This window comes from Ceratosolen solmsi, unplaced genomic scaffold, assembly GCF_000503995.2.
Source record: "Ceratosolen solmsi marchali unplaced genomic scaffold, CerSol_1.0 scaffold10, whole genome shotgun sequence".
Lineage (NCBI taxonomy): Eukaryota > Metazoa > Arthropoda > Insecta > Hymenoptera > Agaonidae > Ceratosolen > Ceratosolen solmsi.
Genome location: NW_011948412.1, coordinates 1,438,284 through 1,510,372, shown reverse-complemented (window position 1 = coordinate 1,510,372; position 72,089 = coordinate 1,438,284). Strand labels below are relative to the sequence as shown.

The 72,089-nt window shown below is 23.5% G+C and overlaps 10 protein-coding genes and 1 long non-coding RNA gene across 11 annotated transcripts in view; 5 read left to right on the top strand and 6 right to left on the bottom strand.

Annotated features, from left to right (window-relative positions):
- The window catches only part of LOC105363369 (uncharacterized), a 13,135-nt gene extending 10,660 nt beyond the window's left edge, over positions 1-2,475 (bottom strand). Inside the window, exon 1 of the mRNA XM_011501073.1 lies at positions 2,041-2,475. Coding sequence (XP_011499375.1) covers positions 2,041-2,121 — 81 coding nt within the window. The 5' untranslated portion in view covers positions 2,122-2,475. The remainder of the gene's footprint in view (positions 1-2,040) is intronic.
- A 2,852-nt stretch (positions 2,476-5,327) lies between these two features.
- On the top strand, positions 5,328-10,805 carry LOC105363270 (trimeric intracellular cation channel type B). The gene is made up of 7 exons (XM_011500965.1): positions 5,328-5,691; positions 8,907-9,063; positions 9,150-9,245; positions 9,352-9,440; positions 9,708-9,795; positions 9,874-9,994; positions 10,294-10,805. Exons 1-7 carry the CDS (start codon positions 5,571-5,573, stop codon positions 10,447-10,449), a joined length of 828 nt encoding a protein of 275 aa, XP_011499267.1. The 5' UTR covers positions 5,328-5,570; the 3' UTR covers positions 10,450-10,805.
- Positions 10,806-13,942: 3,137 nt separating this feature from the next.
- Positions 13,943-16,462, bottom strand: LOC105364085 (uncharacterized). The gene is made up of 3 exons (XM_011501951.1): positions 16,105-16,462; positions 14,552-15,121; positions 13,943-14,181 (listed from the first exon to the last, which is right to left on the bottom strand). Exons 1-3 carry the CDS (start codon positions 16,460-16,462, stop codon positions 13,943-13,945), a joined length of 1,167 nt encoding a protein of 388 aa, XP_011500253.1.
- A 10,558-nt stretch (positions 16,463-27,020) lies between these two features.
- On the bottom strand, positions 27,021-35,158 carry Parp1 (Poly-(ADP-ribose) polymerase). The gene is given in 9 exon segments (XM_011500844.1): positions 27,021-27,438; positions 27,891-28,318; positions 28,572-29,040; positions 29,154-29,405; positions 29,723-30,168; positions 30,589-30,791; positions 31,419-31,986; positions 34,281-34,426; positions 34,861-35,158. Coding segments are annotated over 9 exon segments (2,988 nt in total). The 5' UTR covers positions 34,975-35,158; the 3' UTR covers positions 27,021-27,076.
- A 457-nt stretch (positions 35,159-35,615) lies between these two features.
- Positions 35,616-38,249, bottom strand: Gcat (Glycine C-acetyltransferase). The gene is made up of 6 exons (XM_011500724.1): positions 38,057-38,249; positions 37,236-37,522; positions 36,702-36,908; positions 36,411-36,603; positions 35,997-36,174; positions 35,616-35,931 (listed from the first exon to the last, which is right to left on the bottom strand). Exons 1-6 carry the CDS (start codon positions 38,228-38,230, stop codon positions 35,774-35,776), a joined length of 1,197 nt encoding a protein of 398 aa, XP_011499026.1. The 5' UTR covers positions 38,231-38,249; the 3' UTR covers positions 35,616-35,773.
- A 3,132-nt stretch (positions 38,250-41,381) lies between these two features.
- LOC105362998 (nicalin-1) lies at positions 41,382-45,466 on the bottom strand. The gene is made up of 7 exons (XM_011500604.1): positions 45,071-45,466; positions 44,534-44,721; positions 44,118-44,447; positions 43,830-44,039; positions 43,096-43,500; positions 42,600-42,820; positions 41,382-41,550 (listed from the first exon to the last, which is right to left on the bottom strand). The coding sequence occupies exons 1-7, from the start codon at positions 45,243-45,245 to the stop codon at positions 41,412-41,414; spliced, it is 1,668 nt and encodes a 555-aa protein (XP_011498906.1). The 5' UTR covers positions 45,246-45,466; the 3' UTR covers positions 41,382-41,411.
- Positions 45,467-46,543: 1,077 nt separating this feature from the next.
- On the top strand, positions 46,544-46,986 carry ND-B12 (NADH dehydrogenase [ubiquinone] 1 beta subcomplex subunit 3). The gene has a single exon (XM_011500487.1). It carries the CDS (start codon positions 46,554-46,556, stop codon positions 46,869-46,871), a length of 318 nt encoding a protein of 105 aa, XP_011498789.1. The 5' UTR covers positions 46,544-46,553; the 3' UTR covers positions 46,872-46,986.
- A 1,476-nt stretch (positions 46,987-48,462) lies between these two features.
- On the bottom strand, positions 48,463-54,238 carry LOC105364067 (meckelin). The gene is given in 13 exon segments (XM_011501927.1): positions 48,463-48,616; positions 48,619-48,673; positions 48,744-48,924; positions 49,426-49,700; positions 49,983-50,321; positions 50,899-51,183; positions 51,257-51,422; positions 51,480-51,613; positions 51,823-52,071; positions 52,142-52,342; positions 52,633-52,931; positions 53,487-53,657; positions 54,181-54,238. Coding segments are annotated over 13 exon segments (2,472 nt in total). The 3' UTR covers positions 48,463-48,557.
- Positions 54,239-54,578: 340 nt separating this feature from the next.
- On the top strand, positions 54,579-62,784 carry vret (vreteno). Its single transcript, XM_011501914.1, has 10 exons — positions 54,579-54,785; positions 57,623-57,759; positions 57,904-58,036; positions 58,122-58,291; positions 58,631-58,818; positions 59,981-60,123; positions 60,675-60,955; positions 61,607-61,817; positions 62,028-62,210; positions 62,587-62,784. The coding sequence occupies exons 3-10, from the start codon at positions 57,908-57,910 to the stop codon at positions 62,782-62,784; spliced, it is 1,503 nt and encodes a 500-aa protein (XP_011500216.1). The 5' UTR covers positions 54,579-54,785; positions 57,623-57,759; positions 57,904-57,907.
- A 418-nt stretch (positions 62,785-63,202) lies between these two features.
- LOC105362853 (uncharacterized) lies at positions 63,203-64,123 on the top strand. Its single transcript, XR_912910.1, has 2 exons — positions 63,203-63,232; positions 63,960-64,123. It is a non-coding gene; the product is annotated as an uncharacterized LOC105362853 (long non-coding RNA).
- A 2,176-nt stretch (positions 64,124-66,299) lies between these two features.
- On the top strand, positions 66,300-69,595 carry LOC105362763 (oxysterol-binding protein-related protein 11). Its single transcript, XM_011500286.1, has 2 exons — positions 66,300-66,587; positions 69,068-69,595. Exons 1-2 carry the CDS (start codon positions 66,320-66,322, stop codon positions 69,418-69,420), a joined length of 621 nt encoding a protein of 206 aa, XP_011498588.1. The 5' UTR covers positions 66,300-66,319; the 3' UTR covers positions 69,421-69,595.
- The last annotated feature ends 2,494 nt before the right edge of the window (positions 69,596-72,089 follow it).

Here is a 72,089-nt window from a genome sequence, read left to right as displayed (position 1 = left end):
AACTATTACAACACAATAACTATTTGAAGGATAATCTTTTAATTAATACATTTTTCTTTGGCTTACATTAACTACTATTCTTTTTACATATTTCTATTATTACAATATACTTTCATATCGCTATTAATAGTATAATCTACTCACTTACAGAATTATTATATAAGAATTATTATATGAAAAGAAAATTTTATTATACTGATAGTGAATGTAAACGTTAATTTTCTTTTATAATCTGTCGTGTTTTTATAATCAAGTCACGTAACAACGATATTTTTAAACTTTTAATGTAGGGATTTGTAAATTTATAAAACAAGCTGAAGCAACTCTCCATACAAATATAAAAATCATTTAAAATTTCAGCAAACGTGTATGGTTTGATTCTTACAAATCGTGAAAGTATTTTCGTTCAACTTTTTATCTTATTTTTAAATATATAAACATTTGTCTGCACAAATCTGCTTAGAAAAGTTACTACCAACGCCGTTTCTTATTTTATAATCAAATTCACGTTTCAATTAATCACAAATAACTTTAAAAACAGACATTTACTATTGTATCTCTATATTAATATTTTATAAATATGGTATAAATACTTATTATATTCTAATAAAATATATTTTATTCTTATAAATACTCGATTTATTATTTGAACTACCAAGTCACGTCTAATTATTTGGTTCTACAAAACAACTTTAATCGTAATATTAACTAAAATGTAATATTCACAAAAATTTTAAATAGTGCTAATTATATTTTTCATAATATTAAAAAGTATATAAATTAATTCTCATTAAAAATTTTAATATCTTAGTACTTTTACAAAGTTCTATTATTTATATCTAATATATATATATATATATATATATATATATATATATATATATAAATAATTAAATTATGTCATTCATTTTCATTTATTTGAGTCTAATTTATGAAATGATTTTGATATTTTATAATAAAAAATTTATGTATTATTTATAATATATATTATTTTCAAGAAACTTGAAAAATATTAATTATAAAAATTTTATTATAAAATTATTATAATTAATTATAATTATGAATCAGAAAATTTTTTCTTTAGTAAATTATTTTCACTACCTTTTCATTTATAACATTAGCCGATAAATTGATTACAGAATATGTATTATCAACTTGACTTAACATTTATAATACTTGAGATTATTTTAGATTTCTTTCAATGCTTATACCGTATTACAGCGATTAAAAAAAAGAGTCAAAAAATCGTTAAAGCCATTAATTTAGTTACATAAAGGGAAGGCATACTTAATTATTTTTATAAATTTTATATTTTTATAGAAATTTTTTTTTTTTATAAACTATCGAACAAACAAGTTATGCTATAATATATTTTCTTATAAGTCTACAGTAAAAGATGAAAACGAAGCAATTATATTTGTATACTGAAACTATAAAAGTAATTGAATTTGACATTATATAGATATATTTATACAGTACATTTATTTTATAAAATTAATATTAAAAATTATTATGAACTTTTCCGATTTTTTTGAAAATAATTTTTATTTTTTACACTTTGAAATTAAGAGCATAATTGTCACAGTTATGGAACAATTGTTATCGAAATTTAAAGTAATACATAAATTACAAATGTTCATCTGTATTGATTTACAAGATATAATAAATAATTTATTTACAACAATTTAAACTAACGTAGTCGGTTCTTTTACAAATGTAATTATGAAACATCATCTTTAAGAAGCAAAAAGTCAGCTGTTAATCTTCGAAAACCATTCACTTCATTTAGTCAGCTGTTGTAAACAGTGATAGTAGTAGCATCATAAAAAAAAAAAAAATAAATAAAAAAAAAAAACCAAATATAAAGAAACAAAAAATCGCGTACAATAAGCGTATGGATAAAGACTTAATGAACGTCAGGTAATATTTCTTTGTTTGGTAGCTCTGCTAGAAGAATTCGTGCGTTCCATACGCTCGCTATATACAAAGATGACGGACGAGATTGAGTGGAAGAAGAAATGATCCAGAGAGTTTACTCACCTTTCGAAGTAGGGCGACGACGTCGGTCGTGCCCCAGGCCGATATGTCTTCTAGGGCATCGGTGCGGGACAACCTCGACATTGTACCCGGCGTGCATAACCTCACCGACGATGATATTGGGCGAGGCGGCAATTCGGTGCCAGACTTCCGATCCGATCGTTGCGCGTTTCTGTCCTGCTGTCAGTGGCCGCGCGAGGCTTAGGGAGAGGGAAACACCGTCGCGAGTCCACTTCTCTTTTAAATTATCTCGGCCGTCATTACCGCTGCCGAGATCACACACACTCCCCCTCCCTGCCCCTCCAGCAATCCCATCCACTCTCTCACTTATTCTCGCGCTTATCCCATGCTACGGCTGACGCACATACATAAGTTAATTTTCATTTAATTTTATCCTCCACGTCCCCTACCGCTTTCCTACAATTGGATATTTACTTCAAGATTGCCAATACGTTTTTTTTTTTTTTAATTTATTTTCACTTTAGCACTTTTCCTACTCACTCGTTCTTTGTCAAATGCCTTGCGACTAATATTTGTTACGAGCTGCGACGCTATTGATAGGATGGACATTGATATGATCGATACTGACACCTTCGTCACACGTTATAACACAAAACCTATGAATTTACTATTCAATAAACTTGTATTTTGTGTACAATTGCAGTTCTACTCTTACCTTAACCGAAACTAATAACATTATCTTATAACGACGCGAATCTAACATAATTTTGCATATTACCAATTATTCTTATTTAAAAAATTCTTTTACATATAAAAAAATTCTCTACAATTGAAACTAGTAAATACAATGCAGTCACAAATGTATAATTGTAAAATATTATAATACTATTGATAAAAAGAATACATTTGTCATACTAAAAATAGTCCTTTCTGTATTGCTTTAATTAATGTGCAATAATATCATCAGTTTAGAATCAAATAATTTGTTTGAATGTGTTGTATATTATACAAGATGAAACATTATTAATAATAGTTTGATAAGCTGTATCAATTTGAACTTAATATTTTAATATTTGAATAGAAAATCTGTATATAATTGGTACCAAATTTTATTCCAAATATCGAATGTACCAAAAAACTTAATTTCTTTCGGATTATTATTATCATTACTATTAATATTCATTTCAATTTTTGGTAATTAATGTTTTAAAATAATTGTTTTTTATATATATACCTTTTTATAAATTGTTCACGGGTACACGATATGTAACTAAAAGAGTTGAATTCAAAGGGAAATCTAATAGGCACAGATAATCAAACTTATTGTTAATTTTATTGTTTTATTTTTTTTTTCCTGTGCATATTACTGTAAATGAATATAAAGTTTTCTAACTACCTGAAACCGCTATTTAACTTCTTAATTGACACATGAACTCGCAATGTATCGACTGTAAATTATTTATGAACTGAAGATTCCTCTTGATCCATATTTTGAATTCCTTGCTATAGTCATCCTTCTCTCTCTCTCTCTCTCTCTCTCTCTCTCTCTCTCTCTCTCCCTCTTATTCTTTTGCAATGTGATAATTGGACAACTGTATTGGTGAACCTACAAATAGCGCAATGTATGCTTGTTTTCGCTTTTTAGAAATACTGACAGCATTCAAATTTTATCTATCAGTATTTTAATTACTTTACGTAAATAAATAATACAAAATGCATAAACGCATCGATTATGATATTACCATTTAGATTATTTTAATAATAAAGGATAAATTGTCTATTGTATTATTCTACAAAAGGATTAAAGCAAAGATGTTATACGTAATACCATTATGTTTACCAAAAAATTTTCATTGATTAATGAATGACTATTATTCGGATATTGCTAAATTCTATCTGTGCTCATATCTTTTCATGGTATACGTAGTTATTATAAATAATTAAAATTTTCAGCATATTAAGAGTATTCTATGAAACTCTTTCAAAGAAGAATTAACTCTAATAGGTATCTATTAACTTGTTTATTACATACTGCAATAGATGTTTAATATAAAGCAATTTATTTCAACTTCATTTGCAATGTAATTCGATGAAAACTAAATAATTATTTTTATTTATAAATTTTATGCATTTCAGTACTAAACTATAACTTGCTAAATGTACTATCCCATGTTAAGCTTGGTATTTACCAAATGATACTATTAAATAATTAAAAATTAATTTTTAAAGTAAAAAATAGCAATATAAATCTAGGCGAAATCATAAATCGAAAGATATTTTAAATAATAAACAGTGAAAGTAATTAAAATAATTATATATATATATATATATATATATATATATAAAGTATTAATAAATAGGCAAAATTAGATCAATAAGTGAGAAGCTCTAGAATAATATAAGCATAATTTAAGAATTATTAAATCATTTAGAAAAAGTAAAGTATAAAAAATGAATAATATATGAATAATTAATATGATACTTGATTTAAAGGAATGATAAATATTTTCTGTCTCCTTCAGTATTAATTATCGAAAATTTATAACTCTTATGAAAATCAATACTTTATTAATAATTATACAGATATATTTTAATAAGTAATTATTTTTTAAATCTATTACGCATGTATAGCTCTATATTATTATATTATTATATTATTATATAATTATATATAATTATATATATTATATAATTATAATATTATTATAATTATATTATTATAGCTATATTATTATACTATATTATTATATTATTATATTATTATATTATTGTTAGATTATTATTACTGTCAGATTGCGACATTTTAACATTATTTAGTTGTATAAGATTTACGCTCGTCACAAGTCAAACATTGTTTTTAGTTACAAGAAATCACATTTCAAAACCGATTTTCATTTCGAAGAAGAATTTCTAATTCGTTAATTCGTTATGAAATGCTTGCGCAAATATCAATAGTACGTAACTATGTCGATTCGATTACTTATATATTCTTATTGTTTCCTGTAATAACAATACACCCATTAAAACTAATTTCGGGCTGACTCTGCAGCGAAAACGACATTAGTGTTATTACAAATGTAAGATGGGCCGAGTCCTAGTGACCAGGTCATTTGATTTCGTGTGCCTACTCTTCTCGGCTCTGCCGATAATGCTACCGGTATAGACAATCTTTTATGAGCCAGGCGGTGCAATAAGTCGGACTCGAGATCGAGAAGAAGGATCGGCTCGCGACGGCTCGTAAGGGAGCGTCATTATTTTATTCAGTAACGTATACTCCGCCGATATACGCGGTCCCTGCCTCTACCGACCTAGCAGACGACGAGCGCGCATTTGCGGCGGCTAGCAGACGACGTCACAGACTCGCGGAACTCGAAGCTCCCACTCGTTCTTCTGCCGCGGTATTGTTCGTGTCGCGCGTCCAGACGCTACGCAACCGATCAACCCCTGGTTACCTAGTCGTCACATACGGTTCGCGGAACCGACGGCGCTCCTTGCCAGGGTAGGCGCCCTATTCGAGTTTCTGACGTACGCGCACTTCCACTGCCGCAGTTGCTACCGCTACCATCGCCAGGATGGACGCTGAGGCGTTCCTCGATATGGCCAACCAGATGGTCAAGTTAAAGATGTTCCCGTACTTCGATGTAGCGCACTGCGTGCTGTGCGCGCTCCACGTTAGGGAGGACCTGGGGCCGGGTAAGTAGCTACTAGCCACCGTGGGATTCTATTATTAAAATTGTGCCGCTCTCGCCCCGCTACTTGTCTCAACCGAGGGATGGCGCGCGAGTGCTTTTGCCTTTCCCAATTTGGATTTTTCCCCGTCCTCACACACACCTACTCTTGCGCGCACACGCACGCACGCACGCACACATCCTTCCTCTTGTCGCCGCCAGGGACTCGGGTTACAGAAAAGATTTTCTAAGAGCGGAGGCCGAGGTCTCGTTTTCGACACCGACTCTCGATAGCTACATCTCACCTACCTGGCATTCGGCTACTAAACTAAACTACAACAATATCCCTGACTGGCTGTTACCCGGCTTATTCACAACCTATTAGCAGTCAATTATTTCTGAACAACAAAAACGACGACGACGACGACGACGACGAGGCTGATGATGGCTCGGGTGGTAGTATGGTGATATGATGATAATGATAGTAATAATATATAATATATAATTTATATTCTACTATCCAAAATTTCTTCAGTTCCCATTGATTTAATAGGGCGAAGCGGCTTACAACATATGATAATCAGTTGAGTCGCCGAGAAATCATTATGTTATTATTATTTTTTGTTATTGTTTTTATGTTATTATGGCGATCCTTAACTCCCGGATTTTACTTGTGCGTTTCACATAAAAAAAAAGTTCTTTCACTTCGTTAAAACTACATATATTTTTGTTTACGCGTTAAATTTAAATTATCAATCGGCTACCGTAAATTCATAAGTGTTGAAATTGTTAATTCCGAATGATGATTAAAAATCGATTTATTTAGGGTAATCGTCCCTATTACCTTACTTTGTTCACTCGTTACACGTAATGAATGTAGTGATTCGATTCTAAACGGACAAATATAATAAACAAAAATGGCAAAAAATTTTAATCTTGTATTATAGTTATTATTGAATAGTTTAATTTAATTGAATTTGACTTTTATTCCAACTTATTGCGATGGACTACCTACTTTGGAAATCTCATGATATAAAAAAACAATTATTATTTAAAAGTATATGTATAATATTTGTTAAAATATAATTGATTTTTTTTTAATCACTTAATTGCAATGATCAGTATTTCAATAATTGTTGAAATATAAAATCTAATAAATTAAATAGAAATTGTTATTGGCCGATTTTTATATAGAATTTTAATATTTACTTAAAAAAAAAAATTATTATTGATTTTAAAACAAATATTCAAACACTACTAATCGAATGCCTATTGAGAAAATATTACATATGGCTTAAAAAAATGCCATTTTAAAAAATTTAAATTGAAAATTTGGTATTTGGAAATTTAAAAACTGAATTTTAACGAATAATTTTACTCCTCGAAATTAGACTCGTTTGTCCTTGAAGAAAACGAAAAATTAATTTTTAAGAAAACCAAAAAATACAATGAATTTAATAATATATTATTCTCAAAGATTAAATACATTTTGCTGTTTATAATCGTTTAGGAAAGTTTAAAGCATAGTAACCATTTGGTTCTTTAGTAAATTTAAAGTTATAACTTTTTATATTTATTCTAATTTCTTTGTATTTAATTTACATACATTTAATGACAAGTTTTAATTACCCCAGATGATAAAAATATATATAAATCTAAGTCGAACAGATTTATCATTATTAATATTGTCGAAGAAAATGAACTTTTAAATAACAAATGTGTATTGTAATTTAAACTTAAAAAAATTATATTAAAGCTCTTAATATACGCAATCCCATTTACTATATGTTTCAATTCATTCAATTATTCTTTATAATAAAATGTTTGCATTAGTTAACTTATAAATCATAATTTTTGGTAATTGAATAAAATTTAAAATCAAGCATTCTTATTCACACAGTGATATAAAGAGTATTTAAGATAAATTTGATAATTAACCTTTAATGCAATGCCTGTAGATGATGCTGACTAAACGTACAGTGACATTAATAGATATTTATTGAAAATTCTCATCATATAATTAAAATCTTTTAATCAATAGGATAAAATGTAATAACAAATATGAATTTTCAATTTATACAAATACCTGGCACAATCAATACATATTTCTTAGCATTAGCTTTGCCCAAGTTTCTACTAGTCAATCTATTTTTGTATGTGCCTTTAGCCACCAACTGATGAAAATGAACATATTCAGATCTTCCTGCATTACAAAAATATGCATTTTTCCTTATTAGGGATCGACTAAAATACAAATATTTAAAAGTAAATAATATAGTTAACAAACATTAGCTTCGATTATAAGTACATCGTTAGGCAATGAACAGAAATACTTACTAAACCAATAAAAGAAAATCAAGGATTTCATCAATACTTCCGCGTTATGTTAGCCAGGTTCATACATTTGGCGTAATTCTTTAATTATTTGTAATATAAAAGAACATTTTTTATTACTATTTATTTTAATATGATTTGTTACGTATTTAAAACACGAAAAACCAATATAATTTTAACAATAATATAAAAGATGTAAGAATAAATGACCGTTTCATTTTTCAAATTAATTTAGAACATATTATATTTCTCTTTTTGGCAAACTAATTATACAATAATTGTATTCACAATTAAATATATTTTTAAAAATGAAACAAATTATCCGCTTTATACTTTTTTTTATTTAAAATTTAATAAACATTCATGCATGAATTTATTAAATATTTACACGATTGAACGCTACATGAGGCTGCATATACCTTTGAATATGGAAGTGTATAGCACTTAAATGGGTTCCAGCTAACCTTTATGAAATATTTCACTTTTATAGATGTAATAAAATATATAATAAAATTTTGTTTCAACTTTTGTGCAACTGCATAGTAAAATACATTATAATTTATTATGAATAAAAAAACTTGACTAAAAAAATGTAACCTTCTACAAGGTTAATCGTATATAATGAAATATTTAATTTGATAGTCGCTAAAAATTGAAGTCAGTAAAGAATAATATTTAAATATATTCGATTTATTTTGTTATATATATACAGATAATTTTTCCATAAAATGTTGCATCCGAGATTCATCTACCTATGCAATTAAATATATAAACAAGCCATTGTAAAAAAAAATCTCTAATAGTTTATTTCATAGTTGAAAAAAGTATCAATATTCGAAACTATGAAATGCAATACAATTTAGTAAATTCTCGATGAATTTGTACAACTAATATGAACAATTGCAGGGGCGCAGGCATTTTCAAGAAAACACCCTTTGTCATGTTGGCTATCGACGATGCTGGTGGTTTTTGCTGGTGGCATGTTATGCAATGGCTTACTAGGGGAACCCGTTTTAGCACCTTTAAAAAATACATCACAAGTGGTCGTTGCTACCGTCGTTTGGTTGGTTTATTCCCTTGCACGAAATTAATATAAATTCCACTTAATCAGAATAATAATGAGATTTTAATCTAATTATCTTTTTGCAGGTATTTCATTTTTTATACGCCATTTGATATTGGATATAAAGTTGCCAAATTCTTGCCCATAAAAATTATATGCGCTGCAATGAAAGAAATATACAGGTACCCTTAAATATATAAACAATTTATTTAAACATAAATATGTAATGGCTCTTCGTCATGCTTTATTATTTTCTAGTTATTAAAGTAGAAATTTTCCAAATTGTAGGTGTAAAAAAGTTTATGATGGAGTTACTCACGCAGGCAAATTATATCCAAATGCCTATCTCATTATGATACTCATTGGAACACTCAAAGGTACTAATAATAATGTTGACATTTTCAATCTAGATAGTCGAAACAAATTAAAAAATATTATAACATGATTATAATAAATATTCGATTTTTCCACTTTATTTCATTAAAAGTAAGTAATAGAATATATTTAACGTTTTGACGGCATTAGCCTTGTTAATCTGGATAAATTATTAAATTCCTATAAGATCATTCATATTAATGAATTTAGTATTATATTCTCTCGTTTTTAATTAAAATATTGTTAAGCATATATTAACTTTTTTTTAGGGAATGGAGCTGGTTTTACGAAATTATTTGAGCGCCTAATCCGCGGTGCTTGGACACCAACAGCTATGGAATTTATGCAGCCAAGTTTGTAAGTACGATTAAAAGAACAATAATCTTATATAAACATTATACTGAATAATGTGATAAAATATTCTTTACTCTTCAGTCCCACAAAAGCATCAATGGTTGCCTCAATTATTTTCGTCTTAGATAAAAAAACTGACCTTATATCAGCACCGCATGCCTTGGTGTACTTCGGAATCGTAATATTCTTCGTATACTTTAAGGTTTGTATTCAACTTCTTCATTATTATTATACGTACTTAAAAGATTGAAAATACTTTTTATACATTACGAGTCTTATACTAATTCTATCATCTTTCTTTTCTATACTTTACTTTACAAATAAAATTCTTAATATGTATATACAAACATTTAAAAAAGCGTTTATTTAAACACTAAAAAAATTCCAAATAAAAATAATATATTGCTTACATTAAATACTGTTTAAAATTAAGTTCAAAACCGAGAAATTTTATAATACCAAAAGCAACAATTAATTAATTATACAATTGTTTTATTTCAGTTGTCTTCCATACTGTTGGGTATCCATGATCCTTTTGTACCATTTGAAAACTTATTCTGTGCATTATTCCTTGGAGGAATTTGGGACTCACTTGCTAAAATATTAGGCTGTGGACAAACCAAAGATGAAAAAACAGATCCAAAAAAGACAAATTAGATAATGAAATGTTAAGTAATGATGTTTTTGAACGATTTTGTATGCGTTCTAAATATCTTCTATTTCATTGAAAGCTTTATTTTCTTTTGAGCATTGTATTCTGAAAAATAGCTAAGTTTGCACATAATTTATATGTGATTTAACACATACAAATTAGTACAACTGCATGTAATTGATTTATGATTATACTCATTTACGTATAATTTATACATATACTTCATTTTAAGAAGGAACGAAAAAATAATGTAAATTCGTTCGAAACTTAACTGCGAAGTAAGGCAGTTTTGTAACAAACTAGTCAATGATTAGATTCCTGGAAGAGAATAATTGACCAATTATTGACAAGAAATACAATTATTTTTTTTATGAATACTGATTAAAAAAATAATATATATATATATATATATATATTATTCATTGTATATGAAATTATAAATCATTATATATAATCTATTTTTCAAATTAAATAATATATAATGCCTTAATTTTTACTTGTAGTAAGAATATTATAAAAAGTATAAAATGTTTTCGATATAAAATCTTTATAAATAATTATACATCACAACAATCAATTATTGGTCAGTTTTTATAACATTTTTAATATTTAATATATAATCAAATTTTATTGAATTACATATTTTATTTTAAAAAATAAATTGAAACATTTTAAAATCGCATAAACATATGTATGTCTCTACAGTTAATGGAAGCATAATAAAATTTTTTTTAGAGTAAAAACAAGCATAACTGTAACCTAGTTAATGTTATGTAGTCAAGATTATTTTTTTATATTCAGTATTAAATATAATTTAAGTAATCTTAGAAATTAATGAGTTTTCTCAATTAAAGTTCAAATAAAATACCATTTTATTAATTAGTATATCTATTTATATGTACAAAATTTGTTTCACTAAGTTCAAAAAAAATTAAAAATAGTAAATTATTCAGCAATGACTTACATTATACACACTTTTATATATATTATATAAGAGAATTTTAGAAATATTTAATTAAAGGATTTCAAATTAAAAATTTTTGTTTGTCAAGTAAGTACTTAATGTATATAAAGTATATTTAATTAAAAAATGTTCTGTCTTTAATAAATAGATAAATGAATTTATATATATATATATATATACTACTGGTGATAAAATGTAAATATAAAATTTAAAAATTATAAGCACCTATACAAAAATATATTTTTAACATAATAAATTCTATTTTAATATAAACGCATATATAGAATGTTTCATTGCACTTTATCAAAGCTTAATTACATACATACAACATAATTATAATGAATTATTGAATGAAATATATTATTAAAGTTTACTTACTCTTTTTTTTATTATACAATTACATAACAAAGTACTATATATTATATTAAAGTTACATACAAATGAGATAATTTATGTTAAAATATATTGGAAATAAATTATAATTTTAATTTATTGTATTTTGTATAAATATTTTATGTATAATTATTAAAAAATAACTTTTCTTTGCATATTATGTCAATTTAATTTTCTAAAAATATTTTATTTTATAACATTTTATTACATTATGAATATATAGATATTGTTAATTTTTAATTACTAAATAATTTTAGATTTATCATAAATATAATTTGTAAATAATATCATAATTTACATTAAATGATATTTTTTTTGTATTTTTTGAAATTATATTCATTATAATTAAAAATATACAAATCTATATATGTTACTCTTACTTTTATATTGTTCTTCATTATTAATATACTGGACTATATGTTAATATCGACTTAGAGATTAATTGTTTATACCATATTTATAATTACAAGACAATACATTAAAATATAGTATTTTAAATTTTTAAATATGTTTAAATTTTAATTGTATTTAATGAGAACTCATACCAGTATTTTCATAATATTTAAATATTCATTACTTTTGGTTAATCGGTTATATACACAATTACACAAATTTTTAGAACTATATTTGTAATTCCTGTTTATATACAATGTTGGATTGTTTACATGTAATTTTTATTCAATCAATTACATTAAAAATCTCAGTTATGCTTAAATTAAAAATAATTAAAATTTTTTATAAGCCCATTATTAAAATAAAAGAAAACAAAATTCCATATTCATCGTAATCGGTTGAATCGTATATATTTTTGACAAGTAATTTTACATTAAATTATTAATATATTATCAAATATTTATGAATATTAAATACAATTACATTTTAAAACAAGCTTTGGTCTGAATCATCAGTAAGTTAATACGCTATTATTATTAATTTAATATTATTTTTGTTATAATCATTTTAATAGGATGCGGCATATTTTAGAAGAAAAATTAATTTTTTTAAATTACAGGTTACAAACTAAACAAATATTAATATTAATATTAAAACTGTCTAATTTGATTTTTTATGATTGTATAAAATGAACTATTTTCACAATTCTTAATTTGTAATTCTAGAAATCTGAATATGAGAAAAATATTCTTCAATTGCATTGATACGTATAATTTGATATCTTAGCGAAAAGAAAATAATACATATTTTCAACAATTTATTATTAATTATAAAAATTAATTATAAAAATGAATTATTAAAGGTATTATTAAATATCAAAAATCATGAAGTTGGATAGATAAGTATATGGTTATTTTATATATTGATATTTACAAAATTGTGATAGTCTGTTTTTCATTCTGACACCAAACTATAATCACCTTTAGTGATTACTAAAGGAATGTTAGTTACAAGCCGTATGCATTTCATCAGGATTAATCTAATTACGATTTTTAATTTCTAATTCAGCTTTTTACCTCTCGTATTTTCTATAATTTCTATGTTACAATGATTGATTTCAATAAGAACATCAATAAGTACTTGATGCAGTTTTACAAATAAAAAATATAAGTTGTGGAAGTACGACATAAATGTATTACTAAAAAAACTGACGCAGTATATTGAAATAAAATTTAAAATATAATTTTTAGTTTATCACATACTTTTATCAACTAAATTATTAAATATAGCATTCAATCGATGTCATAGATTGTACTATTTAGCTAATTCAATTTTTTAACTAACTTTTTTGATAAAATATTCAAGTAAAGCATTATATAAAAAAATTATTTGAATTTGAATATTATTTATTTTCAGTAATATATTTATTATTTAATTAGATGATGTAAATAAAAAACTAATCGAGCATTCATTATATAATAGGCATAGTGAATGAAAGCATCAAATTATGCCAGCATGTCCTTCTTTATATTATGCAGAGTATTTTTTTGAAAATTTTTTACGTATAAAAATAATTTCAAATTTTGTACAAATTTATTTAAATTATACAAAAAAATTAGTAAATAATTTCAGGATAAATCTAGTTAATTATAGAAACGCTTGCATACCATTTAATAAACAATTTACGTAAATTGTATGCTAAATATTTTTCATTATCGCATAACAGTATTGTAATCATAAGGGAAAGTTCACATTCCAAGCTGCAGGGGATAGATTTCAGTTTGACTATTAGTAGAGTATGCGGCAAAGTGTTTCCGGGGCTCAATTTTATCTATATAACCGTCCTTATTATTGCGTATAAACTTGTTAACGAGGCTGATAGGTTTACCGTAAAATCGCAATGAATCTTTAAAAAAGTCTTTCTCGTCGTTCAGAGACATGTTATCGCCATTAATGTCTTTATCAATGAGTGAACATATTGAAAAGTCTAGAAATTAAACTATTATCATTATTTTGCATTACAATCCAATTCGAAAAATCAGCTCAAACATTGAACTGTAAATACATTTACTAATCTCAGTATATTATATTATTTAATGATTTTAATTATTTAAAAATATAGCATTGTTAAAACGAAATTTCGTGTTTTTTTTTATTATAAAAATAATTATCTTAAAAATATATTCAATCATAATAACCATTTGTATGAGATATATAAAAATAAAAAATAACTCAACTGTATAATGTATAAATAATCATAAAGTTAAAGTAATAATTGTATACCACATATTCAGTTAGAAAGTTTTTAAATAAGCAATAAATAACTGTAAAGTTAAAGTAATAATTTTATACTATACCTTCAGTTTGAAAATCTTTAGCTGAATCTGACGAAGCTATAGTAGATTCTTTATTGAAACTGCACGTGCAATTGGAGTCTTTATTGAATTCTATTTGACTTTGCGGTGCAGATAAGGCATCATCTGAATCTTCATTTGTTTCATTACTTTTGTAGTTACGATCATCTTTAACTTCTACACAAATAACCTGATAAATTTCTTTAAAATCTTGCTTGAAATCCACCTCGCCTGTTTTTCTATTATCATTGGTCATTATGTGACACATAATTTGATTGCAAGCCTCTTTGAAATTTAAGCACTTCTTATTTTTGTCTTCCTTTAAAATTTTAACAATTATAGTAGGATCTTCAATCACATTTTCAATCACATCTTTAGCTACATTGTTCAACTCACACGAGCCGCTAATATTCACATTATTACAGCATTCTTCGCAATTTTTAAAATTATCCTTTGACATATCTACATTTTCACCTTCAAATAAATGATAGCTGGAAAGAGATTCTAAATTCTGTTTTTTGCTACAATAATTGCAATTGAGTAAGCTTAAACCGATTGATTTTGAATTTTGTCCTGGTGGGAAATTATATATAATAGATTAATTTAACATCATATTGTAAATTAAAATAAATAAATATGTATATATATATATATATATATATATATATATATATATATATATTGACTTAATTGGTTACGAATTGATCTACATATTAAAGTAATTTAAACTTCATGGAATTTTGCTTACACACATTGTAATAGTTCATTAAAAAGAATTGTATTTATTTAAATATATACAATAATAAAACTAAATACAATATTCAGATTTGTATATTTCAAAGGTAAAGGTTTCGATAATTAATAAATTCCATTTTGAAGTACTTTTTTCAGGATTATATTTAAAAAAGAAAATCAATATTTTTATTTAGTTATTATAATTAAAACAGAATTAAGTTTATTACTTTTATAATATTGAATATCTTGTAAACTTTCATTTATTTCAAATAATATATGTCCATATTTTTTAACAAAAATATACCGAAGCAATTATACTTAATTTAATAATATAGTTTTATAATCAAGTTTTTATTATTAAATAAAAATATTTACACTAAATATTTTAATTGCAATTTTTTTTATACTAATGATTTACACGTTTTTTATTTTTCAATTGTCAATTTTAATACGACACAAAATTAATAATGTGAACAATATTGTTTTTTGATTTATTTTATATGTTAATGAAAAATAATATTAAATGTAATATTAAAAATTCAAATATACATGTGTATATACTTAATTAAAGCAAATTAAAAAATTTCTATTAATAATAATCTTTATTCTCTTGTTGTTTACCATTAATATGGTCGATTTGTTTTAATAGCAATAATACGAATATTTTATGTAATTTAATTTGCCTACAAATAATTTTTTAACTAGTATTAATACGAATTAGCACAATTTGCATTACTATAATTAACAATGTAATATCAATAAATTTAATTTTTATTAGAATATATTAATTTTTAACAAGCAATAAATAACTCAAAGCTTACTCAAACTGTTCTTGATTATCCCATGCAGAACATTAAACCAAACTGGCTGTTTATTATTCGCATTCTTGAAAATTTCTTTCTCTCGAATATACCGCTTCTTTAACTCTTCGATAAGCTGCATACAGCTTTGTTCATCAACATTCTTTAAATTTAAAGTTTCAGCAATATTTTTATAAGTTAATAACCTTATTTTCTCATTCTTATACTGAGGGTCATAAATATTCCAAAGAACTGAAAAAGATTTGTAAATGAGAAGGAAGCGCAAGATATTTATATCTGTCCATGAAATAGCTTTTGGAATGGATTTTAACCACCATTTAGAATTTTGATTGAATTTTGATTTAAACTGAATGCTCATATTGAAAATTTTATTGATTATTTTTACGAAGAAAGATTTTAATACGAAATTATGACGCAACAGATATTCTTTTGTTTTTATTACTAAATTTAAGTCGAGAATTACAAAGAGTAGAAATAATTGGACTTAGAACTTGACACAAAACGATTGTATTGTGAAATAATTGAGCATAAAATTTGTATTTTACTTTATTTTTTCCCCTAAATTTTAATTTTATAAATTTTATTATAATTTTATCTTTAATTGAATTAAATAATAAACGATTTTTAATTATTCATTCAAAATAGTGTAGTGCAATAAAGCTATTGCTTATTAAACCCTTTTTAATATTTAATATTCAAAGATATCAATATTTTAACACTATAGCTTTTAAAAAAATGTATTTCAATACGTTTATTTAATTTACTTATATTTATTTAATATTGCCAAAATTACTTATAATGTAATTTATAAATTTCTAAAAAAAAAAAAAAAAAAAAAAAAAAAAAAATATTTACAGAATGAAAAATACGAAATTATTCTTTTGCTCAACAAGGGCAATACAATGTTCTTACTCAAAGAATAACTTATTGTCCTACGCATTATTTTATAATCAAAAGTTTTGCTTATGATACGTCAGATGTGTATCAAACTAAATTCACGTTCTTACGGCATCTGAGCAAACAAACTCTTGTCGTGAGGTAGGATTTTAGCTACTAGATACAGTTATCCTCTAAGTATTTCGACGATTTTTTGATAATAAAATATCGACAAAACTGGTTAACTCTAATGTATATTAACAGCCGGCAACTTACAGGATTGTCAAGAGTCCAAGTTCAATTGACTCCAGTTCAATCTCAGGTAATTAATTTCCCAAGTCTCATCGGATTCACACATTCAGAAATGGAATTACATGTCGATGTTGTACTTAATTCGTCTGGAGGAAACTCAAGGAATTAACCTGTTTTGTGTGTGCGTGTGTGTGCGTGGGTGCGTGCGTGCGTGCGTGCGTGCGTGCGTGCGTGCGTGCGTGCGTGTGTGTGTGTGTGTGAGAGAGAGAGATAGAGATAGCTTATTAGACTGTTATAAATTGTTTTTTTTACTCAGGAAATGGATCATAAAAGGATTCAATGTTGATTGATTTAGAATATTCGATAATTTATTTAAAAATAATATTGTTTGTTATAAAAATGAAGTAAAAGTAATAATCTACATTTTTACAGATTTGTACTCATGTTGATTATTTACTAACCTCGACCTTTTTTCGCATTTTGTTGTGCTTTATTAAAACAGCGCGAACATTTCTCCCGCGTGATTTCGTTTCGTGCTTCCAAAGTGAAAGAAGGTCCATCCGTAGCGAGTTTATTACAGGTTGCTCTCGTTTTCATATTATCTTCGAAGCAAGTACAATTTTCAAAATCAGTTGTTTTATTTGGCTTACATTTCAGACATCTTATGTACATCCAATTTACATCTTTAGATATGGATGGTGAAGTGCCCGGTCTGTATTTTAATAACTTTGAACAGGGGATTACGGTACGGCAATTATCTCTAGTAGCACAGGACCCCTGACACTTAACTTTGTTGTAATCAGTAAAATTACAGCTAAATACGGATGTTTAATATTATGCAAATGTACATAGTAATAACAATCGTAAAGAAAATTCAAATCATAAATGTGATGTTGAAATAAATTTCAAATTAAAATTTTCAAATATGCAATATTAACGTACCCAATGAAACAATACATAAATCGAAAAATGGAAAATTGAATTTAATTTTATATATAAAACTTTTGTTGTGTATGCCATAAAAGTTTCTGTTTAAAAATTTGTAAATTATCTTTATTGTTGTATTTGATATTATGAACTTCAACGACAGATTTTTTGAAACTATATATTATTATATTATATTTATATATTATATATAATCTTGTATTATATTTATCATGCATTTGATATTATATTTATAATACAATTTTAAATTTGTAAACTGAATTTTATGTTCAAAATCTTGGAAAAAAATGTATCTAAATAATATCGTACCTTCTAAAGAAATCTTGACAAGAAATAGATTTATCCTCATTTAATCTGCTGGTCTGCGTTTCGGCATTTATTACTGATGTGTCGTAGATCTCAATTATTTCGCACTGAGTTGACTGATTATTATCACCGCATTTCATGTTGCAGCAATTTTTCATGCTCGAGTGGTTGGCTTTGCCATCACAATCTGTAGAGACAAAGTTAATCTTAAAACAAATACTATTGGAGGAACTCATATGAAAATGAACAACGTAATGATAGATTCAAAATCACAAGTATTTTCAACCATTTCTATTAATTTTTATACTTAATTAGGATGCAAATTTAACTAGTTTTTGCAAAGTTATTATTTATCATATTATTATATTTGTAATTCATTATGTAACATATTTAGTAGTGTTAAAAAATCAATTTTTCAAATTAATGTTTTTATAATTATTAAGCATAATTGTAATTTGTCGTTAAATCTAATTCTATTTATTGTATTAGATGTTCCACGAAATTCGTATATATATATATCTGTATTATAATCTATGAATTGTTAAATTAGAGAAATACAACATTGTCGATGAATTATAATAAAAGACACACTTTCATAAACATTTTTTCATATAGTATTGAAAGACCAATTTATGTTAGCAATGCACCAGTACTAAACACTTTTATTTATTTCAGAATATCGAATACAGTGCGTAGTTTGTATAATTTTTATCAAAACACTACGTGGTACCGATGTATTTAAATTTCAAATTTCAATTAACTAACCATGTTTCATTCTTTCATTTTCGAACTCATCCTTCTTGTTGTCAAGTTCCAAGGCACATTTTAAGATTTCCAAAAAATTTTGCGTGAGCTTACTACGCTGATTTGTATCGGAATTGCAATGAAAATACGACAGCTTTTCATTAAAGCATTGCGTACAGCTGTTACATGATTTTTCTGGGATTTCAGAACGTTGATAGCACTTACATTCCAATGTTTTATACAAATCCTTTTTTGAATTCATACAGTGGTCTGTTTAAACACATCTTTTATTATTAATTATATTAGATATAAATAAAAAAAAAACATATTTAAACATTTTTTTAATATAAAATATTGAATAATTTCATATTTTTAACAGTTGGCCTTGAAAGTGAAGTTTTTACTGAGTTTTAACATTTTTCGTATTTTTACGGCATAGTAATAATGTCTTTTAAGATGTCATACAGCAGGATGAGATTTATCGATATTGACATCCGCAGTGTAGTCCTGATTATTTAAAATTAAAAGTTATATTTAAATATATATTTTTTAATTATTATTATTTCTATTATTATAATTTAATTAGTTCTTTTTATTTCATTAATTTTGATGGAGCTCTCGTCTGACGCGAAATCATTAAGCTTTCGAACTTACTTGCCGAGACCCCACAATCCTCTGTTGAATGCTGGGTCTCCACCAGTTCCGTAGCCTCGTTCAGGCAGTTGGACGTTCGTTCGTTGCCGTTCGGGAACACGATCTTGAATTCCGAGTAGGCCTCGAGCACACCGTCCTCAAAACGCGCGGCTACCCGAGGAGGCCTTCGGACACCGCGCGTCGACTCGAATCTTACGATTTTCGGATTATCCGCGGTACCAATTGACTTGTCATTAGTTGAATCCTGAAATCCTCGTTTGTCCATACATGACGAGGTTCTACCTGCAAGGTGAGGACGCGGAGTCTCTTTTACAGAGCACTAAAGTAGACTTTCATGAAAGTTTGATTCCACTTAGCTGCTTATCTATTTAATATATTTGGCTTTTATATTATATTTAGTTTTGATGTATTTATTAACAGGTGGATAAAGAACGGTAGAAATAATATTGCACTTAATGTGTATTCTTTGTGAAAATAGAATCAATTATCTGTTATTAATTGCCTTTTAAATTACGCATTAAATTATATTTCCTAAATAAAACATAAAATTATGAATTCAATATCTTATAAAAAAACTTTATTGAACTTTCAAATGACCGTTAAAATTATAATGAATTAATAATTTAGAAATAAATTACCATATGATTCTCTGGATTATTGCACGCTTTTAATTAAATAAGAAAACAAAATTTACTTGAAGTTTATGAATTATTTGATTTAAAACTTTGATTCTATTTTTTGTGATAAATAATTTAAAATATTTTAGAAAAATCTGATTATACACTGTATAAATCATATAATGCACATACACGCCTACACGCTCATTATTAACATCTCCACTGATACTTTCTTATTCTCAAAATGGCTAATTTTTAATTAATTACAAAATAATGAAAGAATTATTAAAAATATTAATGGATTATGAATATGAAAATGTCTTGTAATATTTAGCTTACAATAATAAATTTATAATTTAATTATTATTTTTTTTAATTCTAGTTGATTCTTTTTTCTTCACAATATTAAAAATACAAGATTATTTTACAATATAAAAATTAGATATACAAGATGGCTGTATACGATAAATAACGCAACGTAGCTGCTTATGTAGAGTATTTCCATATGAAAGAATACTTTCGGCCTGGTAATATATATTTGAACAAAATGAGTTCTACCTTACCCGGATAAATTTCCTTTGTGCAAATATCAGATTTTTTTAATACGCATGAACCTTTACTGGGATTTTGTGGATTATTTCTGTAAGAGCATAATGACGTCACGTTCTGAGTAGAGCATTTGTCATTTGCAGTAACAATAGTTGTCTCGCACATATTGGTGGTTTGCGTATTTTTCGAACATAAATAGCATGGTTTTACTCTCTCCTTAGAATAATTGTCATTAATGGTAGTATTAGAAGTTTTGCATATTCTAGAGCTCTGTGAATTTTCGTTACAATAACAAGATGGCAATTCCTTTTGCTTTGAACATTTTTCACTCGCATTATTGTTAAGCATCTCACATTTCTTCGAGCTTTTGAAATTTTTGGTATATGAGCAGCGTGGTACCTTTTCTTTACAAAATTCATCACTGGTAGCGATAGCAGATGTTTCAAACATTTTACAACCCTGGGAGTTTTTGGTGCATGGGCAAAATAACGATTTTTCGTTGGAACTTTTATTACCGATAATGGTAGATATATCACATACTTTAGAACTTTGTGATTGCTCGTTACATGGTACCGTAATTTTTTCGTCAGGACATTTCACAGTAGTTTTGGTTCCACCCGCTCTGGAAACTTGTACATTCTTGTTACATGGACATGATGGCAAAATCTTTTCCTTGGAGCACTTATCATTGGTACCTATTGTCGATGCTATGCACAACTTGACACTCTGTGTATTCTTGGAACATGGACAGCACGGCATTGCTTTTTCCTTTGGATTTTTGTTGACGACGCTGGATGTGATGAATTCCAACGAAGTTGTAGCATCTTTCCTATTCTGGTCACTCTTTGATTGGGGACCTTCTCCATATTGTTATACAATATGGCAATTTAATATCATAATACATAAAGTTCATGTTTTGTTAATTAAAAATCTATAGTAATCTTTATTAATTTAAGGAGTATGTAATAAAAAAAAAAGTAATGATATACTAAGAAGCTATCACAAGTTTCACAATTATATTAAATTAATTTAAATTTTATAAAATGACTAAAAAATTGTATCAACATAGATATAAATGAATGGATATTAATTTATATGTAAAAATAAAATGTATATAATAGAAATTAAAAAAATTCATTTTTCAATATTTTTGATATTTGATAATAGGAATTTTCAATAAAAAGTAATGAGGTATGTGTGAATCGAATTAAATCAATACGCTTTGACTAACTGGAAGGACTGCAAGGATTCTTGCAAATATTCTCCACTCGACTCAATCGCTTAAGATGCGACACATATCCTGGACCCTGAGTTACTGATTGATCACAGATGTTTTGTGTAGACATGTCATAGATAATTTTTTCGCTTTATCCAAACAGTTTGAATTTTGGTACAATCTAAATATTTATATTACAATAGATTATATTATAATTGATTATAGAATCTTTTTATACAATTATTTAATTGCACATAAAAATTACACTTTTTTAATTTATTAGTGGATAAGTTTATTTAAATCATTGATTAAAAATGCAAATATCTGCAGACCTGAGTTAATGAAAATATTTCTTTTTTCTTTCTCTACATGTCCACAACATCTGATTCTATTCTCGAGATTGCCTCTATAATTTGTATCGACTTCCTTTGTTTTCACTCAAATAAAAACGTTTTTCCTAATTTAACAATATTTATTTTTATTTATAATTTATTTATAAATTAATTAAAAATAATATAAAAAGATAAGGAAATTTTGTTCCGGTATTAAACGAGGTTAAGAAGTTACTCGTTATATAAGTTTATACTTTGCATACTTTGCTCTCTTTTATAACTCGAACTGGTACGAAGATTTTTCGTATTAGTTTGACAATAATTTAGGAACGGCCTCATACATAAATGGTTTCATCTTAAAAATCTCATAATCAAACTTTTTTTTATGCGATTTGTCAGATTTATTATGGAATGGCGAGAATTTAATTTAAAAAATAATTAATATCTCATCATTGCTATTTGATGTGCTTGTAAGTTATCATTAGACATACAACTAATTTTACAATTTGATTTTTTATTGAATGCCTAATCATCAATTACGAATGTAAAATTATTATTAAAACTTAGAGAACGATAACTATCAATAATCATAAAAAAATTAAGATAGGTTTCATTTAAATATTTATCAAATTCCTGGTGCAGCGTTCGGTCTTCTTCAGTAAAAATGTAAATATTTATAATAAATAATCAAGCATCAATATTTCATAAGCCAGATATTTTATATTTCTCATATGCAGAGTTCTTTAAACATAATGTATTAAAAAAAGAAATGTTATCAACGTTATTTATAAAACATCAAGTGAAATATAAAAAAATTAATAGCTACATTTTAAAGTATATGAACTTTAAACGTGAAGTAAGGGTCACTAATGTTTTATTTGACTTTTAATGAAAATATTTGTTTCGTTTCGCTTGCTCGAACAAATTGTATTACGATATGTGACGGTTAATACGGGTTATAATTCTTTTGCCAAGAAATTGTCAATTCTTGTTTCTCATTGAAAACTATGTTTTCGGTATTATTTTGAAGATAAATTATTAGTTCGAAAAATATTTCATGTAATGATCACTCCAACAACTTGTGACATTAACTTTGTTTTATTACTTTCTTACGTATTATATTATATAGATATAAAACAATAAAAATTAATAAGTACGAATTCTAAATTATATATATTTAAACAATTGATAATAAATATTTGAAAATAAAGGTATGGTTTAAAAAAAATGTATTTGTAATCTGGGTTTAAGATTTAACTAGATTTTCATTCATAATAATTATATCATATATAAATCAAGTATACATTTTTCAAATGCATTAGAGTATTATTTATAAGAGTTTATAAATCTAAAGAAAGTTAATTGAACAACGATTAGTATGTATAATAATTATAAACGAGATTATCTGTTACAGTATAATTTTTAAGTTAAAGTAAAATTTAATGTACATTTACGTTTTAAAAATTGTTTTAAAAGCATAAATTTGTATAATTATTATTATAAAGTTGAAATCTTAAAATTTTCTTTCATCATAAGCACCAATTTAATCAATACAATTCTATTACATCATGTAGCTTAAAAAATACAATATCAAAAAGTTATTTTGGAATATTGTCTTGTCAATCATGGAAAGGCTATAAAAATTTTTGTTTTAATAATACTGAGAAGCGTATGTTTGTCTAAATTATACAATCATTTATTTATCAACTTTTTGTTAAATAATTTAATTTATAGCTTTTTTCTTAAGCAACAAATAAAGTTACTAGTATTTCCACAGCATAACCTGATCATCATGACAGTATTTAATTCTTTAACAAAATTGATTACTTTATTTTTATATTTGAATTGTAAAATTATGTGCGTATTTTATTTGTAATTACAAACTTAAATGACATTTGACTTTTGACGACTACATACTAATTTTGTTTCTAGAAATTCTATTTAAATATTTGTTGGATAGGCACTTAATCTGTTTGATGATTATTGATAATATTCACTTGTAAACTTATATAGAATAACAATATATATGAAATTGTAGATACAAGCTTCTTTGACAAGATTTTTGTATAATCTTTGCCACGTATTTGTTCTCATTTGTCTTTTTTATCTTTGATACGCATAATATTATAAACTATCACTCACTATTTCATTAGATGTTCTAATTCAGTTTTATGCAAATAATATTTATAATATTTAAACATTAAACACTATTTCATTCATCAAATTATTTTAAACAAAGAATTTTAAATTAAATAAAATTTTTGCTTTTACATATCCTTAGTTATAAGAAAAATCGTGTTTAATTTAATTCTTTAATGCCCAAAGCAGTCTATGTATTAAAAATCATAATTTTTAATAATAGATAAGAATTGTACAAAAATTTAAAAATATTAATTGCATTAATGCAATATAATTGAATATAGATATTTATAATTTTTTAATTAAAAATAGTTAGACATACATATAGATTGTTGCAGCTTCATTATTATATAAGAAAAATATTTATTTTTATTTTTTTTATTCCATGCACAAATAATTATAACCACAACAAATATAACTACATGCATACACATTATAAATATCTAAATCTTTTTATTGTTAAGATTTCTTCTATTTTTATAACTAAAAATAAGATTTAATTATTGAATTTATATCTTTGGTTAATTATAAACATAATATGTATAATGTATGTCATATATTTTTAGTTCATAATAAATATACTCATTTATTATTTTAATAAAAAAAATATCAAAAATAATCAGCAACAACGTACAATACAAGTTTGATACTAATTAGTGGTATAAAGTACATTATTTATATTCTTTCTTACTTGAAATTGTAAATTTTTATAAATTTTTCTATAAGTATATGTAAGTTTGTAAGTTCAAACACAATTAAAAAAAAAACGTGTATGAGTTAATTAATGCACAAACAACTATGAATACAAAAGTTATTATTTGCTTTAAATAAAAAAAAATAGTTGAGGATATATTTGAAACTTAACTTTTCTTTGATTTTCTTGAGGAACCATAAACAATTTTTTACATTAACATTATGCTTTGAAATATTATGTATCTATGTCAGTGTCAAAGTTCTACTGCAACAATCTTTAAAATATAGATATGGATTTCAAAGAGGCAATTGTGTTTTTCATACTCCACAAGGAAGATTTGAACAATTACTTTCCATTTAAAGTGAATTTTTCGTAAATATAAGATAAAACAACATTTTTAGTCCTTATTTAAACATTTTTATTAATTTCCAAACTTTTATATAAAGTTTTTTAATCGTAATTTGTTTAAAGATAGATGGTTACTTATCAATTTTCATACTGTCCCTTTTCACGTCTTATAATATTCAAAAACTTGTACAATGTAGGTTTTTAAAATTGATGACTTCAAGTAATAAATAATAAAAACATTTGATTCGTAGTCAAATTCAGATTATGAATTTAATAAATTTGTTGGTGCATCCATTATCTTTATTGAAAAATACCGAAAAACATTAAAAAAAATACATTTTTCATTCAAAAACCAACTTTAATTGTAATACAACAATCAATGGCTTTTTACACTACAAATCTTAAAAATATTCATTTTTATACAGATTTAAATTTGTCATTAACACTTCAAATATTCAAATAATACTAATAATAATATTAATATTCGAAAAATTAAATAATATTTAATTGCTTAAATTAATTACTTAAGTAATATCAGCTTAATGATAATCTTATACTATTTCTAAACACGATTTCATGTATTTGAATCATATTTAATTTTGTTACATTTTTACTACTATTATTTATACATATTGTTACATTTGTTAAAATAGACTTCATACGAATTTATTTATAATCATTTAAATATATTATAAATATTAGTTATAAATGTTGCAAAAGTATTATAAATTCTCAGAGTAAATTATTTATATGTAATTTGTGCTTAGAAAATATTTAAAAACTAGTTTTTGGGAAACATCATTTTTATCATCAATTATGATTTATTGCATAATTAATTTTATTAGGAATTTTCATTTGGAGTTGAAAATTTTTTTCTTTTATTTTTCATACTTATAAAATGTTTATATTTTGTATAAAAATGTTATTGTACTTATATTTAAAAATTCCACGCATATAATTTAATGTACTACATAATTTATTTGTAATAATAAGTAACTGATTTTATTTATCCGTGTATCTTATATAAATTAAATAATCTAAGTATAATGAACCTTTACATGTATTGATACTTAAAAAGTTCATAATTAAAACAGAATATTATGGAATCGAAATCTTTGGTGCTAAATTTAATTAATTAGCATCATATATATAGTCAGACGAACTGTTGAATATTTTTGTATTTAAATTCATCTTCGAGAGAACATAAAATGAACGCTACATAAAAATCTTAACTATATTTTTAAAAAGTACAGAGAAATAAGTAAATGCGATAAAGAGATAATAAAAAAATAAGGCTCTTTTAGAACTTGTACTTGAAGTCTAATTTGACAATGTACTCGACTTTAACTTGTGCTACATCATATACAATAAATTCGTTATAAAGTAGAGAGGAATCTTTTTTAAGTTCGGCAGAAATGGCAGGTCCGCAGGGCACTTCAACACCACTTTTGAGTTTAATAGACTTTTCAGGGTCAGGTTGAGTTTTTCCTCGACCCCAAGTTGAGTGTTTACCATGTGGCAGTTTCTCAATGTAGTCGGCATGGTAAAGTTCATGCATGTTACCAAGCGCTACATCACAAAGTAGTAACAAACCTTTTGAATCCTTTGCATTAGTGCAACAGTAGTTGGCGGATTTGGATACCATATCCGCAAAGTAAATTCCTTTAGAAAAAGAAGAAAAACAGTTTATAATAAATGTATTGCGAGTAATTTATTTTGTTTAAACTGCTATTGTTTTATTTTTTTGATAAAATTATGTATTATGAAAGTTACATCATTTATTAACTTCTTGATAAACATTTGAAATCTTTCAATTGGGTTTTTTAAAAAAAAAAAAAAAAAAAAAAAAAAAAAAAAAATATATATATATATATATATATATATATATATACTTTTACACTATTATAAATACAAAATATTAATAAGTTTGATGAAAAATTTATAATTTACACAACCAATGATAATTAATGAAATAAATAATGTATTGAAAAAAAAATTAATTGAATCAGTTAACTATTATTTTTTTGTTAAAAAAAAAATCAATTTAGTTATATCAAATAATTACATTATTGATAAAATGCATAAAAAACATTAATTGAAAAAAAAATACCAACCTTTTCCGAACATGTAACCAGTAACAGGAGCTTCAGGTGGTGCAATTCTAAGACCCTGTGATAATATGCCAGCAAAGTTGGTAACCCTGGAACCATGCCACAAAAGTTTTCTGTTGGATAACTTCTTAAAAGGCTTATATCTGCGTTCCTCTCCATTCCTTTTAGTTACAAAAATATCTTCGATAACGAGTTCAAATTGTTTATGCGTCTCTGCATGTGTATTCTTCACATACTTTTCAATGAGTTTAAACTCATCGCTCTCTTTATTCAGCATATCAATATCTGATTTAAGTTGCTCATAATGGGCATCCAGTGGATTTTTCTGTGTATCGGCTTTTGAGTGAAGAAGATCGTAGGCTATTTCCATTTCTAACAGAGACTCAAGCATTTCACTCTTGGCTTGAATTTCTACCTCAGTTTCGATAATACTGGATTAAACAATAATTTTTATTAAACAATAAATTAAAAAAACAAAACAAAAAGCTTATTACTATACAAATAATTAAACAATTATACATTTCATCTCAAATATTAAAATAACTTAATTTTATTCATTCATTGCACTACTCATTTGATAATAAATTTAAATTATTTTAAAATCCTATTCAAATTAATTTAATTTTCTTGTTGATATTAAGGAAAAAAGTTTGAAATCGAAAACTTTCAATGAAATTTATTTACCTAGGCTCTTTTATTCCAAAATTGTGTGGTATAAGGGTATAAAACTTATTGGAAGCTGCTATGTACTTGCTCCTATCCACGTTACCTTCCTTCACAAGAGCTAAAAGCTCTGTGAGAACCAAATAAGCATGCTGAATTTGTTTTTTTGAGATCTTCCCTAGAGGCATTTTATCTAGATCAATTTCATACTCCAGCATAGTTTTCTTCATAGTGTTTACGTCGAAAATCATGCGAATGAGATCTTGAATTGGTTTCTTGAGTTTGCTCTCAATATTAGATTCAAACAGTTTAGAGTTATCTACCTCGTCACCGTGATCTATGTCGATAGGATACATTTTTTGAGATACTTTGACAAAATTTTCCCGATTTTTCCATAAATTACCAGATTTTTCCTCATACAATTTTTCAAACATAGCAATGCAATCGTCCAGTTCCATAGAATCGCATGTATTACCACCCACTGTTGTACCTATTGCATAAAAAATCAATAAATTTTTAATAAAATTCAATTTTTAATTGAATATGAATTATATCGAAGCATTTAAATAATAACATCCTGTATTATGATGCAATAATAATTACCGATTCGACCCCAGCTGCGAAATAAGTAATATTTATTTTTCTTGTCGTGTTTGAGTATTTGCAATTTATAAAAAGTGTTTTTTTTTGTCTGGATATCAGTGAGACAGAGAGTAGTTGTAAATTTCGTTTTACCACTCTGATATACATGAGCGATATCGTCGAGTCCACTGTCAGGATCAACAGCACCTCCACCTTTTATGCGAAGCTTTACTTTACCCGAGGAAGATTTCTCGTAACTACTCTTACTTTTTGCTGCAGATTTCTAAAATTTCATAAGAATATAGATAAATAAAATTATTATATAAATATTCTTATAATATCTATAGAAAAATTCATTTACTAAATAAGAATAATATTTTAATTATTTTTAAAAATAGTTCTAAAAATAAATCAATAAAAAATACCATAAAATATTTTGTATTATGCTCTTCCTGTTATATATCCTGAATGGACAACAACATTTATATTTTAGTTTTCAATAAAACTATGGGTAAACATTTTAGTAATTTATAAATATTATATTCGTTGATGCACGAGATTTGAATAAAAATAAAACCAGATCATTGCACTTACCGTTGCTACAGATTTAGAAATTCTCAAAGATGGATCACCGCCCCAAGGTGCGATGGATTTTTTCTTAAAAAGTATAATTGGAGTATCGGTAAATTCTTTAGCTTCCTCAACAAAATCTTCAGATACAATGTGAATATCGTACTGCTTTGCTTCCTTTATTCTCCTGTTAATCTTTTCAACTTCTGCTGCGGTGGCTATTACCGCAGCTGTATTTTCAGATACTTCGGGTTTCACACTGCCTCCCATAAGCAGAATTTCTCTTTTCAGCTCATCTTTGTTCTTATTTGTCTTACCTACGATTACGAAATCCAAATGTTTAAGTGGCCGCGGCTTACTCTGGATCTTAGGACCGTCTGGCTGATCTTCTTTCTTCACTGCACTCAGTGTTGTTGGAGACCTTATTTTCAATATCCTGCGTCGTACTTTAGATTTGTACGATGATCTAAAATTGAATTATTATTGAAAAGAACAGATAAACAAAATTATTTCTAAAATTATGAATGTTCACGTCCATTGATAATTTATAAGCCTCTAAATATTAACAATAACATTTATATACAGTATTTTAAAAATAGTTTTAAACTTTTTTCCAATTTTACGAATTTTATTTTTTTGTTATTTTTTTGTTACTAAATTATTAAACTAATGAAATAAAATCATTCAATTTGACATTTATTATATTTTCAGACATAAATTATTAATGATAAAATTTTAATTAGCAAGTATTTCACAAAATAATTGTATGAAAATAAAAATGTAAAAATTATAATAAATTTATCCCATTCGATTTATATATATTTAAACTATATATTAATATTCTAAACAACATATATTTTTTTGTAATGAAAGACAAAATACTCACAGAAAAGTAAGTTCTTTCAATTCCTTTGGAATATGGAATTTTCTTCTTTTAGGATCTTGCGTGATATTTTCACATAAAGCCCATTCCGAGATACTTCCAGTACATTTATATCCAATGCCAGATTTATATTTAAGTTGGCCATTACATTTTGTACACGATTCCAAAGCACCGAATTGCATAGCATCTGCAAGAACATCTAACATCTGTAAATGAAAATAATAAATCTTATGTATTAATATATATTTTACGTAATATTGTAATACTATAATTATTTTTATTATGTTCAACTATGTAGAATTTTCCAAATAACATCTTATATGAATTGTAAATTATAATTATTTATATATTAATTATTAAATTTCTTATAATATGCAAGTGTTCCTAATCGAAACATAAGTTGTACAAAATTAACAAATTTTATTTACAAGAATCAAAGTAAGATGCAACGAATATTAAGTTAATAAAGATATTTTGATTTTTTTTTAAATATATAGTTGAATAAAATTGATAATCTAATAGACTCATTTAATGCGATGGTATATAAAAAATATGTAAGTATGGGCACGTGCATATTCACTCATCTTTATCTGTTAGTATCATGTAACTAATTTTGTGTATAATAAATAATTCGTATTTGAAAAATAAATAAAGGTTGAATCGAACATTTTTGTTTATTAACTCAATAAAAGAGAATGAATGAAAAAATAACTCTTAAAATTTGAAAAACTGATGATTTAAAAAAAAAATATTTTACGTAGACTTTTTTTTTATTAATATTTGGAAAAAATAGCTAAAATTACGTCGTTTATTAAGTACCAAATAAAGTCTACCTCATTGGTCCCACTTGGTACATTTTGTTTATTGGCTTCGAGTAGTCTGACAAGGTTTTTCTTATTGAGTTCAGATAGTTGATCTCTAATGGCGAATATCTTCTTGTTTTGGACTTTGAGCTGCTTATCCTCTTCCTCATCCACAGACTGAACCTTAATTTTTTTCACGGCCGGCGCCGTATCTTCCTGCTTGATTTTGGGCAAGAGTTTGAGGAGAATCTCCATGTCAAGCTTGTTAAGAGAATCATAACCCGGTAGGTTTGTTGCCGCCTCTAAAAAGCCGAGCTCCGCCCTAAGTTTGGCGAAACATTCGGCATGATGCCAACGATCGAGACCTCCGAATTTCCTTGCCTCATCGCTTTCATAGTCCTTCTTCGACAGTCGCATTTCGGCTTTTACGATCGTTTCTTCGCAACCTCGGCATTTAGAGCGATTTGATTTAGCGTACTCTACCCGGAAATCGTTTCCAGATTCGGTCACAGCCTTGGTTCGCTTACGGTTACCTTTGCCACTCTTCGCCAATACTACCGGTTCTCCTCCAGCAATAAGTTCCTCTGAGAACAATTAAGAGATGATTTATTAATGCACATATATTTTAATGTATCAAATAACCACGTTGAATAATGTTGCTCTATTATTAGAGGGGGGGGAGACGAAAATAAATAATACATATATATATATATATATATATCAACATCTTCTATGGCAATAATTCTCAAGCAGCTGAAACCTACTACCAAGTCTTCGCAATGCAGTTTGTGTACTGTTATTTATAAATTGTAGATATTACAAATTACATATAATTTACAATCATAATATAATATAATATACATACATAACATACAACAATTACATACAATTTACATACTCTTTTACTTTTCGAATACATCGCGCAAGTTCATGAGTGTCACTTATAAACCTTATATATGCATAAAAACTTCATATAACTTAATATAATTCTGTCCAAAGAATGATCCACATGTAACAAGCTGTTTCTCACTTATTTACATTGGTATTAATCGATTAGTGCCCGTTGTTCGCCGAATAGTCGCATACCAGTTATTCATATTCTTAGTATAAATATTTAAATACACTTATATTATTTATTTATGCTTATGCATATTTATATTTTATTCAACATTTGATTGATTATTGTATAATAACTTTACTGATGTTTTTAACTAATAAATAATAGAAATGGAAAAATGTTTTTGGAAATAAAATTAATTTCAAAGTAATTTTAAGATTATTTAAAATTTTAAGAAAATTTAAAATTCTCTGAATATTTCTGTTCATAATTAATAAAATTATTAAATTATTCTTAGAAAGATGTGCGAGATCGGTTTTGATCTGAACGGTCTTGAATTTTATATAGCAAGTAATGCTATTCTTGAACAAATACTTCAATCTCTTTAAATAATAACAGGAATTGGAATTATTTCAGGATATTTATCAAAATTTCAAAATAAAATTAAAATATTCATGGCATTAAGAAGTTTGTAACCTTTTTTTTATAGGTCGACTGTGTTAAACATGAGGTATGTGGATTATCGGTACAGTTAAGTTTTATCAGTTACTCTTTACTCATTTACTTAGATCATAAATATTGTATTTTCATATTATAGTTAGTAGCTAACAAAAACGAAAAGAATATATTGTTGAAAAAAAAATCGTGATAAAATTGTTTTTGGTAATATACGGTGTAATTCTAATTTTAACTTCATATACTTAACAATGAAATATGAAATTGAAAACTGTATAAATCTTTAAATTTGTAAAATTTAAATAGATTCTTATATCAATAAAAAAAAATGAAAGAAACATATTATACTTGAATAAAATAATTGAGGCCAAAAAATTTATAAGAGATTTCATACAACAATGATTAAATTATAAATGGATCCATATAAACCATGTCTTTAAAACATAATTAGGATAATAATAGACAATTTAATTATATCTTTGAAAAATTTACAAATAATTAAATTCAAGTTTCCAAGTAAAAATTGGTTTAATGAATCCTTTTATATTTCAAGTATGAACTGTTTAAATATATATATTTTTTCAATTACTACAGTGTTTTACGTAATTTATTTTTACACAAATAATTAGAAAGAGTAGCAAAGTAATATTATAAATTAAATAAAATACAATAAACCTAATATATATTCTAATTCATAAAATAATTGGAAAAACTAATTTATAATCAATAAAAACTTGTTCTTGATAAAACAGTTTTGTCTATTTTATAATTTACATAATACAAATAAAATATTATAATGCTTATGTCTTAATATAGAAAACTTTAAAAAATATCTATTTATATAAATAAAATACTTTGAAACTTGTACATTCTGACATATTTAAAAAATGCTTCTTTCAACAAATTTTTATTTAAAACAAATTATCCAATAAAAATAAGAAAATTTATAATAATAAATTTGATAAACTTGTTTTTTATTGTAATAAAGTATCTAATGTACTTTAATTAATATCCATATTATATTTAATCATTACAAATAAATTAATATCGATAAATTAATTTTTTAAAATAGAGTTTTATAATTAAATTAGTAAAAAATAGAAAATACCTAAGAACTTTACTTACTTCACAAATTATTCATATCAAAAAAAATATGTAAGATGAATTAAAAAATTAATACAATATTTTAAATAAATATAAATTATATCAAATTAAAATGTCAGAGTTTGACTTATTAAAATTTTACTAATAAAAACTAAACAATATTGATTTATATATTAAACGAAATTAATTATTTTTAATACAAATATACAACCATATTAGTAATAAAATTTTAATTTAATATAAAAAGGAAATAAATAATGAATTAACATTATTTTTTACCCATTTTCTTTTTAATAAATTCTTGATCTTCCCAACGGATATTATCATAGTCAGCAATGTCTCCAATTACTTTTGGACGCTGCTTTTCAAAAAAGCAATTTGCATGATGCCATCGTTCCAATTTACCATCATGGAAAGGACTCTAAATAAAATAAAAATAAAATAATAAGAAATCTGAATATTGATAAGAATATAAGTGTTTTAAACTCTTCTATATTCTTGTTTTACTCTTCTATTCTACAAAATATAATTTTTTTTTTCTATTCTACATAATTTATTAAAAATTAAAATATTCAATAAGAAAAAATTAAGAACAATTTAATTTTACGAAGAAAAATTATTTTATAAAAATAACAAAAACGTTTATGCTGATATTGCACATTTATATGCATATATATATATATATATATATATATATATATATATATTTATAAATAGTTTGATGTAAACAATTGAGAAATGATTCAAGTAAATGCAATTAGAAGACAAAGACGCACTGTCAACCAACGGTGACCAACATGTCACTTGGCAATTTTTAAATATTTATTGAAAATTGAAAGAAGTCACAATACGTACCTGAACAACAGTGGCAATACGCAAACTATCCTTTGCTATAGGATTCTTGCAAACTTTGCAACCGGCTCTGCCGCTTTTCGAATATTCGACGCGGTATGGCAAATTATCCGTCATATTTACGGTTTCCGATCAATTAAAACCACTGCAAAATTATCGAGAATTCCAGCTTTATGTGATTTCGAAATTTCTGAATATTTTCGCGCCGTAATAAATTTAACCCAGCCAAAACAAAACTAACACGCGGTAAAGGCAAAACGCCACACTGCCGCGTAGTTTGCTCTTTTTCATTTTTTCTCCATCGTGGCGCTTTTAACAGCGATATTGTGGTCGATTTTCAAAATACCGACTGGCATCAACGTAAACTCACAAATCGATTGGTTTTCTCTGGAAGTTGAGAACGATATTTTTGAAATCGTGAGCATGAAGCAATACCGTCAAATATACTGATTTTAATATAGCAATTCAAAAGTCGGACTCAATTTTATTTGCATATTTAAACTTTTTTTTTTAATTTATAATTGATTTTTATAAATTATTAATAATTTTTATTCTATTTAAAATTCTGTATTTTAACGTTTTTATATTACTTATATTTTATCTTGTAAATATTTTATATCGTTATCATGAAAAAAGTTATAAAAATAATTCGAAAAAATGATTGAAAAACTGGTACATTCAGTTTTAATAATTAAATGCTCTTTATTTATACATTAATTGTCAATATACATTTATTATAACATAACAATTATTACCATAGTGTGATTAAAAATGTTAAAGGGAATATTTCTGATACCTGAACCATACATTCATTTCTTAAAATAAATTTCTTAAGATTGTAAAAGTGTACCATATCTCTTCCCAGGCATACTATAATTTAAAATTATTTTATTCTAATAATGTATATTGTAGTTATTTATTTAATCACTTTCAGTTCCTTTCCAATTTCTGTAAATGTCTCGATAGCTCTATGTATATCTTCAATTGAATGAGCTGCACTAATTTGAACTCTTATTCTAGCTTTTTCTTTTGGAACTACAGGATAGTTAAATCCAATAACATATATGCCTTTTTCTGTAATTAAAAATTGTTGCAAATGTATATAGTTATACAATTATTTATAAGAAATATATACTTACCTAACATTTTATCTGCAAATACATTTGTAAGTTTGGCATCCCCAAGTATAACAGGACAAATAGGATGCATATCGCCATTAATTTTAAAACCAGCATTAACCATTTGTTGTCTAAATAATTCTGTATTATGTTCCAATTTTGTTATCAAGTCAGTACTCTGACTTATAAGGTCTATTACCTAAAATATTATGTACACACAAATTAATTATAATATTAAACTAATAATGACAATAAAAACTATTATATAAAAAAATATTTAAGAATATTATTATATTTAATTATAAATATTTATAACATTTTTAAGTTATTGCAATAAGAAAAATATTTTTTATAACATTTACTGTTTCTGATATTGTTTAATTATATCATTTACTTAATTATACATATTTATAAGTTTTTTTTTATAGAACTTACTCGAATTCCTGATGCAACTATTGGTGGTGGTAATGAGTTAGAAAAAAGATATGGCCGACTTCGCTGTCTCAATAAATCTATAACTAATTTGGAACTTACTGTGTAGCCACCAGTTATTCCTCCTAATGCTTTACCTAGTGTAGAATTGATTATATCAATACTACCAAGTTGATCAAAGAACTCTTCTGTTCCCCTAATATTATTTAAAAAATTTTATGAAATAAAATATCTATCAGTACTTTAAAAATAAATTTTTTAATATACAATAATAAAAAAATATAAAATAAATACCTGCCAGTTTTACCAAAGAATCCAGTGGCATGGCAATCATCTACAAAAGTTAAGGCATTGTACTTCTTGGCAAGATTAATTATGTCTGGTAAAGGTGCAACAGTTCCATCCATTGAAAATACACCGTCGGTAGCAATCAAACGTAATCGTGCTGTTGAAGTCTCTTTCAGTTTAGATTCTAAATCCATCATGTCTCTGTGCTTATACCTGAACAAAGTATTTTTAAGTTATCTTTCAATTTCTCATTAAAAAATATTTGTATTGTTATCTGCAGGATTATTATTAGTGATTGTATATATATATATATATATATATATATATATATATATATATATATATATATATATATATATATATATATATATACATGTATATGTATACAACTAAGGTTTGTTTTTCTATATTATTGACAAAAATAATCGAATATAATAACTGAGAATAAGTAACACTTTCAAACTTCTAAGTTGATTCACAATAGTACGATAACAAATAGAGTGTTAGTAATAGTGAAATTTTTTATAAAATATATATAACCTGAATTTTTTAGCTTTACAAAGTCGTATTCCATCAATAATGGAAGCATGATTAAGCTCATCGCTAAAAATTGCATCATTTGGAGTTAATAATGTTTCAAATATTCCAGCATTAGCATCAAAACATGATGCATAGAGTATTGCATCCTCTCGATTATGAAATGCTGATAGTTTTTTCTCCAGCTCTAAATGAATATCTTGTGTACCACAAATGAAACGAACCGAACTCAAGCCAACACCATATTTATCTACAGCTACCTTAGCTGCTTTAATAATTTCTTTATTATTCTAATAATAAAAATGTAAATGTACATTAAAAAAAAAAAAAAAAAGATATAAAAATATTTTGGATTATTATTCAAATATATATATATATATATATATATATATATATATATATATATTAAACTAATTAATGAGTTAATTGAATTTTTTTTAATAAAGTAACTGTCTTAATTATTCATTTTGGTTATTTATTTTCATTTTTATTTTATTTTTGTAAAAATATCTCTTTTATATTAATTAGATAATTTAGAGTTTTTTCATTTGAATATAAAATTAAGTCTCTTTTATTAAACGAAGCTCTTAATAATAAGTGTTATAAAGTTTAAAATATTGACAAAAATTTTAAGTATTATGTAGTTTATAATATTTGCAAAGAGTAAAATCATGAATCTCATATTTATTTGATATTGAACTTTATTTATTTTTAATATGAGTTATATTAAATATTTAATTGAACGTAGTAATTTTTTTATATTCGTATCAGAAAAAATTCAATTAATATCTCAAATTTACATTTTTCACTTATTAAAAACTTACTGATAATCCTAAATAATTATTTGCACAAAAATTAAGAACTTTCTTTCCATTAGCCAATAAAATATTGGTACTCTGAGATGATGCAATAATTCGCTCATTTTTCCAAGTACCAGCATCCTTGATAGATGTTAATTCAAATTTTAGCACTGTTGCTAAATGTGTTTTGTACCGCATTCCGATGCTCCGTTTACCTGAACATATACAATTATTAAATACATTAATTAAAATTTTGTATTATGCATTCCAAATCGCTTTATAAAAAATTATTAATTATACCTTTGAATAAAATATAGTCCATTATTATCCTTTTAAACTAAAATTCTAAATATTGCAGAAAACAGTTCATATGCTTACGGATTTTATATATACGAAAATAATTATATGCCGTAAACCTGTTACAAGCATCAATTTTTTATTAAAAAAAAAGAATTCTCTTCTGATATTTATAAATGGTAGTTATGTAACTAATTTGGTAGGAATCCGTATAATTAATAATTTAAAGCGTTAAATTTAATATTAATAATCTTGATTTAAAAAATAATTAATAATTAATAAACAAAGATGTAATTAATTTTTTTTCAATAATTATTGTTTCACTTAATATTGAAATACCCATATATTAAAAAGATTTGTGATTGAGAATTTTTATATATTACGAATAAATCATAAACTGATATAATTTAAATTGATTTTCAAATAATTTATTCTTTCAGTTTTAATTTTCGGAATTCAAATATAAAAATCGATTATTATAAAAAGAAATGGATCCTGCAAAATTTTTAATTATTGATACTTATTTCCTGTTGGCAGGTAGTGTTGAGTATTAAACGAACAGGTGGATTATAATTGCGATACCGTTATTCAGTGCAAAAGCACGATGTATAGTCTAACTTCTTTCAATCTTGGTGCAATAATACTTTTATTTGATTGTTCGACTAGTGTAGCGAGAAGAGCTTTGTATTATTTTATATTACTTTCATTGAATAATTTATATCAATAAATAAATATGTTAAGTGAATCAAAAGTACAACTCCATTAAATATAAAGATTAATTACAACTTTTATCTAAATAAATATGTAAAATGTGATTATAGGAACTAAAATATTTAATCAATGGTATACTTAAAATACCACGCATATAAAATGTATAATGTGATAATAGAAAATTGCTTGAACAAGTTTGAGATATCGTATGAAATGTTAAAAAATAATATATATTATATCCATAAATACGAATTATTCGTCCAAAAATTTAATAAAGTGTTAACTGCTCAAATTGAAAATTATTTCTGAAAATTATATGTAATAATTTTTCAAAGTTTTAATTATTTTGCTTGTGGCATGAATTTGAGGGAATATAAATGAGATATATTTATTTTACTACACTTCAAAATTAATTTTCTATAAAAGTTAATTTAAAAATGCATAATAAAATTAAAGCATTTCCTATCAAAATATTTGTGAATATCTCAATTTAATATTGTGTAAATTAGAAAATATTGATATGATATAATTATTGAAGTAGTTTATTATAGAGTATAGTAAGAAACTCTTTTTTCAAACTGTTCAATCAAAAATACTAAAGGCAAAAAGCGAAAAAATACATTACATCGTGAATTATTTATTCATACTCTTAGTATTAGTTTATAAAATCTAAGATCATAAAAATGTAATTATATAATATAATAGAAAACATAATTAATTAATAATTAATTAAGAGAAATAAATTATACAAAAAATATCGATGATTTTTATAAAAAAAACTTGGTATGCACCTAACGCACTTATTTTGATAATTTAGAGAATATCTTCCTTGTTAATATCAGTTGAAATAATTAGTCTTTATATTTTATTAAAATGCATGGAAAATAATTGTGATTTCTTAATTAAACAAAATTGATTTTCTACATTATAATTAATTTTTAATATAAAAGTTATCAATAACATGTTTTTAAACTACCTGATCACATCCAAGATTTTCGATTAGATAATAATTTTTAATCTTTAAGTTTTGAGAAATAATGTATTGATAATATTAACAAATCTTTAGAATAAAAACTTTACATTTATTTTAAATTCCAAATTTTTTAGAAATTACTGTCTTTATATCTAGTATTTATTTTTTTAAAAATCAATCTACCATCTTTAGTCATGCAAAATTTAATAAAATTAAAATATTCATGAAATTACATAATCAATAATTTTTATATTTTCTAGTGTATACAAACATATTAACTTAAATTATTCTAATAATAATTTCATAATGTTAATTAAACTAGTAACAGTATATTATTATAAAATAAACTACAAGAATGGCAGTGAAGTATTTATAGAAACTTCAAATATTTCCTATAAATGTAGATATTTAGTTCGTTTGAAAAATTGCAATAAAGTTCTTAGGGTACAGTATTTTTTAATATCTTTACATTTACTATATATTTACAGCTAAATTTTGTTTATTTGTAAATTTATAACAAAAATGGGGATTATAAATAAATATACTAATCGTTCTTTTTAAGTGAAATATTCATATAATTTATAATTATGGATCATTTTGATTTCAAACTATTTATAGATATTATTTTGGCGATAAAATAATTCTTTAATGATAATTCTTAATTCTTTAATAATTCATTAATATATACGATTAATTTTTGCGTTTATTATATATATATATATATTTAGGGAAATACAATAATATTAAAAATAATATTATTGAAATATATTATAATATTATAAATAAAATATATACTTTTATATTCTTAGTTTTTAACAAAATGTTTTATTATTAATATAATTGTATATTTAAAATAATTTTAAAAATTTTAAAAATTTTCTTTATATTATAATACAATATAAAATTTATAATATAAAAAAAACAGTATTTATACTTTCAATAAAACATTCTGTTAACTTTAGTTTAAAGCCAAACATTGAATTTTTAATTGAAACACGCAATATAATTTATTTGTATCAATAATTTAATTTATAAGCTTATTTGTAAATTATAAATTTTATACAATAACTTATATATGATTTAATGAAAACACTACTGTACAGAAGAAAATCCTTTGCTTCATATACACACGCGCAAATAACACATACAGTAAACTGTGAAAGAATTTTAAATCCAAAGAAAAGATTTTATGATTAATGAAATCACAATTACAGAGTCTACTGCTCCATGGAACATTAAAAAACAGTCTCAATTTTAAATAGATATAAAACTCAATATAACAATAGTATGATGTGGAAATAAATTTACCAGTTTAATTAACAGAAAATTTTTGATAATTTAACATAATTTTTACTTTTCTTTTTATTTCTGATCGAAATATTATTGAAAAGTATTAATTTAAAATGCCTTTGACTTGCTTGAAATTCTTATAGCAAAGTTATATATATGTGAAAAGTTGTGTACTATTAAATATACTGCTCCCAAATATGCAATAATGGCTATTGTTAAAAAGAGATCGAATACTGCAGGTTTCACACTGTAATAGAAATAATATATATTCTATTATTTCATAATTTCTTTTTTATATAGTAATTATATAATAAATATCTTAAAATATTTCAAACAATAACTACTTAATATTTAGGTGAATTTTTAGTTAATATATAATAAATTACAATATTAATTATACAATACAAAAATATTATTCTATATAATCATTTAAATTAAAAAATATCTCTTTCATAGTAACATAAGAATAGTTTTAAGAATATTGTCATAAAATTTCAAAACTTCTTTTGAAACTGTCGAATTTTAAAAGTTCTCTTTTTAATAAAAGAGTTTTATCTGTTATTACAGTGTTAATGATATGGTTGGTAAATAAATAAATAAAAAAAAAAAGAAAAAAAAAAGCAGTTGACATTGAAAAAAAGACTTTTAAAAATAAAACTTAATTTCAAATGGTGTGTTTGCATAAAATATTTTACATTAAAAATTTCTATATCTATACATTGCCATATAAATATTTTAGTACACAATGTTAAACGATAATGAAAATTTTTTCTTAAGTTTTTATATAAATTTTTTTATATAGTACTGTTTTATTCTTTATTTAATGTATTAATAATTAATATATTAAATATTAAAATTCTTAAATTGTAATTTTTAATATTCTTTATTGAAATTGATAACTGTTATCTATATTATATTAAACTTATATATATATTTGATTTATCATTTGATATCTAATTATAATTAACAATAATCAATATATTAATTTATATTTTTATCTATTTATTATTGTTTTATTATTTATTATCTATTCAGTATTTATCTATTTATTATTTGATACAGAAGATTATTATATGTATAATCTGGTAAAATTTTTTAAATTTCGTATTAATCGAAATATATGAATATCTAAGTTCGGATGATAACCTTTAAATTTTATAGAATTAAAATTTTTGGGTATCTAAAATCAATTTATATATTGTTCTTTATTATAATTGATTCTATTCTGAGCCTATATTTTATATAATAATAATAATTTAAAATACATTAAATTTTAAAGTAAGTCTCTAATTTTACCTGTAAACATTCAACATCGCTTTTGTCACATCGTAAAAAACAAACTCTGGATCTCGTTTATCTGGAGTATGAAGAGTTACTTTAACATCACCAAGATATTTTTGCATTGCTTCTTTAAGTGTATTGACTAAAATATTTTGTTTATCAGATAGTAACGATCCTGCTCGAGGTTGCGATGCTAAAAAATTCATCCACATATTTAAGGAATCTTTGGAAATGCTCTAAAAATGTGATAATTAAAAAAATTAATCAAATATATATAAATCTAATGTAATAAATTTTAATATATAAATTTTCCAAATAAATAGTTGTATCTATCTTAAATTTATATTTTTAAATCTACAAACAATTACTATAAAATGCAGTACGTAAATATCATGACTTTATTAAAAGAACAAATTATTTTATGGAAGAATTTATCATAATCAAATCTTTTGATATTGAATATTTTTTTACGAAGAAGAAAATTAAAACATTACAATTCAATGAAGTTTACCAGTGATTCAGCAAATATTTTACTATAACTTATATTGTATATGTGTCTAGCAAGAGCCTCTGCCACTACACTGGTATGCTTATAAAGTCTATCGACTTGGACTTCTTGTACAATATCTAAAATGGTATTTCTTAATGGATCTTCATGACTTTTAAGAGTTGACAGAGTTGCTGCAGGTAATCTCCGAATACTATAGCGTTCATGCTCCCAGGCTAAACTCTCGTCTGCTAAATTAATCTTCTTATGAACTCCCTCAATATTACTGTAGCCAAAACTATCAGAGACAGCTTTAAGTTCCTTGTAAATTAGACCACCAGGGGATGATTCTTTAGGGGGCTTGGATACATGTACATATAAATCGTTGCTTGATGAAACTGAATCCAAGCATATAACATAAGAAGCATCCTATTTTGTAGTAAGATTTAAATTATAAATATACACTAATTCAATACAGATTTAATTATATAATAAATATTATATAAATATAGAAAATATAAATAATATATAAAATATAAATAATAATATATAAAATTATATTAGGATTGTAACTAATATATTTTTTATAAATTCTTTTAATCCAACTGATTTTTATAAATAATTAATTTTTATTTAAATACAGGAATGTTTGAAGAAAATATTTATCAATATTCAAAAAAGTTTAAAGTATTTTGTATTAAAAAATTCAATATAAAAGAATTTAACAAATCGCTTAATTCATTGCAAAGAGAACTTACTTGTATAACAGATCCTTCGAGTCCATCAAGTTGATCTTCCAACCATTTTTTGCTTCCTTGAAAATTAAGCTTTCCTGCTCCAGTTACAATAAAAATTAAATTATGTCGTGGTCGCGATCTTCCTATAGAGTAAAGTACTGAAAATAACCTGGCAAGTTCTAGTAACATTGCCAATCCTGATGCATTACTTTCAGCTCCAAATGATAATTCCTATAATAAGTTTTAATTATAACTTATTAATGTAATTCATTTGCCAAAATTCATATACATTACTATTAATTATATTACTGGTGCAACACCATTGCTGTCATAGTGAGCAACTAATGCAATTGTTGGTAGTTTATCTTCCGCTCCAGTTCCTGTTAACTTTCCTTGCAATGTTGCAACTTTAATATCATTTTTAATAATGGGTTGACTAGTAGAAACAACTACTTGATATCCACTAGCAGAAATTGAATTAAATAAGGCTTCTGCTGCAGATCTAGTTTTATCATCAGCAATAAAACTATGCTCTATATCTTGTAAAATTATTTGAAGCTCTGAATTCCACTGAACAAAGTATACAGGAATTGGAGTCTCTGGACCATGTATCATGGACTCTTCTAAAGACATTATATGCTAAAAACAAAAATTTTATATGAATCACGTTAAGCTTTATTTTTCTTTGACATTATCAATTTGTATATTTTATATTTCTTAATTACCTGTATCTCATTTTGAGTTAGTTTATTTATCTTTTCTGGAAGAACAACAATTAATGCTCCGGCTTTTTGTCTAATAGACTGAAAAGTTTCTGGATTAAGATCTAAAGCTCTAACAACAATGCAATGTCTAGATGTGGTCCAACCAGCAAGAGATCTTGCTTCTAAAGAAATTGACGCACTACGGCAACCTTAAATAATAAAATAAAATTGATATAAACTTAATATTTAAAATAGAATAAAGATACTAGAGTTTTATTTGTATTTTTATTACTGATTCTATTTGAATATTTAAAAATTTTAATTATATGTTTATTAATAATTTAAATTGAAAAAACTATTAAATTAGTAGATTGTTCAATTTAATATGTTAATTTTGTATGCCACTTTATTTGTTCATCTGTCTAACGTAATTTAATTTCATTTCATAATAAATTATTATTTAGGAAATTTTTAAAATGAATGCATCTTACAAAATCTATAATTGATACTTTAATTGCTGTTATACATAATGTTCATATAAAATAATAAATTTTTTACCATGAGGTACACCGTGCAAGTCATATTGACTCATACGAAAGGCTGGAAATTCATGAGAAGCAGTTACAGGATTAGCTGGTGAGATTATTATAAATAATGGTAAAAATATTAATAGATAATATGGTAAATAACCACGGCATAATTCTGCAAAACTATCACACTCATCAACCCACATGCCTGCGTAAGATTTGTATTAAGAACAAAAGGAAATAGAAATATGTATTAGGTTATGTACACGTGCTCTTATTATTTTTTCTTTTTGGTTCACTAAAAATTATTTAATAGATTAATCAAATAAAAGAATACATAATTCTGCCACTTTTAATTCCCCCTTCCTATTATTAAGAATACCCGAAACTTGAGGGTTAGACAAATTAATATAAAGGTTGATTTACAGAAGCAGCAATTTATAAAAATGGACATATAAATTTATAGGTTAGAATCAATTAATTTAATCCTACATTATTTAAATGGAAATTTTATTAACAAACAAATTTAGTAAATAATACAAATTATTGGGTTAAATATAATTAAGTATTATTTTTGTATGCTGACAATTTTTTTGAATTTCATAAAAATTTTTAAGATTTTAAAAATATTGTAATTGGTAATTTATACGCTTAATATTATAAATCTTTACAATAAAAATTGTATATAGTATAAGTATTAATTACTCTTAAAATAATATATTAATTACGTTTATTTTTTTGTATATATTTAAAATTAATTATTGTATGATGACCGAGGTTTTTTAAAAATGAAGTTTTATATAAAGCAAATAAATTACTTCTATTTACTTTATAATACAATGTGTAATTTTCTTTATAATTTTACTTTTATATGATATAAAGATACTATTATATTTATTTGTTTTAATACAGGAAGCTAAGCAGCTGAGAATCAAGAAAAATTCATCATCAGAAATTCAAAATGCGCGCTAATCAGTTAGAAATGAATTCCATAAACCCATTGATTATATTTCGTTTCTATTAAATATTGTGGTTCATCTTTATTTTCTAAAATTTTGTATGCTAATTACATAAGTCTCATGTTTTATAATAAATTTTAATAAATAATATTAAGTGAGTATTGAGTATTAATTTCTTAAAAATATTTATATTATTGAATTTGAATTATTTAAATTGAGTTTGAATATATTTAGTCAGCTATGTCACTTTAACCATTATTTATATTGATTTCTTATATTTTTACATTTAATTTTAAAAAAATTAAAAATATCAAAATTAATAAATAAGTTAAATTGAAAAATCTTAAAAATTTCAAAGATACTTAAATTATGCACTCTATGATAAAGTATTGTAATATAAGTAAAGTTTTATTAATATTTACAAAATTTATATTCTAGCAATTCTTTATATCCTTTTTATTTTTAAATGTCTTGATTAATTTATATAAATTTCTTACATTTTAATGTACATGCATACTCATTAGTAGTCTTATATATTCATTTATTTTATTTAGAATGGGCAAAGGTCACCATCAGTTACCAAAAATTCCTAATGCATCAGTATATAAAATTGATAATTCTGTAGTATTGATGAATTTACAAAAGAAATTAGCTGAAAAAGGATTAAAGGATCCATGGATAAGAAATCATGTTTGGCGCTTTGAAGATTATAATAGATCGAAGTATCCTAAATCTATATTTTCATCATTTTTTTTACAAGGATATAAATATTGGATTCCATTAATTGGATTAACGATTGCAGTCGAATCATTTTTAGGTATTGATTATAGTGGACATGGTCATGGACATGAAGCTGATAGTGAACATCATTGAACATGGTATAGATATAATCGACAAATTTTGTTTTGTATTACTAAACCGCATATTGTATATTGCCAATATATGATAGTACTCAAATAAAAATAAAATTATCTTACACAAAGCAATAGATTTTTGAGAGTAAAAACTATATGTATTTATTTTAAAAATTACTATAGGTATTATATTGATAGTTTACAAGTAGACTTATAAATATAAGTATAAAATCCTCAATTCTCATTTATATAACGACGAGCAAATATAATTATGAAAATTCTAAAAAGATAAAATTTGTGTAATTAATATATAGTTATTGATTATAAATTGAATATTTTATATTTCATTAACTGTAATAGTTAATTTTTAATATTTTTTATAATTATGAACAATACAATTAATATTATTAATCTTTAAATATATTTAAATATAATTTTGTATTTTATTGAGAAACATAACAATGTTTAAATTTGTTAGTTTTGTAACTTGGGAATAAATTTAATTGCAATTTTTTATTTTAATTCTTAGTGATTGTTTTAATACCATATAATTATGTTAGATATTTTCATTTAATTAGCATACTGCAAATTGTACATTAAAAGAATTTTAAAATGATAAATAATGGTTTAACTTTATAGTTTTGATAATTTTTATATCTATGATTAAATAATGTATAAATTAAAATGTTTCAATAAACATACACTACATACTCTAATTTTAATTACAATATTATTAAAATTTTTTTTAAACACAATAAATCCAATTTCTATTTAATCATTTGCAGATTATTTTAAGATTTTATAAAGATATTCATTTGATGTATACAAAATTTTTAATACATAAAGAAATATAAATTTAATAAAAATTGTTAACACATACACGCAGATATGTGTGTGCGTGTGATGAAATTTTTAGATTAAATATGTTTAATTTTAACATTGCTTATCTTCAATGTATAAATTATATACATAAATTCACATACATATTTCTTTATATTTTTACATTAAAAATCTTTCATCGATTAATGTTTTTTTAGCTAAATTTCTTTTACCATTTAATCTACTAATAGTAATTAACAAATGAGAAATTAACATGGTAATCATACAAGCAAGAATATAGTCTTCGGACAAAGCTTGAACAAAAATAAATAGAGTAATTTCAAAAGTTCCTAACGTCCATTCGTTGCCATAAAATATAACTCGATCAAAAGTATTGTTATTATCTAAAAAATAAAAAATACATAGTAATTACAATTGTATACTTAATTGATTAAAATAGTAATGATATATTAATGATATTAATATATAATTATATAATAAATATATATTAAATTATATAAAATAATAAATAAATAAATATATATTTAAAATTAAACCTTTTAAATAAATTATAAAAATAGTGATAAGACGGAATTTAAGCCTTGCTTACCAGTTAAATTATAATTAACTTTATTTAATTATATTAAATATTATTAAAATTTTAATATGATTATATATTTTTATTTTTTATTTTAATTTTATAATTATTTTACTTATACATTATTACTTATTATTTAATTTTTCAATTAAAATTTAATTAATATACAATATTAGAAATGAATAGTTTATACCTATATAAAATGTTGATTGATTATCATTTGTTTCAATCTCTATATCACAGAGTTTTTCTAGAAAAAGTCTGTTTTTTATAACATAATCCAAATCCTTAAAACAATGATCTATAAATGCTGTCAAAAATTTTTTTATCTTCAAATGAGTTTGTAAATTTTTTTCCCAATTTAAGGATCCTACAGTTTCGCGTTTAAAAAATCTGTCCTCTCTCTTTAAATAAACAATTTCAATAATAACAAGTACAAATAAAATTTTACTTAATTTATTATAAATTATTTACCATATTTTGTAAATCAAGTAATTTATGATAAATTTCTCGAAAACGTGAAGATAATGATGTTATAAAAGTTTGATTCGTTGTACCTGGAATTAAACCTCTATGAGCACAAAGATTATTTTCCTCTCTTTTTAAATCATTAATCAAAGTTACTAAATCTGTATCGGCATATCCATGAACTGATCTAGAATTTGCAAATTCATCATTATTTAGTTTAATTTCTGTTAATTATATTACTTAATCTATTTAATAATTTATTTCATAATTCATTAATCATCAAATAAAACTTATTTTATTACAAATAAGTTATTACAATTACAAATACATATTACATTTATTTGACCAAATAATGATATAATTATATAAAAATTTGAATTGCTTTATTTTAACGGTCTAATATTATTATAAGGTTTGTGATTTAAATAAAACATGTTTGGCAGATAATTTGTATATTTAAACAGTTGTAGTTGTTTCTATATTGTGAATACATCATTACTAATAAATATTAAAATACTAAGAATAAAATAAAAGAATTAATAATAACATAAGAGACAGTAATGTCTTACTTTGAAGTATACACAAATTTGAAACTACTTATTCTTTTTTTACAAATAGCTGAAGTTAAATATATATTAAAAGAGAATATTTATTTACAATTAATAAGTCTCTTAATGTATCTGCTTACCTTCCATGAATATAGTATCCATAATAATCATATGCAAAGATAAAGATACTTATATTTGCTACAGAACATAAATCTACAAAATGCTGCATTCTATTTTTAATATATCTTTCATAAAATGTGATTGAAATAATCCATTGTAAACAGTAGCAAAAAATATAGACTAAGGCTCCTACCCCAAATCTCAGTGTAAAATTTTTTTCATTAAAAGATTGTTTTTTATTTTCATTAGTCTGTAATTCTGGTGTTGTTTGAGCCCAATATTTTAACCCTATGATCTAAGCATAATGAAGTATTATATAATTATATTAGTATATACATTTTTTTCTATTATTATATTATATACTAGTTTATATATATTTTATTTTTAAATAAGAAAAATTTAAGAATTGTCAACGCTTGTTTATAAGAACCAAGTATAAAAGTAATTCATTATTTATTTTGAGATTGAGGACTAGTAATTTTAAATTTCCTTTTATTTTCATATTTTTGTTGTAAAATTATAAACTATTAATTAGTTCAAATAATTTTTTAATAAAATTGAATATAAAAGAGCTTACCTCCAACATAAGAAGAGTAAATATGATCTGGAAAGCGATATTGATTCTACGTTTAGTTTGTATTTTAAACCACTCGTTAGCCACAAAGTACGTTCTCCAGATACTGATTGGTAAGTGTTGTAGATTGTCAACACTGCCGTCCTCGTTCGGATAGTCTAGATAACTTTTCATTATCGTCGATGAATCGTCGTGTTCAAATCTACTGCCATAAAGTTTCTTTAGTGATGTGTGTGGTGAATCGTATCGTGTCTGATTGTGTATTGTGTGGGGCTGCTCCCAATCCATGAAGAAGACGTTAATATTACGATGTCGATAGATGAACGCCATAATCTCCACTATCTGAAATATGTGTAAAATAAAATTTAACATTTCTTTTTTTAATTTTATTAAAGATAAATGTAAAAAACGTATTTTTAAATTAAAAACTGTAGAAATAAAATTGGTGGAAGATTTTTTTCATTTTTCATTTTAGTATCAGAATGTACTTTATATAAATTTAATTAAAGTTACTGTTGCTTAATTTTAAAGGTAGTTTCTTTTGATTAATGTATTGCTCTTAAATAAACAATAATGAGATTAAATATAATATTTATATCAATAATTAATGTAATTAAAGGTTTTTAAATATTTACTTTTAAATTAAAATGAAGGTATAATAACAAAAGTATTATTAAATGTTTTAGATAATTTATGATTTTATATTTTTCTATTGAATATAGATTCTATAAGATTATATTTAAAGTACAAACTGTTAATATTATTGATTTATCAATTTGTAAATTTAATACACACAAATTTCTTTTATTTTATAATTATTTATATTAATTTATAATTAATGCAATATAATTTTAAAATATTTTTAAATTTTTAACAGTAACTTATATAGTGATAATTACTTAATATTTTTGTTATTTACCTTAAAACAAAATGCTATTATTGTACATAAATATATCTTTGATTCAGTATTATCAGTAGGTAATAAAATATGCAAAACTGTTTGCCCTTTATAAAAAATGAAAGTATAAATACAAAAAGAAGTTGTTACTAATAGTAATATATTCCCAACTGCACCTAAGCAATATATAAGAAACCATATGATCACTCCAATATTTAAAATACCATTGAAATTTCTTTTGCAATAGCTCCAAGCTTTCAATGATGAATATATTATTGCAAAGCCTGCTAAGACTCCGATTGCTATCTATAAATAAAAATTTTATATAACAGTAAAAGTAAATACGTTTAATAGCATAATAAAAATCTTATTAACTTACTTCAATAGTATTATCTATATTCTTATTGGTTGAAATAAAAATTACTTTGTAATCTACTGTGATTTGTTTATTATCTTGAATATCCTGTTTCTTTAATTCATCATATTCAATAATTATCAATGGAAGATAAATGTGTCCTCCTTCTCTATCATTTTGTACTGTAATCCTTAAATAAATAACATTGTTTTAAAGTTTGATAAATTGTAAACGTAAGTGAACTTACAAAATTTTTATTGATTTCATGTATCGAAGTATGGAAAATTCATCCTCCCTTTTAAAACTATCATCTACTAAATTAGATATTGCCTTATAACTTGAAATGTTATCGATAAGAAAAATTTTTTTCAATGGTTGCCACTGTAAATATTAGAAAATCTTATTAGAAAAACTTTAATATTCTTATTCGTTTAAAATTAATTTAATATTATTAAAAACGAAACATTTTCTAATTGAAAGAGTTATGCAAGTTATAGAGTAAAATTTTCATATGATTAATTATAGAAATATTTTTACTATTGAATAAGTTAACTTTATGTATTTAATATTATTCTTTTAATAATACTTACAACTTTATTTTTAATAAAGACAGGTAAAGCGCTTAAAAATACTTGTCCATTCTCACTGTATTGTAAATATGGTACATAAAAATTCATTTCTCTAATGGTCAATTCCTTGGCATAGATGCGACATTGTTTATTAATGTTTATTCCAAATCTAATATCGTTAAAAAATGTGCAGAAAATGCTTGGGTTATCTATGTATTTTAAATTTCCATTACGTGTAAATGTGGCCATTGTAAAGTTTAAATGATTGTTCTACAAACAATTAAAAATTATTAAGCGAAATAAACAATATAAATTATAAATGTTTTATTATCAAACTTACCAAGTCATTTTTATTGAGAGTATACTTTACAGGAATTATTTTATTATTTACAATCATTGGATATCCACTCTCTTCATAAAACATCCATAAACCTGAACGAAGATCTTGCTTGGATTGGGATAATTTACATGGTATACTTGTTTCAGAAAGTGTTAAAGCACACATGTTGGATAGGCGCTCACACGCTATTTTATCCCCATCCTAATAAAACATGAAATAAGGAGAAGAAAAAAATTTACAAAGGGATATTATTCAATAAATTGAGTTTTACCTAATTAAAATAATAACCATGCATTTAATAAGTTTTATTTATAAATTTAATAATTTTAAATAAATTCTATAAAATTGCAAAGGAATCTTAATTTTGAATAAATTTCAAATAAAATATTTGATAAATATTTTATAATTAACTTTTTACTGATAATTATGAAGCATTATGAACTTTTTTATTTTATTGTAGCCATGAGATTATTTTATATCATTTTCTATACCTTACACAAATATGTTGATAATCTTAGCTCCTTTCTAAAGTAATAACTGTCTATGTTTTCATTTAAAAATTGTATCGAATATGTGTCACGAACATTGAAAAAATCAATGTCATTTTTTCGAAAACAATAATCGTCTATTCTTATATGACTGACAATTGGGCACGCACAAATACTATTATTATTTAGAGCAACATTGTGACAAGTAATACATTTTAATCCATCTTTTGATGGATAACTATTATTAGAACATTGAATGCATTTTAAAGTTTCCAGCAAATCTGCATTTGTATCTCTTTCAACTGAAAAATTAAAATAAATTTTTGAAGTTTATTATAAACATACATTAAGTGATAAAATTACTTTTATATTAATGAAAAATTAATTTGACTAGCATACTATATAATCGCAATATAAATATATATAACATATAAACTTATAACATATAGCATACCATATATATAAAATATAACATTAGTTGAATTATATTAATTAATTAATATAGTCTTAATATTATTAATATAGTATTTGTATTTTTTAAATTCAGTATTAGTTTCTGTATAATTTATATTATAACTCCAGATAAAATAAAAAGAATATATAATTATATCAGATCTATTAATCTGTCTGACAATGCATTTATTTTTAAATATTTTGTATTAATTAATAAAAACTTATAACAAAATATATATATATAATAAATTTATATCTTATTATTAAATAATAAACATAATTTACTATGTGTCATATTTCAATAACCTAAATACAAATGTTTTATGTATAGACAAGTCTTTTAAGTACCACATAACTTTTAAAACTTAATCTTTGATTTTTAGTTAGAATTTATAATATAATACCTTTTATTTCATTTGTTTTACAACTGCAGGTAAAATTATCATCTTTTCCACATGGTATACAACTTTTCTTATCAGAAGTTAAAATTGTACCAGGTTGACATCTTTCACATATTGGTAAATTATATTCATAACCGATTGTTCTACTATATTTATTACAAATACATGCAAAACCTAAAAGTACAATTTTATAAATTATTAATAAAATACTATCGTAATTATTAAAAAAAAATTTAACCATTTTCTGAAGGTATTAAATTCTTTTCATCATCACATTTAATGCATGAAAATGTATCAGTATTGAAGTACTCATTAAATTTACAATTTTGTGGACGATTATATTCAAATATATAATTGTCATGTTCATTAAATCCTTTGATAAATATTGGCAGTATCAATAATAAATTGATTATTTTAATTTTGGTATTATACAAAAGACACATTTTGTTAATGTAAGATCGTTTGTTTTATTAAGTAATTATAATTTTATTTAATGAATTTAATAGATCTAAATTCGTTTTGTGTATATAATAATACTGTGATGATGTTACTATGGTAACAAAATATAAGGCCCTATTATATTTATAAATACATATATTAAATTATATTTGAAAACTTTTAAAGCAAGATACCATATTTAAATATATAAATGTATGACAATAATAAACATACTTGTTCATAAAAACATATTTTTAACATTTGAATCGCACTAACAGAATGACTCTGATATATTTTTCCTTATATGTTGGTTTCATTGTGGCATATTTTTATAATATAATATAACGTAATAGGATCTGACATTTTAATCTATATAAACATTGAATTTCAAAATTATACTTGATTATAAATATACAAATGATAAGTAAAAAAATAATTTAAAAATTACAATGCTACTTCATTTATTTATTCATTTATGTATTTTTAAATTTTATATATTTCGTTTGTATGATTTAAAATTGGAACATTGGTTTATAAGACACATTGGTGTCTTATAAAATGAAGAACAAATGAAAAGATTGTAGATCGTATATAGGTCATCAATTATTCGTAAATTTTAGATTCTTTGTAAATGTTTTCGATATTATATAAAACGTAATATAAATACTATAAAATTTATGGACAGTAATAATAACATTAATATCGTTAACCAATTACCGGAACAACACCGGCTTATCGCATAATTACACACCTGTAGATTACAGCGATATCCAGTATACATTATATTGAATTATTAGCCCAACCTAATTACTACTTGCAATTATTGCGAGTTATGAAGGCTTTGTATATGGGCCAACAAAACAAGTCAGCATTGCACTTTCAAATAATGATCTTTTTGTCTGACTTCTTTTTATTACTTTGATCTGATTGAGAAGTAATTTGTTCTTTTATATTGTTTCAAGGTTATCACATAGTGTTTTTGAAGTTTAATGTTTTTAATACTTTTATTAGATACTTTTAGATATTAAACGTTCAAGAACGTCAGGTAAGCAAATCACAATTCAACATTATGTTTTGTTCATCACATTTTTTAATATGCGCAAGCATTCATATTTTAAAACTAATTAAATATTTTAAAAAATATAATTCTTTCTTACAAAATAAAAATATAGTTCAAATATCAGTTTAATTATTTACTTACAATTATATGTTCTGTTTTATTAACACAAAAATATCCTGCAAATCCTGCTTATAGCAATTATTTATTACAAAAATATAATTATTCGCAAGCAGTTTAGAATAGTTTTACTAAATATGTTAAATATTGTAATAGTAATTTTAACTGCTTTATTATTTTATGTTTATCGGTGTACTAATATATAAATAAATTTTTTAAATAATATTCTGTATAATGTAAATTCTGTATGTGCCTTTGTTAATATATTAAACATTATAAAACGTTTAAGAGACCAGTAACAAAATATAAAGATGTTCGATAAATCGGGAAAAATAAGATAAGATGGTTAGCTCAAGTTTATGTTAAAAAAATATAAATAGTATAAGGTGATAAAAAAATTATGATTATAAGTTACATTTATATTCTATTTTTTTAGGTTATAACGCAATATTAATACATTATATTGCTGAAGGACTTTTTATTCTAAAACATTTTTAAAATTTCGAGCTTTCAATAGTGTATTTTAGATAAAGTAAAAAATATTTTATGAAAAAGAGGAAAAAATGTCGAACATAAAACCAATGTCAAATTATGAGTAAGTAAAAAATTTCTTTTCTTTTTTTTGTATAAAGTTATTATTTATCATACAATTTATTTCTTAAATACTTGATTTCTAAGAATAAATATAAAGATAACAAAGCTAGAATTTGATTTAATAGTTAATTAAAATTAAATAAAATAATGAAATTAATTAAATTTGATGGTGTTTTATATGATATTATAAAGAGCAGATATATTGTTAATGATTTATGATATAATGACTAGCAATATTATTGTCAAATATTTCATTAAATATAAATAATACTTTATTTCATTTGCCTATTTTACCTTTATTGCATTATACTTATTATTATATTAAACTTAATTTATTCTTATTAATTCTTTATTAACTCTTACATTAAAAGTATTTTAACTTTTTTTAAATTAATAAAAATGTACTTTATTAATAGAATTCAACTTTTTTAATTTTTCTTTAAAAAATAATGCGATATTATTTGTTTTTATTATAGAAAAATAAAGACTTATAATAGTTTTAATAATTAAAATTATCACTTATTTATCATTTCTAATATTTTTTTTAATACGAAGGAATTAAAAGAAATTTTATTTTATAATTATTTTTAATTATCTCACAAATCACAATAAAAACATCATGGTGTTATTTTATATCTGATTATAATTTAGCAGAATTAAATTATTAACTATTATCTTTAAAATATTATATTTGTATAAAAGTATGTTATGATTTTCTTAACTATGGATTAGTAATATCCAAGAATCTATTATTGGTATTGTTGATTCATTTTTTTAATGTTATACAGAATTACATACTAATTTAATATTTAATGCTAAATGAAATTTTATTAATTGACAATCCATAATAGAATATTTATCTAATGTTAAAATTGAAAAATAAATATTTTTGGCGAAATATTTATTTAGCATACTAGTTTATAATACAATAAAACTTATGCTAATAATTTTATATATATAAATTATGATATATATATATAAAGTATTGTATAGTATATAAAGTATATAAAATAATAATATATATAATTTTATTAATTAAAAAAATTCATTATTATATTAATAAAATTACTAATGACATATACACATTTTTTGCATCTTTAATAATCAAATTTATTTATGCATTTATTATCTCTAACTTACCACTTTCAATAAATTAAAATTGAAAAAGGTGGATTAAAATGCAAACTAAAATAAAATATTTTTATATATTTTTGAAAATAACACTAATTAAGCTGAAGTTTCACATGCAAAGTACATTAAGTAGAGTATGTTATCTATGAATTAAAAAAAGAATGAGCTTTGATGTTAGACATTAAATGTAAAGATATATATACATTGAAATAATAAGACTATGAATTTAAATTGATCACACCCAATCTATGACTTTAGATATCAAAAGTGGGTTCTGTAAATATAAGTTTAAATAATTTTTATATAAATTTGTACAAGATATAATTTATGGAAAAATACAAGTTTTGTTTTAAAATCGATTGTAATTTCTATTTTATTAATTACTTTCATAATAAATTATTAGAACATCAATTTAAAATTTCACTTAAAATGCACTACAATAAATATAAATTATATTGAATAAATATAATATAATAAATCTGAAAATATTAAATAGTTGCATTGTAACTTGTTTTTGTTTAAAATTAATTCTTTATCATTTTCCAATTGTCTTGTGATTGATATATTTTTGGATTCCAAAATAATAAAAAGATTTATTTTAGAAATTCAATTATCAATTTGTTATTTTAAATATTTTAAAGTATACATTACATTTGAATTGTACATATGATTTTTTTATGTATATAATTTGTTAAATTTATTAAAAGATTAAAGTAAATATTATATCCAAAATATTTATAAAAAAATTTATACTGTTAATTATATTTTTAAATTTAATTTTTGTAATATTTAATTTTAGAAATGAACCTACACAATCTATTCATTTAGTTAATTCAAATTGTTCTTCTACGCAATCCCAGCCAAACATATCTGATGATGATTTATTATATGCAGTACCAACTAATTCGGCAACATTTAATTCTTATGAGTCTCTAGGTCCATATCATAATACAAATTTAATGTACACTAGGTTATTATTGTTATTTATTTAAACAAATTTAATATATCATTAAATATATATGTAAACATATGTTTAATTTGCTTATAATAAGAAGTATCGACAAATTCTTGTACTTGCAGAGGTATGGTTAAAATATTTAAAGATGGTCGCAGACATATTTCATCTGGAAGGAGTGCAGTATTTTATCATTTACCTGATCCACATAATAATATTGCAACATATATCCATTCTGTTTATGAAAAACGAGAGAAAGTAGATAATTATAGTTATTAGTATTTATTGTATTTTATTAGTTCATTTTACTCTATATATTATATTTTTATTAAAATATTTATAGGATTTTTATGAATATTATACAGAAGATATCGAAATTGAAACAGAAAATTGTAAAATTTGTTCAACCCCCACGATTTACAATTGCCAGAAATGTAACATAACATTTTATTGTAGTAAATCATGTCAAATAAAGGATTGGCCAAAACATAAACTGAAATGTCAGTCAATTCCGTAAGTTGTAATAAAATAAATGTTTTATTGTATTTATTTTGTAGTGATATTTTGATATATGATATTTTATAAAAGTATTGAAATATATTTATGACATTTTATAATGTTTCTTACTTTCTGTTAATTTCAAAAATGTAGATTTCATTAGAAAGCTTCAGAAGATTTAATATAATTTATTTTTAAATGAATATTTTAAAATTATTTTTAAATAAATAATGTTATTAACACTCTATAATATATAAATAGAACATAATTTTAATCTAAGTTTGTTATAATTTTGTAATTAAATAATAAGGAATTTTTACATTTACTTAAAATATTTTATTTTATTGTGAGCAGATTATTGATTAAAAAACAAATTAATGCATCTTCTACACAAAATATTAGTGAAGTTGACATTCAAGAAGATTGGGCCCAAGAACAAGTAAAAACTCTTCGTCATCCAAAACAACGAATTCCACAACCTGTTTGTATAAATGAAAATTTATACAATCAAACAAATTTTCAACATCAGCAAAGTAATGAAGGTATTATGAAGTTTAATGCATCATAAATTTTTCATGCATCATAAATAATTTTTCATGCATCATAAATAATCATATATTTTTATAGTTTAATTTGAAATTATATCTAATACTAATTTTATAATTTTTTTAATATAAATCATTGATATTTGAAATTTTCACAAAATTTTTCTTTATAATTCTAATAATCAAAATTCAATTTGCAAATTGAAATCATTTAAATTATTTTAAAAGTAAAATTTAAATTATTTTTTAATGTTAAGATTTTTTTATATTTTTATTCACATATATTTAGAAAAATTTTAAATTTATTGAATTTATTTATTTTTTATTTTCTTCTTGAAAAAAAAAATATTTAAAAAGGTTTTTGGTACATTAATAGAAATACCTTACCAGATAATTTTTTTACATTTCACATTATAAGAACGTTATAAACACATTTAAATTAAAAATATCAATAATATCCTACAAAAGAATTGTGATGGAAAAATGTGTATAATAGAAAATTATTTTAATAATTATTCGTATTGAAGTTTTATCCTTTATACTCTCTGTTATTCAATTATATTTTTCAAGTGAGTTTAAAATTAGTTTTGCATGTTAATGTACGAAATTTCTAATAAGCTTCATGAATTTTTAGTTGTATTAATATTACACGTTTAAATTATTTTTATACAAAGTAATTTAAGGCTATTTGAATTTTTTCTTGCAACTATTCGTAATATTTATAACTAAATTTTGGTTGAATACTGAAATGATATACATATGTTATTTTATAATTTCACTACAGCAAAGCTACTATTAATTATTTATATTCATTTAATTTATTTAAACGTACTAATAATTAACTATTTACTAATAATTACATATTGAAAGATGTTTCAATAATTATTACTACTTATTTTATTTTATTTTTTATGAATTGCTTTGTTAATTTATACCTTCAATTCTATTAAATAGTAATATTTTCAATAATTTTTTAATTTTTGTATTAAAAAATAACATTTCCTACTTAATAAAAATTCTCTTAATTGTTATTAACCTAATATTAAGTATAAAGCAGAAACCAAATTTATTATACCATCAGATATTAGGTTTCATATTATTAATTTAACGTAACAAATTTAATACAAAGTTTTTTTATATTTAATTATGAGGTCTTTAGGAACACTTAACTGCTATAAGGATGTTCAAGATAGAGATAGTGCTTCTATGCAATCGATGAATGTCATTAATAATAAATCTATTATAATGAAAGATCAATCTGTATCCATCCAAAATAAAATGAATGATCATATAGTTGACCAGGTAAACAAAAATATTTAAATTTGAAAATATATAATTGAAATGATCTAAACAACTGTATTAATATCTATTTATGTATTCCATCAAGATTGATTAATAAGTTATTCTTGTATATTAATAAGTAAACATATGATTTCTTATTATTTTAAAATATTTTGAATAGCAAATTATAAATTTTCTTATTATATTATTACAAATATCAAGACATAATTTTTATATGAATTATTGCATTAAAAAAATAAAATAATAAATAATAACTTTTATAAGTAGTTGGAAAAATATATAATGTAATAAATAATATGTAGAATATTTGATGCTATATATTATAACATAGAATATGTATTGTTCACTTTATATTGTACGATAATGAAATCTTACAAATTAAGATAGATCGGTCTTCCGTAGATATAATAAAAGCTTTGAGAATAAAATATAATTACTGAACAATTATCCGGTAGTAAGTTTTACATTATGTAGAATGAAATACAAAAACAATTTAAGTATAGAAATTTAATAATAAATAATTTCATATTGACTTACTTTTAATTGTTTAGATGTCAAATTGCAAGCTAAATAGTAATTCATTAGTAGAACATTGGATTACAGAACACGTCAAGAATGATGACATTGCAATCGCAAAGCTCGCAAAATTACCGACAATCATGGATGTTTTGAAAGTTGATGAAATAGGACTAATTTTATTTCACGCAAGAATAAGTAAACGTCAATATAATATAACTCTGGTTCCAGACAGGTTTTTAGAAGACTTTCGAAATTTGTTGGATAATTTAAAAAAACATTGTCTGGAAGAACTGTCAAAAAATTCCAATTTCAGGTAAATGAGTGATTGTTACTATTTTTAATAATCTCATTTAAAGTTAAAATGTATTATATTGATCTTACGTTTTATAGCTTTTGTACGTACGTTTACTCATTAAAATATGTTGAAACAATAAGAATAATATTTAATTAATAAGTAATTAAATAGCAACAATATATGTTCACATTATTAAACCTAAATGGTAATTTATATTTTATAAATTTATTAATGTCTATTAAAAAATATTACCTACAATAATACAAATAAAATTTTATTAAAAAAGTTTTATTTGGAATTTCTGATTATGTAATTCTTTTTTAATTTAATTCATCGTAAAGTAAATAAAATTTTATAAGAAATTTCTTTAAAATGGTTACTAAATTACCAAAATAGTTTTATTGAAAAAGCAACTAAATTAATAAATTAAAAATTTTCATTTCCTTTCCTTTTTAAAAACTTACAATTCACAGTTTAAATAAAAAATGCAGAATAAAATAAAATTAAAACATTTAAAAGTTGTAAATAATTAAAATTTTCTTAGAAACCAAAAGATAAGAAAAATAAGTTGCACATAAATTTTATTAAAAATTTTTAAGTTATTGGATATATTGGAATTTCTTGTAAGAATGAAGCATTATTATACAATAAACTGATTACATATTTCAGACCTGAAGTAGGCGATTTAATTTGTGGTGAGAGTAAAGAAAGAAAAGAATGGTTTCGAGGTGTAGTTTTGTCTACAAAGCCTGCTATTAAATTAGCCACAATCGACGAAAGCAGAATTTTTGTACCTATCAACTACACGCCAATGCCTTCGAAATACAATAGTATTTGTAGTATGGGTCTTGTTTGTGAATTTCCTCATGATAACGAAATGGTATTAACTATAATTTTTTAGTATGTACCTTAAATTCATTGCAGTATAATAATTTACAGAACAATTATACTTGCATAATTTATAATAATATTATGCAAGAAGTAATCAGTAATTAAATTATAATAGTTATATGTAAATTTTGAAATATTTAAATTGTATTTAAACAAAAATATAATATGTAAGATAAATTTAGTAATACAATTTTTTCAGCTTACTGTCATTAAATCTAATATTGGTAAATTTACAGTCGTGGAAAAATCAAAAGATGTCACTCGAATTAAAATAAATTTGAATGATGTTTTAGTATCTGTAAATAATGTTTTATTAAAAACGTGGATTCCTAAAATAGAACAAAAAAGTTTCCAATATGTATCTTTGAAAAGTGGAAATAGAGTATGTATAGATAATGCACTATTTAAAATAAAATATCAATTGCAAACTTTAATTACAAATATAATTAAAGTTTATAATTTTCAGTATTTTTAATTTTCAAATATAGTTATAATATTAATACAGGATGTTTCAAATTATATATAATAATAAATAAAAATATTTTTGCAGGTTAAAATTGTACATTTGTCTAGTAAAAATTTGTTGTACGTACATAATTTAGAGAATGAAGAACAAGAGTATACTCATAAGCTTGAGCAAAATATTGCTAAATATGCTATAAATAGTATATACCCTTTTAATATATTTTTTTATTTTTCTATTAAATTATTAATCCTCTCATTTATGATAAGAAAAATTGATTTATATTTCAGAAAAGCCTTTCTTTGTAGTTCCTATTGTTGGACAAATTGTTATGGCTCAGTATCAGGCTGATAATAATTATTATCGAGCTATCGTAACCAAAGTAAAGGGTGAAATTATTGTAGTAAAATATATTGATTATGGAAATGACGAGATAACTACGTTAGATAAAATTTTTATTTTACCAGATGATTTAAAAGAAGTGAGTACTTAAAAGAACTAATTAATTACTGCGTCCAAATAAAACGTTAAAAATAAATGTTATTTAGTTTTAAATATTATATGTTTATAATATAATAAAAATAATACTCATAAAGTTCTTGTACAAAATAATTTGAAAACAGATGCAAATAAAATATTCGATAGTTATAATTTTAATGTAATGATAGATATTTTATTTTAAATTATGATTATAACTAAACAGTATTCATCACGAGTAGTAAAAATTAAATTAAAAGGCCTAAATAAAGATACTCCGTTAAACCAAAATATTATAAACTATATTCAAGAACTTATTGTCAAATCAATAGAATTAATCTGTACATTTGATGGCCATCCACTTGAAGATGGAGTAGAATTAGAAACACTTGAAAAAAAAAAAGTTAATTTAAAAATAAACACTTTAATTACACCAAACTTGGAACAAAATAATAATGAAGAAGGTAAATTAAATTAATATACTAAAATTAGATAGTGAAAAACGTGATTTTTTTTGTTAAACACTTATAAGCGTTTAAATATCTATAAATATTATCTTCAGATGCATATTTTTGACAAAGATATGCCTTTTTCTTATAGTATTTATAATTCGTCTAAAATAAATAAATTTGTATTAAAAATATGTTTGAAATCAATTAAAATTCGTTTAAAATATATGAAGACATTATTTTAATTGGAAAACGTTTATAAACATAACATTTATGTACAATTTCATTTGCCAGTACTAATATTAAGTAATGTTGTAGATGAAGTTCAGCCTGCAGATTTAAAAATACTTCAAAAATATATTAATTTAAAAATGAATACTTTAAATGCACCAAACTTGGAACAAAATAATAATAAGGAAGGTAAATTAAATTAATATACTAATACTAATACTAAATTAATATAATATAATAAAATTAGAGAATGAAAAACCTAATTTGTTTTGTTAAAGAGTTATAAGCATTTAAATATCTATGAATATTGTCTTGACATGCCCACTTTTTTTACAAAAATACGCATTTTTCATATAGTATTTATGGTTCAGTCAAGTTAAATATATTTTTATTAAAAATATTTTTAATTAAATGCTTTGAAATCAAATTTGTTTAGGAGTTATTAGGAGTAATTAAAATTAGGAGAAAAACGTTTATAAAAATAATATATTTATGCGCTATTTTATTGCAGATAATATAATTTATAGTTTGAATCATTTACCAGTACTAAGATTAGGTAATGTTGGAGATGAAGTTCAGGCTGCTTTAATTTTTTATTCTAATAATTATATATTTTTGAGACCGAGTGATACAGTAGTTGCAAAATCTATTCAAGAAGAAATGGTAGAGAATGTATGTATTTTTAATTTAAGTTAAAATAAATTTATACTTAATAATACAGGATTGTAGAATAAATTTTGGATTTAATACATTTTTTTATTGTCAATAAGGAGCTCTCTAAAAATTTTATTAGAATAGAGTATCCTAACACAAATTTTCTTTTTTTAAATTTAATCTATTCTACTTTTTAACACTTGAACATATTTCTGTTCCATGTGAATATTTTAGTTTTATCAATATTTTTATATGCACTATATGTTTTTCACTAAGCATTATATTAAACTCTTATTTGTGTATAAAAATTTATAGTTATTAAAATAACGTTTGTATTTTATAACATAGATAGAAAAATACGTAAAGAAGCATACAACCCATTATATCCCAAGGGATTCTGAGCTCTGTATAGCAAAGTATAAAAATAAATTTTATCGGGCACTTTGTCTTGATTCAAGTGCCACACTAACGACAAGTTGCGTGTTTTTCATTGATTTTGGATACATTGAGTGCGTCGAACATATAGACATTCGTGTTTTTACTCAAGATTTTGCCAAAATTGGAACGTTTTGTATACTCTGCACTATAACACGTAAGTTTATTTTTTAATTGTTTCTTGAAATTGAGTATTTTTTATTTACATAGCATTTAGTCAGCTAATAGTAGTTTACTATGCATTTCCAAAAATCAATATAGAAATAGATATTAAGAAAATGCTTTTTTAGAAAAGAAATTTACATAATGATTAACAAGTAATTAATAGTAAAATTAATTAAAGTTTTTTTTTATTGTTTACATTATATTTAAGTAGAATATACATGTTTCAGGATAATTTCAAATAAGATACAAAAGTTTAGAAAGTTAAAATAGAAAAGTTAAAATAGAATACTATAAAATCATCGCTAAAATCGATTAAATAACTTTTTTTATTTATCGTTATTTGTATAAGAATATGAAATAAATATAGTAATCTTTTTATAAAACTTTACAAATGTAAATGAAATATATACAAACATGTATTTCTTATATTATATATATTTGTAAAGGTAGTCATTTTTATATTATAACATTATTATCCATATGTTACAGCTATGGTATCCTCAAATAAATTAACCGATAAAATATCTGAGCGCATAAAAGAACTTATATTAGAATCTGATAAAATCAATATCAAAATTATCAACGAAGATGCAGGTGGTATGCTCGACATTGATATACCTTCGATTCGTAATAAATTGATTGAAGAAAAACTAATCTAAAATATGTTTTAAATAAATTTTATATTAATAAAAAAAATTTTATTGTTTAATATAAAAAATACAGTTTTTTATAAAAGTTGTTATATTTTTTGTATACCATATCACAAAAGACTTAAAATATGCTGATGTCAAATTGATATCAGGTATGATTTTTTAAGAAATGTTTTGTTTTATAAAAATATTCTTAACTTTAACAACTGCCTTTATTAAGACGAATCCAAATTGTATTTAATTATAATTTTAATTTAGATTATTACTTTCTTGTCTACTATTTCTCTTTTAATAAATCAATTAAACTAATAAACTTTTTATAACTATGTGTTAAAATGATGAGATAATTATAGTAAATAGATGTATTATTACATTTATATCCAAATATTTTATTATATATTTTTTTAATTAAAAAATTATAATAATTTTTTATAGTCGAAATATTAAAATAAAATAATGCAATAAATAATAAAATGTTTTTATTTAGTATAGTTTTAACAAATTTCACATTTACCTTAAATTATAAATAAAAAAGAAGTGTTTCTTTGTAATTTCATAAATAATTTATTATTGGTTATCACTAAAAATGTCCACATATAATTAAGAAATCATTTATTAATTGAATTTAAACTATTGGTCAAATCATATTGATGTTTTTAAAATTACGCGCTAATTATATATGTAAAGATATTTAATATTTTTAGCACTAGAGGGCTTTGACATTCAGCAAAAAATATTGCAATTAATTTTCAAAGTTATTTTCTATGAAAACATAATTTAATGTTTTAAAAAATTACTCAATTGTCAATTTATTCATTATTAAATAACGTCGAGCTGTATTTATTAAAAATGTATTATAAAATATTATATTTCTTAGTTATTCTAATGTAAGAATAAGATATTTTTGGCAGTAATTCATAACCATATAAATAAAAATTATTTGTCATTGTTATAAATTTTGTTGCATATGATTTGGATAGACAATAAATATAAAAAGTATGCAATGAGTGTTCAAAATAGATACCCTTACGAAGGTTTACTTCATAAATACACAAATGCCATGAAGGGTTGGCAGTATCGTTGGTTCATTTTAAGTCCAGAAACTGGTGAGCTTCACTACTTTCTAAGTGAAAATGAGAAAAATCAAAAGCCTAGATGTTCAATTTATCTTGCTGGTGCTGTCATTGCTCCCAGTGATGAAGATTCAAATACATTTATTGTCAATTCGGCAACAGGTATATTATTTTCATACTAATCGTTAACTATACAAATTTATGAATTATATCAGTTGATATTTTAAATTAAATTTTATATTGTGGTAAAAATTTGTTATCAACAATTGTATTTTATTATTTAATATATAATTTATTAATTTATAAGATGAATGAATCAAGCGGATCATTATATATGAATTTTATAAAATTTATATTTATCATTTACAGAAACAAAGAAATTTGTAAAATGCTTTCTTATTTATTAGTTTGGTAATTATAATTTTCGTATCAATATATAAAAATTAATAGCATAAGATTATTTTTAATTTTCATATTTTTTGGTATATTATAAAATAAGTTCTTTGGAACATAAAAAATAGTTTTATTTCATTTTAATAAAATCAATATATGATTCTTTAATTTTTATATATATTTTAATGGCTTACAGAAATTTCTTTGATGTAAAATTTATTAGAATGCCCTTTAAGCATAATTAAAATAATTGACCGTATTAACTGTATTCAATCATTAACGTATGAAAAAAAATTTTTTAAATACTTGGTAGGTAATAATTGAATATCATATTTAAATATTGTGTAAGTAATAATTGTTTAAAGATACTGTATTTAAAATAAATTAAGGTATGTAATTGTGATCTAGAATAAAGATTAGTCAAATAATAAATATTAGTTTATTATAATAAATATTAGCTGATGTAAATATTTTCAATTTATATATTCTAAATTTTTAATAAACTTATTAACATTTATCTGAAATATTAAAAGCATATTTTATAAGTTTCCAAATTGATAAAGCATCTCTAAATCATTGGTATAAATAAAAGTAATTGAACAGGTATCGTCAAATCAGTGATTTATTTTATATTATATAGATAAGTTAAATCAGAATTTTTAATCTTAAAATAGTTTCATTAATCAGTTGTGCATTAAAATTTGCTTAACTCAACTTCAATAACAACATGTACGTTGTTTGCTTTGCTCATAAAACAAATAGTATTGTTGCATTGTAATATATTAGCTGAGTGCTCACAATTAATTGAGATTATTAATTATCTGAACGACAATGAATTATATGTTAATATGAAACAATATTAAAAAATACTTGATTGGTTCAAACGTTTTTATATTAAATGCTTTTATTAGAAAAAAAGTTATTTCAACTACAGATTCATCAGTGAAAAATGAGTTAAAACCATGTAATGTGAATGATTATTCAGTTCATTTTAAATTTAAATTTTATGCTCAAAGCATTTTTTAACATCTTTTCTATTTTATATTTAGAAATGTTTAAAAAATTGTTTAATGTATACTAAATGTAATTATTTACATAAATATAAAAATTATATTAATTTTAAGATTTTGTTAAGGTATTGATATCTGCAAACACAGGTTACATCAATATTTATGAAACTAAAAGATAATGTATATCAATATTTCTTTAATCGAAAGAATGCAACTTTGTAAATATACTTTATATATATTCATTATTATAAATTATTAATTAAAAATATTAGGATGGTTCATCCATATATCAATATCTTGATTGCACATTAATATTTTAACATTAAATAATGTTTCATTTTAGGTTTTATTATTAGGTAAAGATAATGTTGATTATAATGATCTGATAGTATGGGACTAATAATTTTCTAAATTGATTTTAATGTTATCAGAACAAAAATTAAATAATTTAATTACAATAGCAACAAATAATTAATTTATAGTAAATTGAAATTTTTAGATGTAGAATTTTTTAATTTATAAATGTAAATTATATTGAAATGTGGAATCGATGGAAATTATGTAATATTTCACTACAATGTTTCAGTAAATTATTAATTTTATTATAACCAACTTTGCATAAGTATTTAAGAAAAAGTATTTCGTTTTTTGGGGCACATAGAAAAGTTCAATTTAATAAAAGCTCATACCGACGTGAATGGTACGTTAATATTGATATATTGATATATAATTTAGTTTTAAGTACTATATGTGTGTGTGTGTGTGTGTGTGTGTGTGTGTGTGTGTGTGTGTGTTGTAGTATGAAATATGTAAAATTTGAAGGATTTAATATCGCCTCATTAATTTTTCTTTTTTTTTTATGTTATAAATTTTTAAATAAGTGTGTAGGTGGTACGGAAAAATTTGAGTCAAAAGGAAAATAGTTTTACTCATATCCACTTATTTCTAATGGCTATATACACTATACTTTAGTTATTTATATTTAAGTCAATATTTGTATAATAATAACAAATTAAATGTAATTTTGTGATTGAATCATTAAAAAGCAGTATTCAAATAGCATTGGCCACGGAAAACAAGGCGCAATGGTTTTTGTATATTTGCATTATTACTGCGCACAAACATTTCAGTAAAAACAAAATTAATATATCTGTATTTGCATGAGTGAAATAGAAGTTTGTCAGCTAATAGTGAAAGCAATAAGAGAGATTAAGTGGAATGGTCCCTGTTTGTTGACAGGCGACATGATAAAGTTGAGAGCAACGGACGCCCGGGCTCGCCAAGAATGGGTGGATAAGCTACGAGCGGTGACGGAAATGTACACTCGGGCGATAGCAAGCAGCCATCCACCACTGCCACCGCGAGAGCATCCGGGCAATATGTGGGCGAACCCCGTGGCAAAGCTCGATGTCCTGGACGCGTTTGCCAATTGTCGAGAGCAGTTGAACCGAGCAGAGAAGCAAAGCCAGTCACTCGCCCAGGCGATCGAGCTCTCGAGTCTAAACCTGGACCCTGAGCTCCTATTACTCAAGGCCACCGCTCATGCAACCGTATACACTCTCAATCAGTGTTTTAACATTTTGTATCAGTAGCGTGGAGTGCGCGGACTCGGGGCTCGGGTCATTCCCGCCAAAATCAACGGGGGACTCTGGTGGACAGGGGCCAATGGTCCGGTAAACGAACAACCGCGAATCAAGCCCAGGGCGAAACCCCCGCCGAGGCTCGATCTGCGCTGAAAGCCACGGGCTATCTCTCACTCTCTCTCTCCCTCTCCATTCTCTCTTTCTCGCTCTCTCTCTCCATTCTCTCTTTCTCTCTTTGTCTCTCTCTCTCTCTCTCTCTCTATTCTCTCTCTTTCTCAACCTGTTTTTATTATACTTGTTCAATTTCCTCCTGGCGAGATTACCCAATATTTTTAAATTCAGGAGGCTTAGCTATGAAGCGAAAACGAAAGTAATCTTATACGTAACGTTTCTTACGTCGCTTCAGCGCTAAATTTCTTTCCTAATATTCAAACCATTCTTTAAATATATTTAAAATCCATCTTAAGTGTATTTTGACTTCCATAAATATAGAAAATATTATTAATTTTTCTTTTGTAAAATGTTCAGTTATTGTAAAAAATGTATGACTTTGTCCATTATAATTGTTATTCCTTTTTTTTTAGATAATACGTCATTGTGTGGTAGGAGAACCTGATGAAAAATTTTTTTTCTGATATTTTCAGAAAAAGTATTCTTAACAATGATAACCAGTTTGGAATATTCGAACGTGTTTTTTAAAAGATTTTAAAAAATCTTTTTTTTCTGACAATCGGAACCAAAAATCTAAAAAATTCAATATGAAATAATATTGAATTAACTCAAATTACAAAGTTTATAAGTATGTCATCAAAACTAGATTGATTTCGAAACAATAAGATATTTTGCATAATATGCAACTTACAAATCTAATCTGGTATTTATAAAAAAAAGCATGTTTTATATTATAATTTTCTGCTATGGGGTTAAACAAAATACACGTAATACTTCATATAACATAATTTTATCAATGAGGATACATAAAGTATCTGCTAATTTATTATTTATATATTTTATTTGCTCTGATTTCTATTAAAGTTTAATTATCTATTGTATAATATCGATGATTTATTGTATATCGATATTATACATAAATTCATTAATAAAATATTGATAATTTATGTTAGTTAATATTTAATTATTTGTAATATATTCGATTACATTTCTCATTAACTTGACGAAGTCCTTTTATTACTGTCGCTTTTTTGAAAGATCTTTTTCTCGAAAAAAGTTCCTTGTTTTATAAAAATATGTATCTTATTACATTATTTCGCATTATTTTTAATTTAAATTTCTTTGAAATTAAAACAAAAACATAATTTAAGCAGCGAAAATTCAATTTGAAAAATGCTTTACGATAACAAAATTACAAAGCGCATTTAAGATAGAGCTTTAAAGAATTTCTTGGATTTTGTAAGTTAGAATATAAAGAATTGCTATTTATTTTGAAAGGGAATAGCAGTGCTAGAGTTTTATTTTAATATTTGCAGTTTTTCAAATTGAATTTTCGTTACTTAAAATATGTTTTCATTTTAATTTTAAAGAAATTTAAATTGAAAATAATCCATTCTCGATATAAAACCCCACACAGTTAAGATAAAAAACCATAAAATGTTAATAAAGTTAAAATGTTCGAATATTCCAACATTATCACCCAATTGAATTCTAAAGTTGACGAAGCTTCGATAGGATATGAAAATATAAGTACAAAATATTTTTTATGAAATTATTCTATATGATCAAATATTTTATTATGTTTAAATATTTAATGGATCTTACGAGATCAAGTGTCATAATCTTCTACATATCATTGTTTTATAACAACAAAAATAAAAGTGTTAGAACCTCTTGCCTTCCATATTTCTAATCTTTTTATATCATTCTGTTTTCTGTCAGTTTATAAAATAAGATTTTGTTAATTATATGTTTTTCGTTATGTATATGTGCTTAATTATACTTACAGATAGCTCTCATTTAGTTTTTACTATAAAATATAACTTTAAGCAATGTAAAAAAATATAAGCACTTGTAATTTCTAGGCGTAACATGTAGATACATATTTTGTATGTAAGTGTACATTGTTGAAGGATTTCAGTGAATAAAAATTGACTGTTAAAGTTTTTTTATTACTTTCATTATTGTATTTATTTATATTTAGAAAAACCTTCAATAATAATTTTAACGTATTTAGTATCTAATTAAATATGTGTATAATTATACAATAACCTTTTATTTAATCTATGAAGCAAAGATTCATAACGTAACATTAATTTTATTTAATTGCTCTTTTTTGTCTAATAATGAAATGTGATCTTATGGAATCATATCTATTAAATATTAAAGTAATTTAACTGACACACATATTTGCAATACAGAAATATACGAATTTGATAAATTTATGGTTAATATGATCAATACAATAAAGCAATTAAACAAACAATTTTTATTTAAATATCTATTATTTACTATCGAAATAGCGGGATATTATTCTTATATTTCAGTTGTAAAATTTCAGGATACAATATAAATTTCAAATAATTACATATATGCAAGTTTAAGTTAAATGGTCCAGGCATAAAGAATATTTCTTATTTATTATTTTTACATTAAGTTTAATACAAATCTTATAGAATGATGTTTTTTTAGCAAGATTTTAGACTTTTTTCAATCACCTTCGCCTA

Excerpts from the sequence above, each read along its gene's own strand:
- vret (XM_011501914.1), top strand. The coding sequence starts at position 57,908 with ATGGTTAAAATATTTAAAGATGGTCGCAGACATATTTCATCTGGAAGG. Across the intron at positions 58,819-59,980 it reads ACATCAGCAAAGTAATGAAG|GAACACTTAACTGCTATAAG; the intron begins GTATTATGAAGT and ends TGAGGTCTTTAG. Across the intron at positions 62,211-62,586 it reads CTTTGAAAAGTGGAAATAGA|CCTTTCTTTGTAGTTCCTAT; the intron begins GTATGTATAGAT and ends ATTTCAGAAAAG.
- Gcat (XM_011500724.1), bottom strand. The coding sequence starts at position 38,230 with ATGCGGTACAAAACACATTTAGCAACAGTGCTAAAATTTGAATTAACA. Across the intron at positions 36,175-36,410 it reads TAGTTGCATCAGGAATTCGA|GTAATAGACCTTATAAGTCA; the intron begins GTAAGTTCTATA and ends ATAATATTTTAG. Across the intron at positions 35,932-35,996 it reads ATTTGCAGATAAAATGTTAG|AAAAAGGCATATATGTTATT; the intron begins GTAAGTATATAT and ends TTTTAATTACAG.
- LOC105362763 (XM_011500286.1), top strand. The coding sequence starts at position 66,320 with ATGATTTGGATAGACAATAAATATAAAAAGTATGCAATGAGTGTTCAA. Across the intron at positions 66,588-69,067 it reads TATTGTCAATTCGGCAACAG|GCGACATGATAAAGTTGAGA; the intron begins GTATATTATTTT and ends GTTTGTTGACAG.
- LOC105362998 (XM_011500604.1), bottom strand. The coding sequence starts at position 45,245 with ATGTGGGTTGATGAGTGTGATAGTTTTGCAGAATTATGCCGTGGTTAT. Across the intron at positions 44,040-44,117 it reads ACAGCAATGGTGTTGCACCA|GAATTATCATTTGGAGCTGA; the intron begins GTAATATAATTA and ends AACTTATTATAG. Across the intron at positions 42,821-43,095 it reads AAATATTTGCTGAATCACTG|AGCATTTCCAAAGATTCCTT; the intron begins GTAAACTTCATT and ends TCACATTTTTAG.
- LOC105364085 (XM_011501951.1), bottom strand. The coding sequence starts at position 16,462 with ATGAGCATTCAGTTTAAATCAAAATTCAATCAAAATTCTAAATGGTGG. Across the intron at positions 15,122-16,104 it reads GATAATCAAGAACAGTTTGA|GACAAAATTCAAAATCAATC; the intron begins GTAAGCTTTGAG and ends ATTTCCCACCAG. Across the intron at positions 14,182-14,551 it reads TAAAGATTTTCAAACTGAAG|ACTTTTCAATATGTTCACTC; the intron begins GTATAGTATAAA and ends TTTAATTTCTAG.
- LOC105363270 (XM_011500965.1), top strand. The coding sequence starts at position 5,571 with ATGGACGCTGAGGCGTTCCTCGATATGGCCAACCAGATGGTCAAGTTA. Across the intron at positions 9,064-9,149 it reads GTCGTTGCTACCGTCGTTTG|GTATTTCATTTTTTATACGC; the intron begins GTTGGTTTATTC and ends ATCTTTTTGCAG. Across the intron at positions 9,441-9,707 it reads ACTCATTGGAACACTCAAAG|GGAATGGAGCTGGTTTTACG; the intron begins GTACTAATAATA and ends ACTTTTTTTTAG.
- ND-B12 (XM_011500487.1), top strand. The coding sequence starts at position 46,554 with ATGGGCAAAGGTCACCATCAGTTACCAAAAATTCCTAATGCATCAGTA.